Below are 72,089 nucleotides of genomic sequence, written 5' to 3'. Positions count from 1 at the left end.
TAGTCAATCAAATCAATAATCGAAAACTAAAATAACAATACGATTCTAGTTTCCCACCAGTGGTACTAGAAGACGCTTCATGATCCCAAAGAAGTCTTTAAACTAGAGGACGTAATAGATTTCACCTAATTAGGTTACCCTCCTCTCCAAGATAGTATTTTGAGAATACTATTAATCGACTACACCAAAAACAACAAAGATGAAGTTTGCCTGGTGCAGGATAAGTTTGTAAAAAGAACAAACTTCACTATTTATAGACCAATGTAGTTTTGGACACCAAGGAATTTCCATAACCAAATATATTCTTATGATATGTAATAAACGGCACGGGCTTTGGGTTGTTCTTGATATTGTTGAATGTCTTGTTTACCATATTTAAGGCACGTGCTATGCTGCTTTGGGATGATATTGTCGAATGTTAGCATAACATATTCGGCACCTGTCTATGCATTTGGTCCCATAATTGCATTTGTATTTTCAACCGGGGATCAACATATGTACATTTCACTCTCTGGCTGCATATACATCCAACATACTTTTAATCGATGTTGAAACCTAGGTGATCCAAGCGAAGATCTGATACGTTTTTTTAGGGTTGCATCAATTAAGATTGAAGTCATGGCATGGGCCTAACATACAAATATTACAGTTTTGTGTTGTCTGAAGAAGAACTAACTAAGAACCCACAGTATAGTCTCGCTTTCATTCACAGTTGCTAAGTGAGCTCAAATTGGCGAATCCAAATACTTCACATAACTCGAGTAATAGCTTAGGTTTTCTGTATGTCATTGTAGGCTTTTTAACCCACATTTTCAAAGTCGAGGAGTACTAATGCAGGTTGCAGTAGTATAATCCTTAGATTTCACTATTTTCCTACACGAATATCTGCAACTCCTAAACGTGCCTAGGATCAATAGATGGGTGAAAAGTGAAAACCTGATGGAGAAATCAAGGAGAAACACAAAACACTGTTTTCGGTGACAACAATTAAAGTACTGGAAGAAACATTTGATTGATTGATTAGAGAAGCAATTGACAAATGTAGATTCTTCTAAAATAAAGATGTTCATTCACTGCGGACCTATGAACTATGAAGAAACATAAAGACACTCAAGAATTGGTTGGAAAGCTCCTAATGACGCAAAGGGTTAACAAAGTAGCATCGTAATAATAAAAATTGTTAAGCCGACACCAATTATGTAACCTAGTAAACTTGGAATAAGTGGTCAGTGTAAAATATTACATATTGTTAAGACAGGAACAATCTCAACAGTCATACCAAAGTTTCTTCTGGAATATTACATGAAGCATTAATAGCTCTTGGTCTGCTACGCATCTATCCACCAAAGAACTCAAGACCCTCCCAGCCAGGCGATTGGTTACTTTTTACAATTTTTTTCTGCTTATTCACGACACCAGGGAGGAGCGAAATTGACACCATACTTACCTCCTACCTTTGACCCCAATGTCAGCTGCAAGCAAGCACAGCAAATCGTCCACTGAGTCACCCATATAAACAGTCACGTTCAGCTTGCCATTTGCACTTTCGTACTGCTGAAATATTTGCTTGTAATATTTAACTTTTTATTTAGTACATTGAACTACCCTCAGAATTTTTCTTGTAGGAACCCGTCTTGATAATAAACTCATTTGCTTGTATAGTAGACGGACTGTTCAAAAGCATTAAACATAAGATGGGATAATTCGTCACTAATGCGGAAAATCAATTATACATCATGCACGATGATCAAATTGGAATAAGGAACCCTAAGCATATGTTTATGCTCATAAATAGCTACCCTAGCCACATATGATACACTTATATAGCAGCAAAAATTTGTTTGAAAACATTGTAATGTACTCTTGATTTACCTTTACAAAATTCCGACGAAGGATTTCTTGCCGGAACATGTTTGAACCCATACACATGTGGTAGCTATGTTGTGCAAGACGCAGCCTAGGTGTCAAAGTGGCCTTATTTTTCACTGGGCGTCGTACAGTGAAAAAGAGCGGCCACTTTCAAAAGGGGTTCCAAGGCGGCGCCTTTATGGGCGCCCAGGCCAAAGCGCCAGTTGTCTAAGCGCCCAATCTTGTATCTTTCTATAAAAAATAAAATAAAATCTTTTCCACATAATAATATAACCTATATCAGTTAACTTTCTAACCCTATCTTAATTAGTACTGTATGTATATGCATATATATTACCACTAATAGATTCAATTCATTTACTTCTCTATTATACATAAAATTTTGCATATCCCTGACATCTATTAGTGGTGCATAATGCCATTAATAGAATATATCAGTTATTTTTCTTAATTAATTTGACATGATATTCCCATACTTTACATGGTAAAGATTTATGTGATTATTATAGTTATACGCTGCGGCTCGGGATTTTATCCCGACGCCTCGCCGCGCCTTACGCCTTGAACAACATAGTGTGGTAGAAAACATCCCGAAGAATGCCGCAAAACAATTAACTAACCATTTCATTTTGTTAATCAGAGTGGAATATTTTAAACAAAAAATCGAGAGAACATAGACACATATTTACCTTTCATCTAAATTGTATGGCTCTATTTTAAATCTTTATGCTTCTTTCTATTTATGGTATTATAAACATTACCAGATCTAAATTTCAAAATTTTGTCAGAAGGAAAATGTGTCCTGTATGTACTCCAGAACCCCATTTTTGTTCATCATTCTTCCCATTTAGCAATAATATAAGTCTCCAATTTATGGAGCATATGTAGTAACGCTGAGCCATATGCCGCACGGTTTGGAATTTGGATAGCCCCGTGTTTCATTATACCCTGTAAATTTTTACTATCCTAACTTAAGCAACTGTTGCTCCCTTGTCTAGGGCTGCACAAACCCGACTCAACTCACCGATCCAACCTACACCCGTCTAAAATTACCCACACCCGACCCAACCCACCTAGGAGCGGGTCGACTATGGGTCACAACATCAAAACCCATAGTATTGTGGGTCGACTATGGGTCAAAGCTTCTCAACCCACCCACCCACCTAAATATTTCTTAGTTAATATTAACCCTTAGATTACCTATCCTAGATGAATCACAACCGTTGAAGTAGTGATATATAATGCCTAAACCTAAATCGCTAACTTCACTTCAGTCTTCACTTCCTTGAATAGTCTTTTATCTTTTGAGCTCCGAATAATTGAACTCATTTCTTGTAATTTGTATGCACTTTGCACCAACTTCTTACTTCTCTGGATTATAATTATCATTTGTTTACACTTGACTCGGGGTCAGTTCTTTAATTGTCATCTGTAAGAGTCTTAGGTAAGTCTGTAACTTTTTTTTTTTGATGCAATGTAACTGTAATGTGTATTTTATGGTGGGTAACCCACCACCCACCCGATCCAACCCATTGTAATGTGGGTCGGGTGAAAACCGACCCATTGTTATGTTGGGTTGGTTGTGGGTGACAACTTCTGCTACCCACCATCAGTGGGTTGGGTGGTGAGTGAGGCCAAACCCGACCCATGTGCAGCCCTACCCTTGCCTCCAGTAAGATTCAGTCTGTAAACATCTTAAGTAATAAAATATGTTTCTAAGAATCTGAATCGGCACCTGCCAAACTACATTACGGAACACAAAAATCTAGGATTGCTCAAAGCCTCAAAGGATCAGTAATGAGGAAATGTGGTAACCTAAACCTCGAAGGATCAACAATGACGAAATGTGGTAATTATTAGATGCCCAAAACGTCATACTGATATCAAATTAAATATTATGGTAGACTTTATGGTCTATGTTGTAAATGGGAAGTTGTAACGGCAAGCAAACAAACATGACTCTCGTATTAAAGAAGGCATAACGGTGAAACTCCAACTCTGAGTCGACTATGCAAATGATTCAATTAAGCGTACTTTGCGTTTTAACGGGCAATTTACTTCTCTCTACTTCTTATATCTAAATAAAATGCCGAACTAAATACAGAGGTACAAAAACTTTATCCTCGCCATGCATAAATATGTCGAGCAACAATATAATTATTTCAACCGGTAATCAAAGAAAACATAAGGACTCCATAACGTATCCTTGATGAATATGTACATCGATGCATAGGCATCTCGTGCTTGGGAGGATTTCTTGAATCCACCAACTATAACCTCAAGTGTAAATTTGCTATGGTGGCTTATATTAACAATTTTCTTGTTGGTCCAGGTTTTAAGAAGTAATCTTCATGGTAGTCCCACATTCAGGTTTAGCAATTGACTGCATCCTAGCTGGTCTACTACATGTCAGTGTGGTCAACTCCGCATGAACATACTAAACGCATCTTTTAAGATTGGAAAATTTGTTGATTGGTCCAAAGCCCATATAATTATTTATAGTAAGGTCCAATCAGATTTTTTTTTTATCCGGAGGTCCAAAATTAATAAAAAAATTGAAATGACCATAATACCCCTACTATCAAACGTGTGTGTCTACACTGCTTACAAATTTGAGTACATATCTGGCACACTGCTCACAAATTCGAGTACATATATGCTAACAAATTTGAGTACATATATGCCGCGCTGCTTACAAATCTGAGTACATATCTGTCGCACTGCTTACAAATTCGAGTATATATCCGCTGCTTACAATTCGAGTACATATCTGCTGCACCGCTTCCAGGTAAAGTACATATCTGTTAGAATCAATTATAAATAAATTAGCACATATTTCAGTATTGCGCATACGTACTCATGGATCAAACAAAAAAAAGTGACAAAACTCTGAAGAAAACATAATCAAAAGAAGTTTCTATCAGTACGCCTTATACGTACTGCGTATTCATGAAATAAAAATCAACTGCCTGTAAAAAAGAATTGATGAATCCTCCAAATGTCAGTGTTCAGTGCCGTACCTCAAGCCAAACTGATGTAGTTTCACTTCCTGTGAACAGGTATTGACCTAGAAAGATGGTGTCTCCTTTCTTTACTGCCTGCACAGAATCATATAGCTTAGGATAAAATAGTCACACAGGTATCGCAAAGACAACAATTGGAAGGTTCAAGGGAACATCTACACTGTCATCCTTCTTCCTAATCATTGTTTTCCAATTTTACGATATACATCAAAAGAACGCAAACATATTCGAATTATGTGACAACAATTCCCAAGCCCAAACTGAAATTACACTATGATTTAACCAAAATTTCAGCACACCTTTGCTAATCCATCATAATTGATTGGCAATATATCTGAAGTTGCTTCTTTATCTTGATCCGGAGTCAAAACAACCGATGATTCAGCCTTCAGTGCAATCGATTTTTCACTTTTATTAAGAACTTGCAATTCAGGGCCTATTGTATCTAGCATAACCTGAAACAAGTGAACAACAAGATATGCACATTTATTATCAATTTTCACTCTATAATCCATAATAGCAATTCCAAAAAAACGATTCAAAAACTGCAACAACAACGAAGATCATGACAATTCCTTAAACAATCCAATTCAAATCAACAAAACTTACAACACAGAGCTTCTTAGTACTCTTAACAAGTATGATTAGTATGATTTTGAGAAAATAAAGAAAGAAAATAACTAGAAAATCAAATTGAGAGTTCAAATAAGCTAAAACCATCAAAATCTAACCAAAAAATCGAATAATTACGATCAAGATTCATAAAAACAGTATGTCATATACGTACTGATGTTTAATACACAAGCAAAAACTGAAACCAAACATATAGAAGCATAGTAAACACAGAAAAATCAGTACGTCATATACGTACTGATGGTTAATACATAAAACTAAACTGAAACCAAACCAAAAGCCAACAAAATGAAACTAAAATTCTAGATCTACAAACGAAACAAACGTAAAACATGATTTTATAACTAGATCTGGACTATTTTCATCAAAAACCTTCAGTACATCATATATGTACTGATGATTAATACACAAAAGCAAACTAAAAACAAACCAAAGACCAACAAAACCGAGTTAAAACATCAGATCTAATAATGAAATGAACATAAAACATCACTATCTATCTAGATCTAAAGTATTTTTACCAAAATTGAAGTAAAAAATTAACGAATCAAGCATGAAGATCATAAACACAAAAAAACTGAATTTAATTCCTCTTTTCGGAACCTTAAAATCTGAATTTTGAATTCTTTTTCCCATGAAATCAAGAGATTTGGATCTCAGATTAAGATAGAATCAATAAAAAAACTTAAAATAAAGATCAGTATAGGTAAATCAACTTACGAAATACCTCAGAATCAAAACAAATATTTCAGTATTACATATACGTACTCATGGATCGAACCCAAAAATCAATTAAAAAACGCTGATAGAATCCAAAAACAATGACAAAACTTTGAATATAACCGAATCAACATCAGATCCAATACCTAAACATTAGATTTTGCTATAAACATAAAAATTTCTCTAATCCGAGAAGAAAAAAACCTAAATTAAAATTAGCTTTTGAAGAAGAAAGGAAAAATGAAAACCTAAACTACACCAACAGTAAGGAAGTGAACCTACCGATTAATCTTATTTTGAATTCACGAATTGATCAACACCTCAGAAGATCTTCATAGCCGGAGCTTTTCACCGAACCACAAATGAGAAAATGAAGAAGAAGAAGAAGAAGAAGAATAGATCGAGAAATGAAGAAGAAATGGATTTGGTTACTGCTTTATATACTTAAGGGTGTTTTCGGTATTTAAAAATACGCCCTCATATGTTCCACACGTGTGCAGGACCTGGGCTTAAAAAATTTGGTCCATTTTCATGTTTTCTTTTAATTATGGACCTCTGATTAGTGGGCTTTAATGGGTGGACCTGCCACTAACTAAGAACACTATAATGGTACCTATTGGTAATTCCTACTTTAAGATTTTAAAAGCAAAAAAAAAAAAAGACAACATTCTTTTAAGATCATATATGAAAAATAAATCGAGATAAGAAAGAAAAAATACAGCGAAAGACATACATTACATCGGGTTAAATAAAACCATCCTTTTCGAGCATTTTAATTAACGACGACCTTTGTCACACTCCATTTAGCCACTTGGTGATGTCCTGCAAGGAAATTTATGTCTATAGCTACTTGTTGAATTTCATATTTTTTTTCTCTTTGGAAAATACATAGAAAAACAAATTATGTCAACACAGACGCCCTTACGCTTCTGAATCTGCATCTCTAATGGGTTTGGTGGGAGACCCATAATTACTAACGATATTTCCATCGTAAAATACTTATTAAGTTCTGTTTGACGAAATTTAATAAATGATTACAAATCGGACCATCTAAAGAACTCGACATTCATATTCAAAAGTAAAATCATCACTAAAAAAGTTATACTTATAATGTCTTTCATTACCGGAATATTTCCTCTCCTGCTATTCATATTTAAACGAAACTCTATACAGACGTTAGAGTATGAAGATTTTCATTTATAGCTGCAAAATGAGAGAGAGATTACTAAGTTAACTACTATAAGAAGGCAATAAAAAAAATCATGACTTTCATCTTCTAAAATGATTGGAAAAGGCTTACTTGTTCAATCAATGGCTCTCTAAGCTCGAATCCACTTTGATTTGTAGTCATAAATACTATACTCCATGTTATTTTGAGATTTCGTTTCAGCTTCTGCATAACAAAAAAATGATCGACAAAGTTTTTCAAGTAATCCGACACTAAGTTTTTCAAGTAAATTTTTTTTGTTGGAATAGACATATTTTTGAAGTAAAATTTATGTCCAAGATCAAAGCTGAAAACATGCATAAACTTAGAAAAAGAAAAGTTTTGTTGCTGGTAACCTGTAAGTTCTTTCCGCTGTTGTTGAAATCAAGAAACCTTATCGTTAAAGGCGTGTCCCCAAGTAGCAAAACTTTATTTCACCAAACATCTAGATGCATCCATAAGGTTTCCTTCCAATGTGCATGGATTAGGCAAGGATACTTGAAACAACACACCTAAGAAAAGAATTGAAAAAAGATCAACAAACCTACATAGCGCAAATGTAATGTTATGCTGCTAATGGCAATGAATACCGAACCTACAGAATCTATAACATTTGATTAAATTTGGATTTATTAGGTTGTTTATTTACCTTTGTAAACTCACTGTGTCCTTCCATCTGCTAAATGAAGAAATCATTTTAAATCATTTTAAAAAGCATTGATCGACGATTCCATGTTATCGATCAATAGAAAAAATAAAAAGAAAAAATCATTCAAAACTTCCGATAGGTTCCAATAGCAATTGAACGAAATAGAATTGGTGAGAATAACTAGGGTTTCACAAAGGAGTTTCATTGAGAAGAAGAGAAACGACTGACGTTGAATGATAGAATAAATCCGCAGAATGAGTTTAAGGCTCATAATACTAACAACACGACCGGAAGAAGGAATAAACGGATGGTGGGAATCAAATAGATGGTGGAATAGTGACCGTTCTTTATGACCCCAAAGTGTAAATCTTAAGATGGTTGAATCGCCACCGTCCTTTACATCTCCAAAATGTGAATCTCAATATGGTTGAATCTCGGCCGTCTTTTATGTATCCAAAATGTAGATAACCGTCCATTGGTAAAAAACCATTGTCCCTTATAATATAGATACCTAAATTCGGTTTTATAAATTCCAACCAACATCCAACCATATAACTGAAATCTTCATGGACAAGTCAATATTAGATAGCACTTAATTAATATATATTTCCAGAGATATGTTTTGATTGCTGGTAAAACAAAACATATTAATTTCGAAAATCTCAAAAAAATTCTATACTATTTCGGTTGAGGATCTCACATTGATTATCAAGGAATATCTTTGAACAATTAAGAAATAAGATTTCACCACATGTTCAAATTGTTAGCTTTATTTTGGTTTAGCAACAAATTAAGTTTTGGTTTAGCTAAATTAGATTAGTGTAATCCTAATCAGAAAGTTTAAGGTATAGATTATGCATGAAAGTTTTTTGTCATGGTTAAGGAATTGATATTTCTCTGACTGTCATTGGTGGCATAAAAGATTGTATGTGTTGTTGTGGGATTGTTCTTCAACTGATGATGGCAGGTTGAAGGACATCTGTTCCTATGAAGCATGAGGTGGACTCCATTCTAGCCTCTTATATAACTAAAGTTTATACCATCATTAAAAGATAAGAGGAGATAGAATTGGAAGTTTACCAAGCAAGAAAAGTTCCCTGGTTCTACAGATTTCATTGCTTTCTAGTTAATATCATATCTGCCCTATAATCTAAGGTATGTACCTAACTATATCGTGTTATGAATGTGAGCTATCTAGTTACAGAATAGAAGATCCTAAACATTCAGCAAGGTCAGCATAAAGTAGATGTTACTAAACATGTTACGTGTAGTATCAAATCATGCTTCAACAAAGATAATCATGCTTAGACAAAAGGATCATGTTTAGTTGCTGAAATTTCTTACATTGGTATCCGAGCTATAGGTTTAAAAAATATTATACAACTAGCATACGTTCCTTTAGTAATTAACATGCTAGGTTCTGCACCTTAGAATCAAAAAGTATTATCTGTTGTTTTTGCTTCAGCAGTTCTTGTATGTCTTTGTTCTAAAGTTGAGTATTTCCAAAGTGATACTCGAAGAGAAAACGAAGTGCATGTTCTGTGTTAAGAGACTGTATGAAGTAGCGTTATGGACGTCCCTGGAGTGATTATACCCAAAAGTGAATCATGCTTATGACATCTTGAATGGAGCAAAATAATCTACTTATGTGTGGTGGATGATAATTCTTCGAACCCAATGGTGAAAAGGGATTATTATACACTAAATATGAGTTGATTATATTTTCTATTGGTTAAAGGCTTCGACATATCATAGTTTTCGCCCAAAGGTGAAGTGGTGGGATATCGAATCTAAAATAAGTATGTTTTGTTATGTTATACCCGTATGCTGTCACATATGTTAATGATGTATGCATAATCATTTCATAAAGTTTAAATGATTTGTATTGCAACGTTTAATATATCATTCATGTGAAATAGAATAAAGTTTTAAATGCTATGACAATTACAACCATGAATCATGTTCAAGTTCAAGGGTTTATAGCTGGTATTGAGCCATTGAATGGCACCGATTACTCAAGGTGGAAGTCGCGGGTTGAAATAGCCTTGGGTTATTTAGATTATGATATCGCTTTGAGAGAACCTAAACCAGAAATACTTTATGCTACTGCTAAGAAAAGTGAGAAGCGGGATTATCTCAGATGGGAAAATGCAAATAGGATGAGTCTACTTATTATGCGTGGTGTTATTCCTGCTGCTATACAAGGTGGTATTCCTGCTACAGATACAACTAAAGAGCTTATGGAGGTTATTAAATCGCAGTTCACAAGTTCAGCAAAGTCTATGGTTGGCAGATATATGGGTCAGTTGTCTTCAATGAGGTACAGTGGGGACGGTAATGTTCGAGATCATGTTCTTCAAATGGAAGATCTGATCTACAAGTTAAGGGATCTGGACATGAATCTTATTGATGAATATCTAGTTCAATATGTTGTTAACTCACTTCCGAAACATTTTGAGGGTTTCAAGATTGCTTACAACATGGCTGAAGAAAGTGGGATGTAAATGAACTGATTGCTTATTCTGTGCAAGAAGACGAAAGGAACCGTCACGAAACTACAGAGTATGCACGTCTTTCTATTACTGGTCCTAGCAAGAAGAACCTCAAAAAGTCAGCTGACAACAACAAACTTTCTGAGCAGACAAAAGAAGCCCTGAAAAATGAGTTAACTAATAAAGATAACAGTCTAACAACTGATATGGTAAGGATAATAATCCAGTAACCAAGAAAGAAAACAACTCAACTTATAGGGCGTGTTTCTTTTGTAAAAATCCTGACCATATTAAGAAGTTTTGCCTCAAATATCAGAATTGGTTGAAAAAACAAGAGGAAAAGAAAAAAGGTACAGATTTCCATATGATATGTTTTGAGATTAATCTTTTGGATACTCCTTTGAATACTTTGTGGCTAGACACCGCTGCAACAATTTATATCACTAATTCCTTGCAGGCACTCAAAAGAAATATGAATCTAAGTGAGGGAGAGCGGTATCTATACATGCCAAATGCTCAAGGAGTGAAAGTTGAAGCAGTTGGAAACGTGCAATTAACTCTGGAATCTGGATATATTTTGGAGCTTTTTGATGTCTTTTATGTACCTAGTGTAAGAAGAAATTTGATCGGAGCGGCTACGATGTGGTCGGGCCACATCGTTTGAGCATGTGGCCCATCTTATTTGTTTGACATGTCTTGAAAAGTGTTAGTTTTCTTATTATTTCGGGGGATTTAGAGGGGGCTACTTTTTAGAGAACTAACTTTTCTTGTCTTTTTAGAGAAAAATTAAGAGTTCTTTTTTGTTTAAAACTAATTTAACATACGTGTAAATAAACAAAGAGGGGCCACATACTTAAACGATGTGACCCGACCACATCGTATCCCGGGCGAAATTTGATATCAGTTGGTATACTTGATGCCAAAGGTTTTTGTTTTTCTGTTGGTGGTGGATATATAAGTATTATCGTAACTCTCAACTTGTTGGTTTTGCGCCGCTTGTTGATAATCTATTCAAGTTGAATGTTGATCTTGGTGCTACAAATTCAGAGTTGTGTATGTATGTTGATGCTTCTAGTTCATCTGTTAAGGGTACTAAAAGAAGTTTAAACTCTGAAAACTCTTCTATGTTATGGAATCAGCGATTGGGGCATATATCCAGAGAACGTATAGAGAGACTGATAGGGGAAGGGATTCTGCAATAACTGAATTTTTCAAATTTCAGTACTTATGTTGCATGTATTAAAGGAAAGCTTGTTAAAACCAGAAAAAAGACAGCAATGCATAGTAAAGATTTGCTTGAAATCGTTCATACATATATATGTGGTCCTTTTACTATTGCTTCTAGAGGCGGACAGCGATACTTCATTACTTTCATAGATGACTTTTCGCGTTATGGGTATGTGCATCTTATTCATCAAAGATCTGATGCTCTTGAGGTGTTTCAAACTTATGAGGCAAAAGTTGAAAATCAACTTGACAAGAATATTAAAGTGCCGAGATGTGATAGGGGAGGTGAATACTATGGCAAGTCAGATTCTTTTGGCGAAAATCATGGAAAATTGATGGATTTTCTGCAAGAGCATGGAATTGTACCTCAATTCACTACCCCTAGATCACCGAGCAAAATGGAGTGGCAGAAAGGCAAAACATAACTTACAAAGACATGGTTCGTACCATGTTATGCAATTCTACCCTTGCTGAATCCTTTTGGGGAGAAGCCTTGAAGACAACAACATACATATTGAACCGAGTTCCTAGTAAAGCAGTACCTATGACTCTTTTCGAGATGTGGACAGGTAGAAAGCCTAGTCTAAATCATTTTCATGTATGGGGTTGTCCAGCTGAAGCAAGAGTTCATAATCCATTTGAAAAGGCACTTGATTCTCGCGCTACAAGTTGTTTCTTTGTTGGTTACCCAAATAGATCGAAGGGATACATATTCTATTGTCCATCTAAGCCTTTCGAAATTGCTGAAACTAACAACGCCAGATTTCTAGAACATGATGAAATTAGTGGGACTTCAGAATCAAGAATAGTTGTATTTGAAGAAGAAGAAGAAGAAGAAGGTACTCCTACTGAATAGAATGAAACTTCAGTTTACAAGCAATCTGAAGTTGGCATTCCAGAATCTTCTAAAGATATTGAAGTGGGTGAACCAGTTCTGCGAAGATCATCAAGACTGTACAGCTGATGAGGAAGATGAAATTTTAACATATTCGTAGGAAGTAAATGGCAAGAATGCTCATTGTTGGCTTCCTGCCATAGATGAGGAGCTGCAATCAATGGACAAGAATGGAGTATGGGATATGGCAGATCTTTCTGAAGGTGCGACGACAGTTGGTTGTAAATGGATTTTTAAAATCAAAAGGAATATTGCTGGGAGGATTGAGAGATACAAAGCCAGACTTGTAGAAAAGGGTTATACACAAGAAGAAGGTGTCGGTTACGAAGAAACCTTCTCTCCAGTTTCTAAGAAGGATTCTTTAAGAATAATAATGGCCCTGGTAGCTCATTTTGATCTTGAATTGTTTCAAATGGATGTCAAAACAACATTTTTGAATGGTGAACTTGATAAGAAGATTTATATGCTGCCACCGGAAGGTTTGATGTCTCAGAAACAAGAAGGAAAAGTATGTTGTTTAAAGAAATCTCTGTACAAGATGAAACAAACTTCTAGGCAGTGGTATCTGATATTTGATAAAGTGATAACCTCGTATGTTTTTGTTAAAAACGCGTTTGACAGGTGCATATATCTGAAAACTAGTGGGAGAAAGTTCATCTTTTTGATTCTATACGTCGATGATATCTTGCTGGCTACTAATAATATTCATATGCTACATGATACTAGGAATTTTCTCTCGACTAATTTTGAGATGAAAGACTTAGGAGAAGCTTCCTATGTCATGGGTATTAAGATAAGTCGCGATAGAAAGAGAGGTTTGTTGGGCTTATCTCAAGAAGCTTATATAAAGAAGATTCTTAAAAGATTTGAAATGCATAATTGCGCAGCAGGGGAAGCACCTATTATTAAAGATGACATCATCAATAAACTACAGTGTCTTAAATCAAATCTGGAAAGGAGTCGAATTGACTCAAAACGGTATGCGTCGGCAGTCAGAAGCTTAATGTATGCCATGATTTGCACCCGTCCATATTTGAGTTTTGTTGTTGGTATGTTGGGACGTTATCAACATAATACAGGTGAATCTCATTGGAAGGCAGTGAAGAAAGTGTTTCGATACTTGCAGCGAACAAAGCATTTTCATCTTGTTTACAGAAGATCGAAAGAGTTAGAAGTTGTGTGTTATTCTGATTCTGATTTTATGGGCTCAGATAGTCTGAAATCTACTTCAGGTTATGTTTTCATGTTCGCTAATAGTGATGTTTCATGGAGAAGTGTTAAACAACTAATACAAGCTCAGTTTACAATGGAGGCAGAGTATATTGCTTGTTATGAGGCGACTACTCATGTTGTATGGTTAAAAATCTTTATGAGGGGTATACAAGTTATAAATTCAGTTTCTAGACCAATGAAGTTTTACTGTAATAACCAACCTACAATAAGCTTTGCGAAAGACAATCAAGGAACAGGAAGAGTAAAATATATAGATGTTAAGTATTTCCTGGTAAAGCGCAAAATCAAGGAACGATAAATAGATATTTCTCATATTTCGACCGATCGTATGATTACAGATCCAATGACGAAAGGTTTTAGTCCTAAAGTGTTTAAAGAGAATGTATTTTCTATGGGTGTTGTTGATATCTTTTGAGTTTTACTGAAGCTTGTATGCAGTGGTTATATGTTATATAATCAACTACTTCAGTTTGGCATATCAACGTGTTCTTGCTATATATGCTCTTACTATATGCTTCTGTTTGGTCTCTTAATTGTGACATGATAAGGTTCTGTTTTGCAGATGACAACACTAAAGGTGTATACCAGCTAAAAAAAAAATTAACTTAATGATAATGGACCGTCTGGATTTCTGATTATAGAAATGGACTACGCATCGTTTAAGTCGTGCTTAAGTCTCTATATTCATTTTCTAGCGTGCCATTTAAATTAAGGATAAAGTTCTTCATGGTCTTTTACCTCACTGATTGAGATTGAAGGTTGTAGGAGACTGGGTAAGTATGTGTATCCGTACGCATACTGGCGGAAGTTCACGTCCGTGAATTTCTACTGAGTTTGAAAACCAAAACCAAACTCATCCGGTTACCTAAAGTACGCGTACCCGTGCGCATACTGGCGGAAAGTTCACGTCCATGAATTTCTGATGAGTTTGAAAACTAAAACAAACTCAAATCTGGTTACTTAAGTACGCATACCCGTACGCATACTTAAGTAGGTTACTTTCTAAAATCGGTTGTACATGAACCTAAAAACATTTATCAATAAGGAATGCAATCTTTGCAAACCGTGGCTATAATCTTCATGTATCGATTCGAGTGAATCAAACCGATTTTGCTTCAATTGTGTTCTTGTATAAATCCATGAGAATATAGCAATTGAACAACTCTTTAACTAGTTTCATTTGAGTCATTTGAACTAGTTATGGTTAAGATGAATAAGGTTTATATGAGAGTAATCATATGGCTAACCTCGGTTAACTATTTGTGAACCAACATGGTGTACACGTTTGGGTACGGTTACATAAACCTAAATGAGGGTACATTTCATTTGTGTGTAACAAGCTAAGTTCGATCTAACGGTTGAAAGATATTAGCTTGGTTGAATCAGGTTTTTCATCTAACGATGATTATTGAATGCTTTGTTACCAAGGTAACTTGGATTGCAAACCCTAATTTGAAAACTATATAAAGGAGAACTCTAGCAACTGGGAAACCTAATCCCCACACCTCCTGTGTGCTACTAGTTGCATAACTAGAGTCGATTCTCCTTTAACCTTAGGTTTCTTCTCGAGACCCTGTAGGTTAACGACTTGAAGACTTCATTGGGATTCTGAAGCCAGACCCAACTATTCTCTTTGTAGTTGCATGATCTGATCTTGCTGTTTCTATCGTGATCGAGTGCAATTGTAAAATTGGCTTGAGATTTACATCTTCGATAGGCAAGATAGAAAATTAATCACAAACACCTTCGTCTCATCGTTTGTGATTCCACAATAACTTGTTTCACTAGTCGATTAAGTTTATTGTGAGGTGATTGATAATACTAGCTAGGATGTTCTTCGGGAATATAAGTCCGGTTTATCAATTGGTTCATGTTCACCTTGATTTATCAAAAGACGGAAAAAAACGACTTTGGGTCGTAGCAACTCTTAGTTGTGGTGAGATCTGCTAAGGGAATCAAGTGCATAGTATCCTGCTGTGATCAGACATATAAGGAGCACAACTGTACCTTGAATCAGTGTGAGATTGATTAGGGTTCAACTACAGTCCAGTCTAAAGTTAATTGATAGTAGGCTAGTGTTTGTAGCGGCTTAATACAGTGTGGTGTTCAATCCGTACTAGGTCCCGCGTTTTTTTTGCATTTGCAGTTTCCTCGTTAACAAAATTCTGGTGTTTGTGTTATTTCTTTTCCGCATTATATTTTGTTATATAATTGAAATATCACAGGTTGTGCGTTAAGATCAATCAATTAGAATATCCAACCTTGGTTTGTTGATTTACATTGATTGACACTTGAACATTGGTCTTTGGTACTGTTCAATTAATTCCTCTTATATTCAATCGGGCTCGTAGATTTCTATTTGTTGATTGCGGATTGAATTAAGAGTTAGAGAAATTAAACTCTTTGATATACTTTATTCTAGATTGAGTTTGACTGTCTAGTTGATTCTCTAGAAAGTGTATTGGAGTAAGTCCTCTCAGATTTCCAAACGAATTGTTCGGTGTGGTTGTTAGACCCCCGCATTTTCACTCATATTTCAACTGATCGCATGATTGCAGATCCAATGACGAAAGGTTTGAGCCCTAAAGTGTTTAAAGAGCATGTGTTTTCTATGGGTGTTGTTGATATCTTTTGAGTTTTACTGAAGCTTGTATGCAGTGGTTATATGTTATATAATCAACTACTTCAGTTTGGCACATCAACGTGTTCTTGTTATATATGCTCTTACTATATGCTTCTGTTTAGTCTCTTAATTGTGACATGATAAGGTTCTGTTCTGCAGATGATAACACTAAAGGTGTATGCCAGCTAAAAATATTAACTTAATGATAATGGACCGTCTGGATTTCTGATTATAAAAATGGATTACGCATCGTTTAAGTGGTGCTTAAGTCTCTATACTCGTTTTCTAGCGTGCCATTTAAATTAAGGATAAAGTTCTTCATGGTCTTTTACCTCACTAATTGGGATTGAAGTTTTCTAAAATTCAAAGGTGGCCACCTACATTCTCGTACTGCTATCTAATCCAAATATTTTCTTAAATGTTTTCAAAATTCAGAATAAATTTTTTGCTGACCAAAAGTGGGAGAATGTTAGCTTATTTTGATTTAGCAAAAAATTAAGTTTTGGTTTAGCTAAATTGGATTAGTGTAATCCTAATCAGAAAGTTTAAGGTATAGATTATGCATGAAAGTTTTTTTTCATGGTCAAGGAATTGATATTTCTTTGACTATCACTTGTGGCATAAAAGATTGTATGCGTTGTTGTGGGATTGTTTTTCAACTGATGATGGCAGGTTGAAGGACATATGTTCCTATGAAGCATGAGGTCATTCTAGCCTCTTATATAACTAAAGTTTATATCATCATTAAAAGATAAGAAGAGATAGAATTGGAAGTTTACCAAGCAAGAAACGTTTCTGGTTCTACAAATTTCATTGCTTTCTAGTTAATATCATATCTGCCCTATAATCTAAGGTATGTACCTACTATACCATGTTATGAATGTGAGCTATCTAGTTACAAAATAGAAGATCCTAAACATTCAGCAAAGTCAGCATAAAGTAGATGTTACTAAACATGTTAAGTGTAGTGTCAAATCATGCTTAATCTAAGGTAATCATACTTAGACAAAATGATCATGTTTAGTTGCTGAAATTTCTAACAAAAATTACTTATTATATCGACATCTTGAACTTTCCTGTTTTGCAAACCCAATTTCCAAAATTGCACAAACCCTAAGGTGTACATGAATTATGTAAATCGGTTTTTCCTATGGAAACCGATTTTACCTTGACTCCGAAACAAAGTTAGGATCGCTTCTACCTTAACTCCCAATATATGTAGGGATCGGTTCTATCTTGATTCCCAACATAATCTAGGGTTGGTTTTACCTTGATTTCCTATATAGCTTAGGATAGGTCCAACCTTAATATCTTCAATAAAAACTGGACCATCAATCCTTTTGATTTTATTTCGACTATGAAACAAGTTCGTACATCTACTTACTTAAGTTTGTTACACACAAATAAAATGCACGTTTATTTAGGTTTGTGTAACCGTAACCAAACATGTACACTTAGTTGGTTCAACAGTAGTTAACAAATGGTTAGCCATATGAGCACTTTCATATCAACCATATTCATCTTAACCATAACTAGTTCAAATGACTCAAGAGAACTAGTTAGATAGTTGTTCAATTGCTTAGATCTCATAGAAGTATATAATACAAAATCGAAGCAAAAACGATTTGATTCACTCGAATCGATTCATGAACTTTATAGCCACGGTTTGAAAGTATGCATTCCTTAGTTTATATAAGTTTAAGTTCACGAATAATCGTTTTTAGAAACTAATCCACTTAAATACGCATACTGGTACGCGGACTTAAGTACCCGGAATAAGTTTGTTTTTAGTTCACAAACTTCAGCAGAAATTCATGGGATGTGAACTTCCGACAAGATGCATACTGGTACGCGGACTTCAGTTCCGGATTTCATGCGCAGCAAAGTACGCATACTTTGGTTCAAGGAACAAGAACTTACACATGTATGAGTTATCACACCATGTTTATATCCTTTCAAGGTTATATTCTAAACTCTCATTTCAATCATTGAAATATTCTTAAAGGACGTTATATAGTTGTTGTTCACAAGCTATTTTTCGTCAAAGCGATTTTCAAGTAATTGAAACTAATATGACTTTCGTCTCTAGTAAAGATGAACTTGGTCAAAGCGAAAGCTTACCAACACATATTTCGAGAAATAGATAAGCAGGATAAACTCGGCTCGAAATAGCAAATGTGTATAATCATAGTCTATATAGCAATACGACTTTTGTCTCAAGATAGGAGATAGAGTAGATAGACTTTTGAGTGATAGATAAGTCCAAGTATCCACATACCTTTTAGTCGATGAAGTTCCACCAGTTCCTTGAGTAGTTATTCGTCTTTGTATGATGATCTCCATGGAGTCTAGAGCTCAACTACACTTTCTATCCTAGTCTGAGACTTAGCTATGAGTACACTAGAAATCAAGACTTATAGTTTTGGCAACTAAACTTTACAACAAGCTTGAGATATCAACGCTTGCGAGTTCGACCGAGCAGTGCTCTAACAATCTCCCCCTTTGTCAATTTTAATGACAAAACTATCAATACATATGGAATACAAAATAAATAAATAAAATTTTGTAGCTTCTCTTCCACATGCATGATCTCATTGGTTCTTCAGCATTACTCGAAATCTTCGTCATTTCCAAGTACTCCAATGATTCCAAAGGTTGTAAGTTTAACATATTGTTGTTGAAAATCTGTAGCTATAACAATGAGAAAACAAGAGTTCTCAATCATTGTTACACATTGTCATAATATTATTACACAGTATCAAAGTTCAATTGTATCACAACTTCGACAAAAATACTATGGTGATATGTATCACTCCCCCTTAGTCAATACTCCATCTCACATGGAAACCACTCCCCCTTACATAATGATCCGAAAACCATATGTATTTGTAGTGTGAACTACACATTAATTCTCCCCCTTTTTGTCAATAAAATTGGCAAAGGTACGAAAACTAGTGGGGTCTTAATGAAATTTCCATACAGACATTTCATGACCAAAAGAAAGCACATATCAACTTTTTTAGATGCCATCGTATAGCCGAAGCTAAATGCATTCATCAAGGAGTTTATAAAGATACAAGATAACCCCTATATTATTCCACAGCCGCACTCCCCATAAAGATTTAGTAAGTAAGCACAAGTTCAATTAAGAACTCTCCCCCATAAAATGTCATTCCTGAAAGAACAACAAGAGCGACCTTACTTTCACAAGAAAAAAAAGATTTCCTTGGATTATTACATTAAGAAACCTGACAGAAAATCAACCTACTGAAACAAATGCAGAATTGAAGTAAACACTTACTGGAGTTCCAAACTCAATTGCCCAAAAGATCGAGATATGCACAGGGGAAAGAGTTTTAGGAATATCTAATGAACCAAAACAACACCAATATACTGCCTTAAGTGTTGAAATGTAGCAGTGTCTAATGGTTCGGTAAGAATATCATCCAATTGTTGTTCGGAAGGCACAAATTCCATATTTATGATACCATTAGAGATCTCGAATAAAATGGTACCTCATATCAATGTGCTCTGTTATTGAGTGCTTAACGAGATTCTCAGTGATTCGAATCGTGCTAGAGTTATCACAAAAGATCTTCATTATTCCAGTATCAATTCCATAATCAGTTAACATTTGTTTCATCCAGAGAAGTTGAGTACAACATGAGCCGGCAACAATATATTCTGCTTCACATGTGGACAGGGATTGTGAATTTTGTTTCTTGCTATGGCAAGCCACAAGATTCAGTCATGCGTAGTAGAAACCCCCTGATGTACTTTTTTTGTCTTATACACATCCTGCACAATCAACCTCAAAATAAGCAGAAAGGTCAGTGTTAGTATCAAAAGTGTAAGATAGACCAGACCCGACCGTGTGATTCACATATCATATGTTCCTTTTTGCAGTTGCAAGATGAGATTCCTTTGGGTTAGCCTGAAATATAGCACAACAACCAACACTAAAATCAATATCAATTCTAGTAGCCGTAAGATATAAAAGGCTACCAATAATAGATCGATACATTTTTTGATACATATTTACTCCTTTCTCATCTTTGTGTAGTTTACCAGTGGTGGGCATAGGTGTCAGTTTTGGAGTTGACTTATCCAGACCGAACCTTGAGAAAAGATCTTTTAAATATTATTCTTGAGATAAGTAAATTCCATCCTTATGTTGATGAATTTGTAATCCTAAGAAGAACTTTAATTCACCAACATTGCTCATTTCAGATTCTTTGCCAAGAGAGACTTGGAAATCTTTTGCAAGTTTCTCAGAAGTTGAACCATAGATGATATCATCTACATAGACATGAGCAATGACAACATCTTTCCCACTCCATTTGGTAAACAAGGTTTTATCCGCTCCGCCTCTCAAAAAACCTTTCCTAAGAAGAGAAGTAGTAAGATTTTCGAACCAGGCTCTAAGTGCTTGTTTTAACCCATATAATGCCTTTTTAAGCTTAAGAACATGATCTGGGAAATCAGGATTTTCAAATTCTTTAGGTTGAGCGACATAAACTTCTTCCTTTAAATTTCCGTTTAGGAACGCGGATTTTATGTCCATTTGAAACAGCTTAACCTTAAGAAAACAAGCATGAGCTAATAAAAACCGAATGGACTCAAGGCGTGCAACAGGAGCAAAGGTTTCGTCAAAGTCAATACTTTCAATCTGTAAATATCCTTGAGCGAAAAGTCTGGCTTTATTTCTGACAATTGTGCCAAATTCATCAGACTTATTCTTGAATATCCATTTAGTACCAACAATATTGATATTGGAGGGACAAGGTACAAGTTCCCGTATGTCTTGTCTTTGAAATTGATTTAACTCTTCATGCATTGCATTCACCCAAAAGGGATCGCTAAGAGCTTCATCAATATTTCTCGGTTCTACTTGTGAAAGATAACAACAAAAATTGCAAATATTTTGAAGTTGTCCTCTTGTCTTAGCAGTAGAATCTCTACCTCCAATAATACTGTTGGGATCATGATTCCTTTGAACCCAGAGGTGTCGAGGAGGGACACACTTTTGTTTAACAGGAATAGCCTGATCAATGCTCTTCTCCTCGTCACTAGAAATATCAGGATTAGTAACAGTTGGAATGACTTCAACTGATTCTGGGATTTCTTTGACTTTCTCAATTGTCTCAGTTGGAGGATTATCATGATGAAAATTACTAATATCATCGATAATAACATTAGCAGACTCCATCATAACTTGGGTTCTGAGATTAAACACTCGAAAACCACGACTATCAAAGACATAGCCAAGGAAGATACCTTCATCACTTTTAGTATCGAATTTTCCTCTCTGTTCTCGGTCTTTTAGAATGTAGCACTTACTTCCGAACACTCTGAGATAGTGCAAGTTTGGTTTTCTACCATACCACAACTCATAAGGAGTTTTTAGGGTTTTAGACCATAGGTGGACACATATGATCAAATAACATGCTGTAAAGATAGCTTCTCCCCAAAAACTTAACGTAAGTTTTTGTTATGGAGCATTACCCTGGACATTTCTTGAATGTTCCTGTTTTTTGTTTCTGCAACTCAATTGGCTTGAGGAGTAATGGGTGGTGAATATTGTTGAATAATCCCCAGTTCGTCACAAAATTCAAACACCTTAGTGTCCTTGAATTCAGTTAATTTTCTTTAGTTGGCGACCTTGTTCGTTCTGGATTCTTTTAACAATAATCTTGAATTCATCAAGGGTTTCATTCTTATGAGATAGAAATGCAATCCAAGTGAATCTGGTGTAATCATCTACCATAACTAAAACATACTTCTCACCAGCAACCGTGGGTTGTTGAATAGGTCCGAAGAGGTCCATATGAATTAAATCAAGTGGAGTTTTAGTGAGAATATCTCGAGATGATTTATGGTGAACTTTCGTTTGTTTACCCTTTTGACAGGCACCACATACACCATCAATCTTTGCATTGATTTTGGGAACACCTCTAACAAGTTCTTTGTTAATGATCTTAGCCAGAAGATGATAGTTGATGTGACCAATATACTCATGCCAAAGATGTGTAGATTACACCTTAGTCAAATTGCAATTGTTACTGAACTGAGTATCCATAAGATAACAATTGTTTTTACCACGAGTTCCCTGAAAAATTACTTTCCCAAGTTTTGTCTACAATGTCACATACATTTGCATTGAAGATAACTCTATAGCCTTTGTCACAGATTTAACTAATAGAAAGAAGATTTGCAGTCATACCTTTTACGTATACTACATCATGGATTTCAGGAACGCCAGGAAGTTTGATCGTCCCCTTCTTGCTTATGTAGCAGCAAATCCCATCTCCAAATGTCACCGGACCTCCTTCATAGTCATTTGAAGAAATAAACCACGTGAGATCACCTGTCATATGTCGGCTACATCCACTATCAAGAAACCATTGAAAGGGCGATGTCGATTTTAAAGTAAAAGCTCCCATACTAACACTACTATCTTGTTTAGGATTTCTTATTAGTTTTATACATCCTTTTAGAGAAGCAAACCGTTGTTCATCTTTCTTATGAAGATTACTTGCAACTTTTAGGCTTTTTCGGAAGGACATACAAGTATGTTGAAAGTGATTGTAAGAGTCACATAACATACATGGACCAACACCTTTAATCTCGTAAGAGTAGTTTTGAGTACTATCAGGTTTTACAAAGCCTAGACCTTGTTTATCATCTGACTTATGACCATTCTTCAGAGAAGAATAAACAGAGTTATTCAAATCCATTGAAGGAATTTTGACAGACTTCAAATCCTTATACAATGCAATTTCTGCAACAAGATCAGTGTTGATCCGGATTTGTTCATCCAACTTCTTCTGGAGAATAACTAGTTTTTCAGAACTTTTTCTACAATCAGAATTTATCCCTGGTGAAGCGTTTATAGAGATTTTACTGTCCATAGAGTCAGATCGCTACAAACACAAACTTATAAGGTCTTTAAACGTGTTTGCGTGCTCTGATAACAATTGAAAAATCGGGGGTCTAACAACCACACCCAATATTTCTCTTAGCAATCTGCATGGACAAACTCCAATATATTTTTAAGAGAATCAACTAGACAGTCAGACTCAATCTTAATAAAAGTATATCAAAGAGTTATATCTCACTTTCTCGATTCAATACTTACTTAAGCAAATAGAAATTTGCGAGTCTAATTGAATACAAGAGAAATCACTTGAACGGTACCAAAGGCCAATGTTCAAGGATCAATCAATTTCAATCAACAACCAAAGGTTGTATTTCCCAATTGATCAATTCAACGCACAACCTGTGATATTTCAATTATATAACAAAATATAATGCGGAAAAGAAATAACACAGACACCAAAAGTTTTGTTAAAGAGGAAACCGCAAATACAGAAAAATCCAGGGACCTAGTCCAGATTGAACACACATTGTATTAAGCCGTTACATACACTAGCCTACTACAAACTAACTTCGGTCTGGACTGTAGTTGAACCCCAATCAATCTCACACTGATCCAAGGTACAGTTGTGCTCCTTACGTCTCTGATCCCAGCAGGATACTACGCACTTGATTCCCTTAGCTGATCTCACCCACAACTAAGACTTGCTACGACTCAAAGTCGTAGACTTTAATAAACAAATCTGTATCACACAGAAAAGTCTTCGGTAATAGATAAATTTGTCTCCCACAGAAATACCTACAAGTTTTTGTTCCGTCTTTTGATAAATCAAGGTGAACAGGAACCAATTGATAACCCGGACTTATATTCCCGAAGAACAACCTAGAATTATCAATCACCTCACAATAATCTTAATCGACTAGCGAAAGATGATATTGCGGAATCACAAACGATGAGACGAAGATGTTTGTGACTTCTTTTATATCTTGCCTATCGGAGAAATCAATCACAAGCCAATCTTACGATTGTACTTAATATGATAGAAACAACAAGATCAGATCACGCAACCACAGAGAAAATAGTTGGGTCTGGCTTCACAATCCCAATGAAGTCTTCAAGTCGTTAACCTACAAGGTCTCGATAGAAACCTAAGGTTAAAGGAGAATCGACTCTAGCTAATACAACTAGTATCACACAGAAGGTGTGGGGATTAGGTTTCCCAGTTGCTAGAGTTCCCCTTCGTATAGTTTTTCAAATCAAAGTTTGCAATCTAAGTTACCTTGGTAACAAAGCATTCAATATTCACCGTTAGATGAAAACCTAATTAGATTCAAGCTAGTATCTTTCAACCGTTAGATCGAACTTAGCTTGTTACAGACAAATTAAATGCACGTTTATTTAGGTTTGTGTAACCGTACCCAAATATTTACACTTAGTTGGTTCAACAGTAATTAACCAAATGGTTAGCCATATGAGCACTTTCATATCAACCATATTCATCTTAACCATAACTAGTTCAAATGACTCAAGAGAACTAGTTAGAGAGTTGTTCAATTTATTAGATCTCATAGAAGTATATAAGAAACAATCGAAGCAAAAACGATTTGATTCACTCGAATCAATTCATGAAGTTTATAGCCACGGTTTGCAAGTATGCATTCCTTAGTTTATATAAGTTTAAGTTCACGAATAATTGTGTTTAGAAACTAACCCACTTAAGTACGCATACTGGTACGCGGACTTAAGTACCCGGAATAAGTTTGTTTTCAGTTCACAAACTCCAGCAGAAATTCATGGGATGTGAACTTCCGACAATACGCGTATTGGTACGCGGACTTCAGTTCCGGTTTTCCTGAGCAGCAAAGTACGCATACTTTGGTTCAAGGAATAAGGACTTACACACGTATGAGTTATCACACAATGTTTATATCCTTTCAAGGTTATATTATAAACTCTCATTTCAATCGTTGAAACATTCTTAGAGGACGTTATATAGTTGTTGTTCACAAGCTATTTTTCGTCAAAGCGATTTTCAAGTAATTGAAACTAATATGACTTTCGTCATTAGTAAAGATGAACTTGGTCAAAGCGAAAGCTTACCAACACATATTTCGAGAAAAAAATAGATAAGCGAGATAAACTCGGCTCGAAATAACAAATGTGTATAATCATAGTGTATATAGCAATGCGACTTTTGTCTCAAGATAGGAGATATAGTAGACAGACTTTTGAGTGATAGACAAGTTCAAGTCTCCACATACCTTTTAGTCGATGAAGTTCCACCAGTTCCTTGAGTAGTTCTTCGTCTTTGTATGACTATCGTCATGGAGTCTAGAGCTCAACTACACTTTCTATCCTAGTCCGAGACTTAGCTATGAGTAGACCAGAAATCAAGACTTATAGTTTTGGCAACTAAACTTGATAACAATCTTGAGATAGCAACGCTTGCGAGTTCGACCGAGCGGTGCTCTAACAGATTTTGTATGGTCATATAGTACATATCAATATATCCCGTGGGATGAACGAAGACGTATTGTTGGACCTTACACTTTTGCCTTCGATATATATTTTCATTAAGTACATACTAATACGTACTGTTGGATCACTATGCATTGTGGGATCATAAAAAATTTCCTTCGGTACATATCAATATGTGTTGTTGAATAAATATGTATCCTGGAATTATACACTTTTTCCTTCAGTATATATCAATATGTATTGCTGGATCAATATGGACCATGGGATGATACACTTTTTCCTTCAATACATATTTTCCTTCAGTACATAACAATATTTATTGCTGGATCAATATGTATTGTGGGATTATACACTTTTACTTACAGTACGTATTTTCCTCCAGTACATACCAATATGTATTGTTTGATCAATATGTTTTGTGGGATGATACACTTTTTCCTTTAATACATATCAATATGTACGATCATATATAACAGTATGTAATGCTCTAAGTGATTAGCAGAAAATTTTCTTCTTCTACTAATTTCTTCTCTTATTGCTCTGTTAATTTTAATATTTTTTGAGTTTTTATCGATGATTGTCGTCACATTCGTTAATGGTTTAATGGATCTATGTTTTTCTTACTTTTGGTCGATGATTTCGATCATTTTTTGTTGATCGTTTCATTGGATCTATTTTTCTGGCGTTCATTTTGATTTTTGTCTGAAAAAAATAAAGAAGAAGAATGAAGTAGATGATTCACACGTAATTGGTGAGAGCAATCAAATAATTTTAATATTTCAAATTTTTTTTGGACTAGCGGTTAAAAACTATATCGCGCTGGACTATAGGTTAATCCGGTCGGATTTGGTGGACCAAACATCAAATTTCTAATTTTTAAGAGTACATCCGCATCCACTTCAAAATCCGTCGTATCCTAAAAATTGTATCGGCATCCAATCCACTAATTAACGGGCCCGACATCTATCCGCAAAATTACAATTATACCGGATAAAAACCACGGATTTTTGGGCCAAATGCTCACCGGTGAGCTGAGAGAGGGCCACCTTTCAAGTCCACAAACGAGGTCATGGCCTAGCACGTTCAATTCACTCCTACTCCTTGTCTCTCGGGAAGTCGCGGTTTTTAGCCTTTGGTCAACGATAGCCGATATATCTAAAATAACGCCCGCCGTTACTTACTATTTTTCTTATTAAAACCAGGAAACGCGGGTTTGATTCTGCATTGACCCAATCTGAATCTCCAAAGCCTCAGTTTCTCTCCTTGTCTCTGCAATTTCTTCGTTACGTCCGTTCTTGCATTAAGATGGTAATCAGTTCCTCCTCTCTCTCTGTTATAATTTGATTGATTATTGATTTGCTATCTTGTTGTTTGATTTTGGCTTAATTTCGTTGAATTTTGTTCATTGATTGATTTTAAATCGTACTTTGTAAGTACACCTTTTTCTGAATCTCAGGATTAGATTAGTAATGTTCTTGATCTATTTCTGAAATCAAGGGGTTTTAATTTGTTCAATTTTGACTTCTTTTTCGTTTTCACTCTATCTTTTTAGGGTTTATCTAGCGGTATTTATTCTTTGCTAGTAATTCATATTTACCAGCTGAACAGAAAAAAGAAAAAGCAGACTTTTTTTTAATCAGAGAACGGGGGAAAAAAAATTCTTACTTCGATCCTGAATAAATTTGGGTCTACATTGTAGGATCTTATGGTTAATTGTACCTTTAGAGGTTGAGCTCTTTGTTTCATGCGATTGATAAGGAGATGTACTAGTGCTAATGCTATAATGTCCTTTATTCGCCTTGTTGTAAACACCTAGTTTTAGGGACAGGATTTTGAATTGTCTCATTTTGTTTTGTTTAAGAGTTATCTTTGGCTATATCTGTGGTTCAACCTGTATTATGCTTTATAGTTTTGTTCAATGGTAATTATCTTGAATCATACCCAAGAATTCCATATTAATGAATATATGTTTTGGGTGAAATGGTTTAAAGGTCCCTTAATCTTGCATGTAGTTATTGTTATTACAGTTTTTTTTATCATGAAGTTGTTTCATTCTTCATGTACTTACAATTTTTCATGCTGACAGACGACTTCAAAGCGCATTGCCGATAAGAAAATTGCCAAATTCCAGAAAAACATTACAAGAAGGGGATCAGTTCCTGAAACCACTATTAAGAAAGGGTCTGACTATCCAGTTGGACCCATTGTGTTGGGCTTGTTCGTCTTTGTGGTCATTGGATCATGTATGTCACTTCAACCCATTTAACATCTTTTTTTGTTGTGATCCTAATTTTTTTTTGTGATTTTGCTTCATTTTATCTTAGGTTGCTTAAGAGAAAGAGCAAGTGTTATAACCTAGGATGAAATTTCACCTTTCTCATTTGTACTAGTTGCTAATATTGATTTGCTACTTGTGTTCATATCAATTTTCTTTGTGCTAAGAATCTATTCCATTGTGCGTTCTCCTATGTAGCATTGTTGTCGGTTAATTATGTGATCACAGTTTGAATTATATTTTCATTCCAAATTTTGGAATACACCATATAGATTGTGTTTGCATTATTTTGTTTCCAGTACTTGTGGATCTGGGCAAGAATGGCAGCTCAATTATCAAATCATTGCAGACAACATGCATTTATGATTTTGATCTGTTTCTATATTTGGTTAATATTCTTTTTTATTTCTCAATTTGCAGCCCTGTTTCAGATAATTAGGACGGCAACAAGTGGTGGGATGGCATGAAGCAATTTTGACTAATTTGGCCCACATGGTAGTAACAATCCAGGGTTTGTTAGAAAGAGAGGTCAGAGTAACAGCTTAAATGGTGCTTGCATTTTTTAGTATGAAAGTGACTTGCATTTCCGTGATGGTATGTTTGTTGTGGTTTAGTTAGAATGTTCAAAAATCAGTATTGTTTTTCTTTTTACTTAAATGTGTGTTGGCACTCCCTTGTTATACATTAGTTCAAAACAATAAAAAGTAACTCTTATCCTATGGACGTGTGTAATGAATTTTATCTCTCTCTCTCTCTCTCTCCCTGTGAACCCTGCACTACATGAGTGCTGTCCTCTTGAGTGGTGGTACGGAAATCTTAGATCTAAACATATATGCTCAGTACGTTCCTTCTGTTAGTCTGTGATAGGGTGCTAAGTGAAGAACACTTGACTCTAATACAAGGCTGATGAGATAGCTTACCAACGCGGAAAGGTTTCATGGATAGTCTCAGTCAGGGTATCCTCGTGCAACCTAGCCCAATAATATGACTCCTTCCTATTTAGATGCTTGTTCAGTTAGGTTGTTGCTCAATTAATCTTGGCCTTTTTTCTGTTACCTTAAAGAATTTGGGTAGTTGAGCAGGAACCATAATCCAAGCCCATGTGTATCTTTTTCTTTTCGGCTGTTGTACTGTTGTTGTTGTTTGTTGATTGATCTGTTCAGCTATAACAAATTTGTGGTATCCATTATCCCATGCATAATGCAGTCTGACTTTTATAGATGTGACTGGTTTATTGAGCTTTGAGTAGTGTGGGCACTGTGGGGTGTTTACTGCATGGACTTCTCCTGTTGTTTTTTTTCTACTTTCTTTCTGTTCTTTCCTTTTACACATTTTATTTAGTATATATGCAGTATTTTTCAACTCAACTCTGAATGATCAGAATCCAAGCCCCTTTTCTGTTATGACCCCTTTATACCCTTTTTACCTTGTTAACATGTTATCTACGTTCATTACGAAACTTCTAAACTTAAACAGAAGAACCATAGTCCACTCCTGTACTAATCTTCTTGTAAACTTCTAAACATAAACAGAAGAACCATAGTCCACTCCTTTACTAATCTTCTTGTTAGTTGTTACCTAGTATTTACTATTACAGGGGGACCCCTCAACATAGAAATGGGTGGGGAGAGAAGATTGATACTTTGATGGGGTAGATAGCCTTAAACCCTAAAATAGTAAAACAGAATTCTAACCCCAAACAAGAGTTAAGATCAGAAGACAAACAATAGCAACAGAAGTAAAATTTAAACCATTGAACCTTCACTGTCATGGACAGCCTAGCTCTAGCTCTCGTGTTGCCCCCCGTGTTCTGCATCAAATTTGAAGTTTGAACCCTAAATGAAAAGAATAGAGTGGTGTCTTTTATAATTCATTCCACTCTATAATGTCTCTTTATTTTACCTTTTTTTTCTTTCCCTTTTCAATTCCACCATTTTACAACAATAAGAGCACTTCTTTTAAAACTTTGAAAACAGCCACTAGCCTAAAGAAAGAAAAAGAAAAAGAAGCGTGAGACTAAAATAATCTTGTAGGTTCCTTCTTTATAAACCCTATAAGCTAATTAAAACATAAAAATCTCAGAAAAGGTTAAACAGAGAAAGAATTTAAATAATAGTAATCGCTAATATATGCCTTAAGAATCAGAAGACTTATATAACGGTAATGTACTACTTTATGCTGTTGTTTGTGTGCCGATCAAACATTGACTGGATTGCAAAGGAACATTAGTGACGATGCATCTCCCATTCTATCTCCCAACCTCTCATAGAAATCAATTGAAAACAATGAAAGGGAGAGTTGCACTTCTTCTCGGGTCCTGACGGACCTTATCACCCGCATGGAGTTACCACCATTGTAGAATTCTTTGGTGGGTCTGGAGAGGCGATGAAGAATGGGGCGTAAACACACCATATACAGTTTTCGATATCCACCCAAGGCTAACACAACCGGTCTGATATCAGATGGAGGAGGATAAACATGTCGAAAACAAAGGTTCTCCCAGAGCGAGTCGTATCGAGATATGTTGCACCATAGTCTGCACACACAAGCTGATACACCCAATGAACGATCATCTAAACGTTTTAGTATTTCAACTAAGATGTCTGGGTTATCATTGATATTGAATTTGAACTTGGACTTGAACTTGTTGTTGTTGCTTGATTTCTTCTCTGTTACCTTCATTTCTATGCTGCTGCTGCTGCTGTATGCTTTGCTGATCCTAGTCTGTTAAGCCGTTGATGAAATGAATGAGAGAGAAGTTGAGTTGTGCAGTTGTGTTGAGCTCCAGGGAGAGAGACAGAGGAAGAGAGATGCATGAGTATTTGTAATGAAGTAAGGTGAAGTGAAGTGAAGTGATGAATGGGATTTGACTTGAGAGCAGTATAGAGGAGAAAGAATTGTGGGTATCGAGAGGGAATGGGAAGAAGCCAAAGAAAAAGTTCCAAGGTGAAAAAAAAAAACAACTCTTGAACCGATGCTCATCTCTCCTCTCTCTTTCTCGTTCTTTCTTTAATGCCTTTAGTGTTCTCAACTTCATATTTATTTGTTTCGCTTTTGTGATTTGTCTCGTATAGTAGGTTTAAACAGATTTTACAGGTTCTATAGTTTTTATTGTTGTTATTCATTCATTTTGTAGCAGCACAAGAGAAGCTAAGCCTACTTGACTGAACTTTGCTACTTGTCTATTGCATTTATCATTTACAGGCTCTTAAAGTGATGGTGATTGAGATTTTAAATACACTGTAAGATTCAGTACTGTAAATTAATCCAGCAAACCTAACACATTTAAAATCCCAGCCATGTTGTAACCATCATTGAATTTGCACTGTGTGAAATCAGTGAATCTAGTACTTCGCGGTTGAACCATTACCGGAGTGGGTATAGGACTCCGGTCATCTTCATACACATGCAGTAGATTACATCGACTGTTAAACCAGCAGCGAGAAGCAAAATCTTGAACTCAGTGACTGGTTAATTTTTTAAGGCTTGGATGTTCGACTCTTAGAACTAGATAGCCAACTACTTTCGTTTGAGTGTTTGTGATCACAAGTAATTTAGCCGTTGCCTAGCTAAGCTAGTCTGGTTAAAAACTAAGACAAAATAGGACCCCACTTTTGGGATTCGGAGAAGAAGAATCTATCGTCTCATGAGTCATGCGGAAAGCTAAGTAAAAATGTAATCACATTCGTGATGATGGAAATTGACGATGATGTAATAAGCTTGGGTTTATCGGAGTCTTTTGGAATCTTACTGCAAAGACAATTCGGATAACATTTTAACTTACTGTGTGGGTCGTGGTAAAAAGGGAGTAGTCAAAGGCCAAAGGGGTTGTTGCGAGTCTGGCCTTTGAGAGATTCCAATCAATGTTTATAACGGTGCAACATGACAGCGCTACAGCGCCCCGCACGACGAGTCTGGTCTTTGAGAGATTCCTAATGACATGCATCGTGCTACCAATCACTTTGAATTTGTTCCCCAATACTTCTGCACTTAACCCCCTAATTATATGTATGATTATGTTTAGTCAACAAAGGCACGGAGAAAGCATTTAGGATTCACGTAAATAGTTAACGGCACTATTAATTTGTGAGGGTAGGACCAGAAAAGCATTAGCATTTTGGTGTTTGTTTTGATTTGACTCGGTGGAGTTGAATTTTGGCTTAATTGGTACGCAAAAGAGAAGCCTAAAACACAGTGAAAATCAGTCTTCGAGGAGGTATAGATAGACGTAAGGGAAACAAACCACTAAAATCTAAGAAATGCAAAGTAATGGGGATTCGAAGTTGACGTTAGATCTCTAAAGGTTCTTGGGTCTAGTAACCCCTCCCCTCGCAATGCCCACCGCCCACCACTCTTGCCTAGAGAGACTTTTAGATGGAGAAAAGATATGAGGTCGAGTTGGGGTTGTATTTGTGTGTGTTGGATTTGTTTAGTTGGACATATTTGAATTCCCTCCTCGATTCTGTGTGAAAGCATATTACAACAAGAACCACTGTGGTGCGAATCAATTACATCAGATTAAGTTAATCAAGTACGCTAAATTGCACATCATTCTTCATTCATCCCTCCACTTTTGTTAGCTTCTTCTTGTTTCCATGCTTTTGAATCTCCACGTACTTTAGTTGCGGTTGTGCTAATAATAATGAGATCATTACTTTTGCTAGTTAATTACTCTGATTGAAATTAAAATTATTTGCCAAAAAACAACTAGAGTATTATTTTCTGTCAAACCTTAAAATAACCTTAAAACATAAGACCATTTATCCAAAGGATTTGGTAGATATGTACCAGTACACTAGAAATATAATTTGATTAACATGGTTTGGTTTGAGATTAAGCAATCTCACTAAAGAAAGTAAAGGAATCTCCTGATGATTATAATACACAAAATTGGTTAAAAAGATCAAAATTAACAATTCCTGGGTGAAAAAGACTTGTACATTTTGATACTGTTTAAATGGCCAAAAATTAAAAAGATACTGTTCAAATGGACAAAAATATAAAAATAGCCAGGATGTAACCAATTTCATCCTACCAATTTTCAAATATTTTTAAGATTAAACCGCGATGAATCTAGTTTCATCCTTACTAAAAAAAATTCGCCATTTCACCCATACTAATTTTTACTCGTCCATTTGAACCATGTTTTAAATTTTTTTGGACAAATGACCTATTTTCCGATTATAATAAGGTTTAAGGATCATCGAGCAATGTGTGTTTTTTTAACCTTAATCATTAATTTCTTCTTACCACAGGATTATTGCACGGATTAATGTAAATGTTGTAAAGGTGGTGACAGGAAATTTTTGTCACATAGATCTCCGTAAAATAAATACATTGTCAAGTCAAACTGTCCATATACTTCAGTCTTGACTGCCTGGAAGCAAAAATTGACTACCGAGAAGTAGACAGTCAAACCTACTCCAGTACTTTCGATGGGAGGAGAATATATCATCTGATTTTGGGTTAGCGTAGGGTATACCAAAGGTTTGAGAAGAGGCTTAAGACCATATATTTTAACGGAGGAAACAATGATTTTCATGTGTTTAGCGTAATAATAACTTGGTGCTGAATTTTGACGGAAGACACGATAATTTTCAACGTAAAAATAATTTGGTGTTGACGAGTTTCGAAGTCAGGTCATTGATATCAATATCATCACCCAGTGACTTTACCATTGTATTACAATGACATCGGCATTCCATAATAATGGTAAAATAGCTTTGAGAGCAACTTCGAGTAAGCCTGAATCCAGGCTTGAGCTTAACTTCGAGTCTTGTCCTATAATTGGATGAATCCTCGTATCCATTTTGGTTTACATGAAGTCGCGTCTCAGTAAGGCTAAATAACATCCTCGTCCCTAGATAAGCTGAGCTGAAGCTTCGTCTCGTCTTTGGTCGAAGCCTCATCTCTGTCATGGCTTAGATGAAGCTTCGTCTCGGTAAGGCTTAACTGAAGCTTCGTCTAGTTTTGGTTGAAGTCTCGTCTCGATAGGGATTAACTGAAGCTTCGTCTCATCTTGGTCGAAGCCTCACTTGGCTTAGTGGAAGCTTCGTCTCATCTTAAGGCCTAGGGCCTAGGCTCGTGCCTTGTGAGTTTTGAAGGTCAAGGCATATTTACGAGATCTAAGTGCGCCCTTGACTAAGTAAACGAATCTGGAATAGACTGCGCGTTTTCAAATGACCATTTAACGCTGGGTAAAAAAAATTACCATCTACAGTAGGCTACGACGTAAATCTAAAAATAACTAAGTAAAATTGAGTCATGAGGTAGATTTGGATCAACGTAGCAAATATCGAGTCATAATCAAAATTTGGATGAAAAAGCAAGTTTGGGCTCAGGGTTCAGCCACAAGGCAGATTTTGGACCACAGGTCGAATTTAGGATTGCAATAGCAAAGTTTAGGTTTTAGTGCAGATTTAGAGTTGCTAAGCAAAATTTAAGGTTCCATGCCAAATATATCGTATATACCACAGGTTTCAGGCATAAAACATTTTAGACCACTTGATGTAAATTTTGGGTCATGGTAGTATAGTTAACTGACCATGCAGAATGTTTTGGTTCACATGAAAAAAAACTAATGAAGTAACTTTTCAATTACCAAGTAAATTTCGGTTGTAGAATAGATTAGTAGTCATAGTGATAAATTAAGTTTGCTCAGCAAATTTGAATCACATGACCGATTTTAGGTCGTAGTGTCAGTTTCTAGTCATTGATGCAAGATTAGGCACGTAGAAAATTATGGGCCAAAGTGGGAGATTTTGAATCACGAGCTAATTTTAGGTAACAGGGTTGATTTTGATTTGCGTGAGTAGTTTTAGGTTACATTCAATGTTTGACAGTTCTTATCGTGTTATAACACACAATTTTTGGTGGCCGGTGGTCAATTAGCGGAGTTTGTGTTACACTGAAAACTTACGGTCACATGAAAAATTTTGTATCACGTGAAAAATAAATAATGAGGTATTTTTTAGTCCACATGTTATATTTGGGGTATAAGCACTTGGCAGATTTTAGGCCACGAGACAAGCTCTTGTAGTGCAATTTTTTAGCATTTAATTATCGTGTCTGTATATGAGAAAAAAAGGGAGAGCGTTATAAAAGTAAATATGATTGAAGTTGTTGTGAGTGCATGATGCTGATTACGAACATTCTTTGCATAAACCAAGAAAATGGTTGTTCAAGGGATGTTTTAATTGCAAACGAAGAGATAAGGTTAGTTTAGGGAGGAAAACTGGAAGAGGTGATATTAAAAATTTTAGTTACTGAGAATTGCAAACGAAGAGGCTTTGATAGAAATTCTATAAAAAGATATTGTTCGTTGTGAACTTGTTATTTTTCTCTTGTGTTTAGAATGATCGAGAGTTGGTCTATTTATAGTTCTGCAAAATCTTAATATCTAGTTGGCGAGATAAGGCTGGCGAGTAAGGATAAACACCTCCTCCTTAATCTAAGTAATAACTAATGAAAAAGCGGGGGTATAACAACCACACCCAATAATTCGTTCGGAAATCTGTATGGACTAAACTCCAATGTAATTCCGAGAGCACCAACTTAAAAGCGAGACTCAATCAAGAATTATATTAAAGAGTTTTAATATCTTTCTCAATACAGTCAGCAAATCGAACAGATAGAAATATGCGAGCCTGATTGATATGAGAAATAACTTGGACGGTATCAAAGACCAATATCCAAGTGTCAATCAAGTTTTATCCAACAGACAAGGTTGGACTTATCAACTGATTGAACTACGCACAACCTGTGATATTTCAATTATATAAACAAATATAATGCGGAAAAGAAATAACACTGACACTAGAAATTTTGTTAAAGAGGAAACCACAAATGCAGAAAAACCCCCGAGACCTAGTCCAGATTTGAAAACCATATTGTATTAAGCCGCTACAGACTCTAGCCTACTACAAGTTAACTTCAGACTGGAATTTAGTGAGCCCTAACTAAGTCTCACACTGATTAAGGTACAGTCCTACGCCTCTAAAACCAAGCTGGATTCTGCGCACTTGATTCCCTTAGCTGATCTCACCCATAACTAAGAGTTGCTACGACCCAAAGTCGAAGACTTATATACAAATCTGTCTCCCACATATATGTTTATTCTTTATTCAGTTTTTGTTTCGTCTTTTGATAAATCAAGGTGAATAGGAACCAACTAATAATCCGTTTTTACACTCCCGAAGAGCAGCCTAGAAATATTAGTCACCTCACAATAACCAAACTGATTAACAGGAAAAGTTATTGCGGAATCACAAGAGTCTGAGACGAAAAACTGTCGTGATTACTTTTTATATCTTAACTATCGGAGATAAATCTCGAGTAAATCTTAATGAATATAAAACTCAATACGGTAGAACAAGTGAGATCAGAATACACAACTACAGAGAAAATATTTAGAACTGGATTCACGAATCCCAAATGAAGTCTTCAAGTCGTTAACCTATAACGGTTTTGGAAAAACCTAGGTTAAAGGAGAATCAACTTGATAGGTGTTGTAAAACACCTAATTTTATATCAATGTTTATGCTTTCTTTGCTATTATTCTTGTGAATTATGTATATTATGTTTAGTTTTGAGTTACTAGGTGCAATGGAGTCATTATGGGCAAAAGAAGGACGTATTATTTTCTACTTGGAGCTTTGGAGATAGCTACAAATAGGGTTTGCTTTCGTTTTATTTTTCATCTTCTTCAATTATTTTATGATTATGATTATGATTATGATGAACTCCATTATTATGAGTAACTAAACTCAATTATTGGTTATGGGATAAAAGTTGATTTCCAACATGTTATCTGATTCAATGAATTAGTTTTGTCTCAATACTTTATTGTTTATGTTTCATTATTAATATTGTCATATGATTTGAATGCTAGTTTGTTTGAGTCCGGAATCAATTAGATTAGTCTTCATATCTATTGCTAGATTAGGGTTTTCAATGCGAAAAGTTGTTTATCCCTGATTCTAAGTAGCATAGTGCCATTATTACTTGTAGTGATACATCTTTATAATAGCATATGAATCATAACCTTTGTTAAAACGAATTAGTGCTTTTACACGTTTTTTTTGCATTGATTAGTCTTATTTCATAGAACTTATTGCTCTTAGGGAGTTAAATTTAATTGTGCTTTTACACTTTAGGTTGCTTTCTAGGTAGATTTCACAATAGCATCTTTTAATGTTGTTTGTGATAAAATCGGGAAATAAACGGGATACTCTTGCGATCAAGATATCCTAGGAATTTTAGTAAATGAGAGATTAAAATTCCAATTCTAGTCATTGATAAAAATACATGTTTGTGAATGATACTATCCCGTGACCAATATCTTCTCCTTATTGATTATTACAATTACTTTTTTGCTTTCAATTAATTTTATTGCTTTGTTTATTTAGATAAAACAAAAAAAAAACCTTGGTTACTAAGAAACTGAAAATTGATAACAACAAAAGCCTCTCTGTGGGAACAAACTCTTTCTTATCACGTACTATATTTACATCTAGTTGAGTGAGAAAGTGAATTATATTTGCACGGCTGACAACCGGTCAAATTTTGGCGCCGCTGCCGGGGAGGCATACGGCTTGTTATTAAGTTTTTAGTTTCTTATCATCATTTCTGCTTTCATATTTGCTTTTTGTTTTCTTGTCTTGTTTTTCACTTGTTTGAGAGAATTGTTTTTAGGTACCTAATCCCTGGCTTCTAAAGATTGGAACTATCCAAGGTGCGGGATAGTTACTCGAAGAGGCACAATACTCCAACCAAGTCAAGACACGACGGAAGAACAAGAGTTAGAAGTGGAAGACGCATTACAACTAAAAGAAGAACAAGAGGTTCCATTTGTAGAAGAACCACTAGTTGAAGAAGAAGAAGAAATGGGTGATGCAAATCGTACACTCAAGGACTTGGCTTCTCATAGGCTTGATGCACAACGGTGGTGTATTGAGACAAACTCAACCTTCGAGATCCAGCCGGGGTTGATTAGAGAGTTACCGAAGTTTCATGGCATGGCGAATGAGGATCCAAACAAGCATCTCATGGATTTCCACAACGTTATCATGGTTATGCTTCCACCGGAGACTAATGCGGATGGAGAAATGTTGAAAGCTTTTCCATTCTCTTTGGCGGACAATGCTAAGGAATGGTTGTATTATTTACCATCCGGAAGTGTCACTACATGGAACGGGTTGAAGAAACTCTTTCTAGAGAGGTATTTTCCTGCGTCAAAGGCTACTCAAATTCGCAAAGACATTTGTGGGATAAAGCAACACGTAGGAGAATCTTTGTATGAATGTTGGGAGAGATACAAGAGATTGGTGGCAAGCTGTCCACACCACCAATTTAGTGACGTGATGATAATACAATACTTCTACGAAGGTATCCAACCAAGTGATAGATATCTTCTTGATGCAGCGGGTGGTGGAGCTCTAGTGAACAAGATGGTGTCCCAAGCTACCGAGTTGATTGAAAGCATGGATGGAAACTCGCAACAATTCTACACAAGAGGTGAACCAATGGTTAGGAGAGTGCATGAAGTTACGGATTCATCATCACACCGTGATCAAAGGATGGATAACATGGAACAAATGATGTAAAAGATGGCTGCGGTTATTTTACCTTCATATGGTGAAGAATTGGAGCAAGCTAGTGCGGTCTTTCCAAATCAACAAAGACGGTATGATCCCTACTCTAACACTTACAATCCGGGATGGAGAGATCACCCCAACTTTAGCTATGCAAACAAGCAAGGCGCGGTTCAACAACCTACATTCAACCGTTCGGGTGGATTTCAACCACAACAACAACAATTCCAGCCGCAACAACAACAAGTTCAGCAACCACAACAATCAATACAAAATCAAGGTTCCAATATCGATGCAAAGCTTCAAACTTTTATGCAAGGCATTTCTACCATGTTTAAGGAAAGTCAACAAGAAACTAAGAGTGCTATCAAGGAGTTGCGGACACAAATGGGCTCCATGGCAATTGATATTAACAATTTGAAGGCACAAAATAGTGGGAAACTCCCTTCTCAACCTATCAACCCAAAAGAGGGTGTCAATGCTATTACGTTGAGAAGTGGTACACAACTTGTGCAACCCGAAATTACTGATTCGGGCAAGGTGGAAACACCAAAGGAGCCGATTTTGGAGGAAAAGAGGGATGAAATTCCCCAAACACCCGAGGTACCTATTCCTAACTCTAAAACTCCGGTTTCTATTTATGTTCCTCCTTTACCTTTTCCTCGCAGATTTGCAAGCTCCAAGAAGGCGGAACTAGAAAATGAGATTTTAGACGTTCTAAAGAAGATCCATGTGAACATACCACTCATTGATGCTATCAAGCAAGTTCCCAAATATGCGAAGGTGTTGAAGGACTTGTGTACCAATAAGCGAAGGCTCAAAGATAATGAAGTGCTAAGTGTGGGGGAGAATGCTTCGGCAATCTTACAACACAAATTCCCACTGAAATGTAAGGATCCCGGTAGCTTTGACATTCCAGTCATGATGAGTGCTAAAAAGTGCATATTTCTATATATTTTTCTTGGCATTTAACTCATCTTTTGTGCATTAATTCTACATTTTATCCCATATTCTGTATTTTCTTTGTTTTCAAGAATAAATATTTTTATTAATTAATTTTGCATTTTTAGGTAATAAATAAAGTTTGGATGAATAGCGGAGCGGAAAAGAGCAGAAATGCGGTGAAAAGCCGGGAGGAATTACACAAGGAAGCCGCGAAGAATGTTGTGCACAAGACCAAAAGGCTAGAAGTGGGCTTGAAGAGGAAGAATTGTTCTTAAAGAAGATATGGGCTTGGCATACCCAAGGCCCAAAACCCTCACCCAAATCCAATTCCTATATCCATACCCGTTTCTCTTTCTAGCCGTCAGATTGGATCATCTCAGCATCCTACGGTCGCTTCATCGTCGTGCATCAAAGTCTGAAGCTCCTGTCAAACACTACAGCACCTAACTCCATCTTGAGACGTCAGTTTCGTTATATCGGGCATCCAACGGTCGCTTCCCGCTTCCTTCCATCTCGCCGTTAGATCGATCCATCATCTTCGCATCCAACGTCTCATCCTCGCTGTTCATCAACAATTGCTAAACCCACTCAACACCCTAGCATCTAGGTTTATAACCCAAAACCAAACAAACCCAATCCATTTTCCATCGAGCCATCTCCTTCTTTCCCTTTCTCTTCAGACGCCATACCACCACCATTTCCACCACCTGCTCCGCCACCAACTCTCTGTCACCACCTCAACCATCATCATAACCACCACGTCCATCAAAGGAACCTAATCCCATCATTTTCCCTTCTCCTTAGCCACCTATTTTCTCAATTTCTGCACGTTTTCTATCAGAAACCCTAGCGTGTAAAATTGGAAAATTAGGTCGAAATTGAGAAGCAATTGAAGCGTGGGGAGTATCAGGAGAAGAATTGGAAGCATGGGTGAGAGTTATCATTCGTTTTCAGAGAGTTGGTAAGGAGTAATTTTAAAACCCTAATTTACTGTTTATTTGGGGATTTTTGGGAATTGGGTGTATGAACCCTAATTATGTAAATTGGGTATAAATAGGACTTGTGGGTGTTGTTGTAGAGCCATGCCTGGATTAGCCAGAGCACCACCTTAGAGGCCTGGACTAGCCAGTGCTCTCTACTGTTACTTCTTGTTTAATTTCAAGTTCAGTAATTTCAATTGTATTTGTTCACCATGTCTAGTATGTTCTAATTACTCTTGCTAGGGTGTAGATGAAACCCTTAGTCATATGTTGAGAAAATTTCTGTTCAATTTAATGTTCTTATGATGTTCACTGTTGTAGGATGATTACTAGCTAAAGCATTCAAATGCACTTGTAATGAGTTGTACTATGAGAAGACAGTTCATGCTAGGAGTGAATTAGATAACATAGCTAGAATTATTATCCATTTTATCCTGTTAGGGATGATAGTTAGCTAAATTGATCAAATGAACCTGTGATAGGCTGTACTGTAAGAAGACAGTTTATGCTAGGGGTGAGTTAGTGAGAATGGTTGGCATATTATCCATTTTATCCTTCCCTGGAAAGGAACAAGAACATAAGTTGAATAGGTATTGCCTTAGCTTAGGATTATTAGGTGGATTCAAATGCCCTAGTGCTTTTATTCACTGTCACTAGAAATAGTCAGGAAACTTAGAAATCAGTAGAAAGATTTAGAAAACAACACCAGCTCCCTCCTTGTCCCTGTGGACTTCCCCTTATTTGCTCACTCACTACTTTAGATCCTGTACACTTGCAGGTTTAGGTTAAAACATAGTTTTAGGTCTCATTCCTTGAGCTACCAAGTCACAATTGGTAACACCACATTTAACAAAGCTATGTTGGATTTAGGTGCATCCGTTAATGTTATGCCTGCATCTATGTACAATTCACTTGAGTTAGGTCCTCTTAAAAAGGCTGGAATTGTATTGCAATTAGCCGATCGCTCTAATGTTTACCCAATGGGTATTGTTGAGGATGTTCTTGTGCAGGTTAATCAACTTGTATTTCCAGCTGACTTTTGCGTGTTAGAGATGAATGAAGGGTCAACGGACTCGTCTCTTCCATTGCTACTTGGGCGCCCCTTCATGAAAACGGCGAAAACCATTGTTGATGTGGACAAGGGAACGCTAACTATGGAGTTTGATGGAGAAACAATACGTTTCAACATTTTCGAGACGATGAGATATGCTAGCGATGTCCACTCTTGTTTATCCATTGATGTTATGGATACATTGGCACAACAAGTGTTTGAATTGAATGGTGATGATGCTTTGGAAACTGTTTTGACTACATCCATGGATAATGTTGTAGAGTGTGGTAATGAAGTCAAGGAAGCCCTTGGTGATATTAATTCACTACAAGGATGCCCGGAAACTCATAATATCTCTTTTATTTCTTTACCATGCAGTGATGAAAAGCTTGTACCTTCCATTGTTAAATCTCCAAAGTTAGAATTGAAACATCTTCCCGATCACCTAAAGTACTTGTACTTGGGTGATAAGGAAGATTTACCTGTGATTGTTTCTAACAAGCTTAGTGAATTACAGGAGCAAAAACTTCTAAGGGTGCTAAGGAAGTACAAGACGGCCATAGGATGGACAATTGCTGATATCAAGGGTATAAGCCCTGCCGTTTGTATGCAAAAAATCCGTTTGGAGGACGATGCAAAGCCTACAAGGTAAGCGCAATGTCGTTTGAACCCTCCCATGATGGAAGTTGTGAAAAAGGAGATACTAAAGATTTTGGACGTGGGTGTTATCTACCCCATATCCGATAACAAGTGGGTCAGCCCGGTACAAGTAGTACCAAAGAAATCAGGTGTGACGGTGGTGGAGAATGATAAGAACGAACTTGTCCCAAATCGTGTGCAAACCAGTTGGAGGGTTTGTATTGATTATAGGAAATTGAATGCTACCACTAGGAAAGATCATTTTCCATTGCCTTTTATTGATCAAATGAACGTTTAGCTGGACATTCTTATTATTGCTTCCTTGATGGTTATTCAGGTTACAATCAGATTATGATAGCGCCGGAGGATCAAGAGAAAACTACTTTCACTTGTCCTTTCGGTACTTTTGCTTATAGAAGGACGCCTTTTGGCTTGTGCAATGCTCCAGCTACCTTTCAAAGGTGTATGGTAAGTATCTTCTCAGAACATGTTGAAAACATAATCGAAGTGTTTTTGGATGACTTTAGTGTCTTTGGTGATTCATTTGACCTTTGCTTGCACAACTTGTCATTAATCCTTGAACAATGTGTTGAAACAAATCTTGTGCTAAATTGGGAGAAGTGCCATTTCATGGTAACTCATGGCATAGTTTTAGGCCATATAATATCTTCTAAAGGCTCGGAAGTCGATAAATCTAAAATAGACCTTATTCGTGCTTTAACCCCTCCCACTACGGTGAGGGAGATACGCTATTTTCTTGGTCATGCAGGTTTTTATCGTAGATTTATCAAGGATTTTTCTAAGATAGCATCACCACTTTGCAACTTATTGCAAAAAGATGTGGTTTTTAACTTTGATGAAAAGTGTATGGCGACATTCAATCGCTTTAAAGAACTTTTGATTCATCCCCTATCATTAAACCACCGGATTGGAGCAAGCCTTTTGAGCTCATGTGTGATGCAAGTGAGGTGCTTGGGAAACGTGTGGGGAAGATACCTCATGCTATTTATTATGCTTCTAGAACGTTAAATGAGGCCCAACAAAACTACACAACCACTGAAAAAGAGTTGTTAGCAATTGTTTTTGCTTTGGAAAAGTTTCGCTCTTATCTAATTGGTACAAAAGTTGTTGTCTTTTCTGATCATGCAGCGCTTAGGTACTTGCTAATAAAGAAAGAGGCGAAACCGAGGCTCATACGATGGATCTTGCTCTTGCAAGAGTTTGATATTGAAATCAAAGACAAGAAAGGAATTGAGAGAACCGTTGCGGATCATTTGAGCCGTCTTGCTGTGGACAAGGAAGCTATCCCATTGCATGAAAGTTTCCCGGATGAGCAACTATTCTCAATTGCCTTTGGAGAGCCATGGTATGCTGACATTCTGAACTACTTGGTGTCTAAACAAATCCCAAATAACTTGTCTCGTGCTGAGAGGGACAAACTTAAGAGGTTAGGGAACCAATACATATGGGATGATCCATACTTATGGAAACAAGGTAGTGACCAAGTATTACGAAGGTGCGTTCCCGAATCCGAGTTTAATTCTATCTTGTCTTTTTGTCACTCCTATGCTTGTGGAGGACATTTTGGGAGTAAGAGAACCACTCACAAGGTACTTGAAAGCGGTTTTTATTGGCCAACCTTGTTTAAATATGCATATATATTTTGTACAACTTGTGATAGGTGCCAAAGAACAGGCAATCTAAGTGCTCGAATCAAATGTCACAGACTTTTATTCAATTTATTGAAGTTTTTGATGTATGGGGTATTGATTTTATCGGTCCTTTTATCAACTCTCATGGGAATTTTTATATCTTACTTGCTGTTGATTATGTCTCCAAATGGGTGGAAGCTAAGGCCACCCCGACTAATGATTCTAAAGTGGTTTCGGATTTTGTGCAAGCTAATATCTTTGCAAGGTTTTGAATTCCAAGAGCCATAATTAGCGATGGGGGTTCTCACTTCAAAAACAGGATTTTACAAAGCTTGTTGAAGAAGTGCAATGTGTCGCACAAGATTGCAACACCTTATCATCCCCAAACAAATGGACAAGCCGAGGTGTCCAACCGGGAGGTGAAATCCATTCTAGAGAAGACGGTGAACCCAACAAGGAAAGATTGGAGCATGCGACTTAATGATGCTTTGTGGGCTTATAGAACCGCATACAATACACCTATCGGGATGTCTCCCTTTAGGCTTGTTTATGGTAAACCTTGTCATTTACCCGTTGAAATTGAGCATAAGGCGTTTTGGGCTATTAAGCAATGCAATATGGAGATGGGTGGGGCTGGAAAGCAAAGGAAGTTACAACTCCAAGAGCTAGAGGAGCTTCGCAATGATGCATTTGAAAGCTCATGCATTTATAAGGAGAAAACTAAAGCATTTCATGATAACATGATTTCTAGGAAACAATTTTGCATTGGGCATAAAGTGCTTTTGTTTAATTCTCGCTTGCATTTATTTCCGGGTAAATTAAGGTCACGTTGGATTGGACATTTTATTGTTACTAATGTGTTTTCTCATGGTGCAGTAGAAATTCGTAGCATAGCTACAGGCAAGGAACTTAAAGTTAATGGGCACGGTTGAAACCTTATTATGAGAATTTCATTTCCGAAGTGGTGGAAGGAGCTAACTTTGTGGATGCACTCCTTCTGGAGGAGGCATAGAAAGCAAGGAGATAGTCGGGCTGACGACTTTAAACCAAGCGCTAAATGGGAGGCAACCCATAGGATGAGTATTTCTTGTCTTGTATTTATTTCTTGTTTTGTTTTTAGTTTTTCTTGTCTTGTTTTGCATTTATTTTTTCTGATTTCTTGTCATTATCATGTTAGAATTTCCCACCTTGACTTTCTTTGGATGACTCAATTTACATTGAGGATAATGTAAAGTTTAAGTGTGGGGGAGTGGTTAAGCATTTGCATTGTAAAAATTTCAAATTTTCAACTTTTTTGTGTAAAATAGTGAATAAGAAAACTCCAACTTGTAGTTAGTTTAGAGTCACATAGTATACACGTCCCTAAAATTACATCGAGATTCTCATAAGAGTGACTGAACTTAGAGATGACAGAGAACATGATCGGGTTTCTTACTTGTATGAGAGTTAAAGTTGGATTTAACCATCCCAGTGGCAAATGAGGTGCAAACTGAATTCGGTATTAGATTTGTGATACCCTATAGTGGAGACTACCCATGTTACATCATGAGAGGCACCGAACTTCAATTCTTTGTACCTGTCTAAATTTGTGCTTTTAGAGTGTGTGTCACTGTACATAAACTCCGGGTAGAATGGTGAGCTACCCAACCTCTCACCAATAGAAGCACTATTTTGATCTCTTGAGTGCTATTTTATCAATCATGAATGGTGACATCGAATTGCTAACTTACATATCACTTGTAATCTTGTTCGCAGTTAGCACCATCCACTTTATATCTCTATACTAATAGGTCCATAGAAACACCATCATCATCAACAAGAGGAGCATCACAAATTCGAAGGAAAGTTGAAGACGTTTAAGGTTTACAAGCAACAGTACAGAAATGAGCAGATTTCAGATTTAAGTATAGCAACAAGACAAGGAGCAGAATTTTTTTTTTTACAAGTTGAAGACTATTGTACGAGAGAGAATATTATCAAGATGAGAGTCAAGAAGTTTATGATATCGAGACATACGAGTTGTGGAGAATCGAGCGGTAAAGTACTTACACCATGGCCTTTGTACTTGCATTTTTATTTTTATCTTTATTTTGTATTCATATCATTTTCTCTTGTTAAAAAAAAAAACTTGGGACATGGTTATTATTATGCTAGGTCCCTTGCCGAAAAAAAAGACAAGAGAAATTTTTTATTAGGTTCATCATTAGTTTTCATATTTTGTTTATTTTTATTTTGTATTTATTTTATTATTATCAAAAAAAATAAAATAAAATAAAAATCATTGCATCATATTTTTGTTTGTTTAGTTCATTTTTGGTTTTGTATTTATTCAATAAAGCCAATGGAAGAAGAAATATCCGTAATAAAGTTTCAAGCAACAAGGAATTAGAGGAAAGAATCACATTGTCAAGATTTTACGAAGTTCAAGATTTCATCATCAAGAGTTGAAGACCGAAGACGAAGATGAAGACACCGATTGAAGACCGAAGACGTTTCTATGGATGCTGTGAGAGTGGTGCTAGATGCACGTCGAACGGATAAAGAGGTAAGTAAGCATATTCCCACCTTCGTTAAGTGATTGATTTCCTTTCTTAGAGATCGTCAGAAAAAGGGTTTTCAAAATGAATAAAAGATGTGGGTTTTCAAAACAATTCAGAGGGTTTTTGCCTTCCTACTATTCAACGTGTCGCAGGATTCTCTTTTCATTCCTACCTCGACACATGTGTGACCCATAAAGATCTATTTATTATTGAGAGCAACTTCATAAAACCCTTTCTTGTGAGGCAGAGTCAAGACTTTCGATCATTCCGAACCCGAATTTCTTTCGAGAAGGGATGGTTATTTCTCTCTCAACTTTTAAGGATGAGATTGTGTTCATTTATGTGTCTAACTTCTTATGACTAGTATGCAGAATCTCTATGTCTTCTTAGCGAGTTGGATGCTATCTTTACAGAGAACTAGTAAGTTGGAAAAGCAGGTTTTGTGGGTATATCTCTAGTAAACCCTCATGAGAGTTGTATGCATACTCTAGAATAAATTTTGTTTGATTTGCTCGAGGACTAGAAAAGTCTAAGTGTGGGGGAATTTGATAGGTGTTGTAAAACACCTAATTTTATATCAATGTTTATGCTTTCTTTGCTATTTTTCTTGTGAATTATGTATATTATGTTTAGTTTTGAGTTATTAGGTGCAATGGAGTCACTATGAGCAAAAGAAGGACATATTATTTTCTACTTGGAGCTTTGGAGATAGCTACAAATAGGGCTTGCTTTCGTTTTATTTTTCATCTTCTTCAATTATTTTATGATTATGATTATGATGAACTCCATTATTATGAGTAACTAAACTCAATTATTGGTTATGGAATAAAAGTTGATTTCCAACATGTTATTTGATTCAATGAATTAGTTTTGTCTTAATACTTTATTGTTTATGTTTCATTATTAATATTGTCATATGATTTGAATGCTAGTTTGTTTGAGTCCGGAATCAATTAGATTAGTCTTCATCTCTATTGCTAGATTAAGGTTTTCAATACGAAATAGTTGTTTATCCCTGATTCTAAGTAGCATAGTGCCATTATTACTTGTAGTGATACATCTTTATAATAGCATATGAATCATAACCTTTGTTAAAATGAATTAGTGCTTTTACACGTTTGTTTGCATTGATTAGTCTTATTTCATAGAACTTATTGTTCTTAGGGAGATAAACTTAATTGTGCTATTACACTTTTGGTTGCTTTCTAGGTAGATTTAACAATAGCATCTTTTAATGTTGTTTGTGATAAAATCGGGAAATAAACGGGATACTCTTGCGATCAAGATATCCTAGGACTTTTAGTAAATGAGAGATTAAAATTTCAATTCTAGTCATTGATGAAAATACATGTTTGTGAATGATACTATCCCGTGACCAATATCTTCTCCTTATTGATTATTACAATTACTTTATTGCTTTCAATTAATTTTATTGCTTTGTTTATTTAGATAAAACAAAAAAAAAAACCTTGGTTACTAAGAAACTGAAAATTGATAACAACAAAAGCCTCTCTGTGGGAACGAACTCTTTCTTATCACGTACTATATTTATATCTAGTTGAGTGAGAAAGTGAATTATATTTGCACGGCTGACAACCGGTCACGACTCTAGTACGCAACTAGGACACAAGAAAGTGTCGGGATTAGGCTTCCCAGTTGTTAGAGTTCTCCCTTATATAGTCTTTCAAATCAGGGTTGCCTTCAATCAAAGCTAAGATACCTTAGTAACAAATCATTCAATATTCACCTTTAGATGAAATCATGATTTAAGATTCAAGCTAAGTCTGCTTAAAAATAAAGCAATCAATCTCCACCATTAGATGGTCTTAGCTTGTTACACACAAATGAAATATACTAAATATGGGTTACCGTACCTAAATGTGTGTATTGAATTGGATCAATAACAGTTAACCGAAGTTAGCCATATGAACACTTTTGTTTTAACCATATTCATCTAATACTTCTAGATCAAATATGAAGATCATCAATCATGAAAGATAATCAAATGAATCTAATTGTGTTTCAAATAGAGTTGTTCAATTGTTCACTATCTCATAGAAATATATATGAACAAATTGAATCGAAATCGGTTTGATTCGTAATCGTACAAAGTACTTATACAAGAATCAATTCATGAACATTAAGCCACAATTTGCAAAGATTGCACTCCTTAAATCATAAATGTTTTAGTTCATGAGTATGAGAATCATACGTAACCGATTTTAGAACTTCACCATTGTGTTCGCCAAACAGGTACGCGAACAGCAGCTCCAGACCTTGGCCAAGTCAAGCCGTTTGCAAACCCGGTTCGCGAACAACCGTTCTGGAACCAACTCAAGTAAACCCGTTCGCATACTAGGTACGCAAACAAGAGTTCCGGACCTGAATCATCACAATACAGTTCGCATACTAAGTATGCATACCGTGTTGTGTCTATACATGGGTAATCGTTCTAAACTCTCATTTTAATCATTGAAACGTCCTTGGAAGACAACAATGGTTGTCTCACACAAACCATTAGCTTCAAGTAATTTTCAAGTAATTGAATGATCAATATGAAACTCCCCAAGCTAACATCAAATGACTGTCTCACACAAATCATATAAGACGTTCAAGGTAATTTTCACATGATATCTTTTGACATAATATTTAGTTTCCAACAAATAAACTGTTTCCAACTAAACTCATCAAGAATATGATGAACATAGCTAAAGCAAAAATCTTCCAACACATATTTCGACAAATAGATAAGCGAGATAAACTCGGCTCGAAATATCAAATGTGTATAATATAAAAGTCTATACAGTTATACGACTTATAGTCTCATTAAAACATAAAATAAAATATAATTCTGAGTGATAGATAAGTTTTAGTCTCCACATACCTTTTGTTGATGAAGTTCCTCCAAGCTCCCCAGTAGATCTTCGTCTTCAATTGGTGAGCGCCGTGAAGTATAAAGGTCAACTACACATTCCATCCTAATCCGAGACATAGCTATAAGTAGATTAGAAAGTATATAGTTTTGATCAACTAAACTTGACAAACAAGCTTGAGATAACAACGCTTGCGAGTTCGACGAGCAGTGCTCTAACAACTAAGGATATATTAAAGATTGAGTCTATCATCTGCAGCCGACTTCTTGTAACCGAATATTATGTTTCTATGTGAGTAGTCCGATGCTCACACATGTCAGAGGATTGGTACTGGAAATACTAAAACCCTGAGTTTATCCACCCATTTGTGAAGTAATCATCCTTTATGAATGAGATTTCATACGACGTTCTAGTATTCTCCAGAGCTGTTGTAACTTTAGATTCATAATTACACATGTTTGTAAGTACAATCCATCATGAGTCATGCAAAGAGCTCTGGGAGGATTGTTGCAGCCGTGTGTCTCATAAAAAAGAATAATCTTGGCTAAATTCAAGTATGATCTAGCTTGCAAAATTTTCCTTTGTGTGAAAGGTGTATAGGACCGGTTCTTTGAAGAGACCTAGGGCAAGGTCGGTCTTGAAGAAGCGCCATGGCCTAATAGTGGTCAAGTTTTGACCTAGGATGACCATCTGTCAATAGTTGAGCGAAGGCGTGTCAATTATTTATAGAGGTTAAAGCTTGATGTTGTCCAATCATTGCATCAAGACATGGGATAAGGTTAAGCATCAATCTGGCGTGATCGTTCATCGAGTGAGGAACTAAGGAAGGGACGTCAGTCTATGATGGGAAAAGTACAGATATTTGTTTATGGCACGATGAAGCATGGACGATACTGAAGACGGATTATGGCAGAGCCGGGCCTGATGAGGTACTATGGAAGAGGGTCGGCATCTTGGTGAAGTTTCAAACCACTATACTGCCCAAGGCTCCGGGTGACGTTAAAGAGTCTTTGGTTTGACGGGAGACTCGGGGTGACGTTTTACAGTCTTTAGGTTGAGTAATAGGTATGACCAAGCCCGACGATAAAATAGATATTGATCCTCTAAGTGACGAAAGCTTTTCTCTTTGGAATGACGGAGACTCTTCGCCTTGGAGCGGAGCGATGGAGGCTATTCTCCTCGGAATGACAGAAGCTTTTCAGTTTAGAACAAATGAGTTGTTCCGCTTAGGTTGACTGAGCCTCTCTGGGTTAGGCAAGCTCTTCTTGTTTAGAAGTCGGACCTCGTCTTGAACCTCATCCTGGTTGGAGTTTGAGTTTCATCTTGTCTAAAGCTCTATCTTAGGTTTAAGCTCAGATGTAGTTAATCTCATGACTTTAACAGCTAATATATTTGTGAGACTGGTACGTCTTGGCTAAGTAATTTAATTTAGATAAGGTTGGCCGGTATTTTAAAATGATTATTTTGTCCTCACCTATAAATGACCATTTTACCCTTAGTTGCAAAATGACTATTTTATCATTGATTGAAAAATCACAATCTACAGTGTCGTATTGAGATTTTTTAGGTCACGATGCAGTTTTTGGTTTATTATGACATATTCAAATTTCAGATTAAAATTAAGATTCAATTTGTATTTCTGGCCACATGGTAGATCTGCGTCACAAGGATAGTTTTATTTCCTTGATATATATTTTTGTAGGTCATGAAGCAGATTTTGGGTTACGACGTATACTTTTGTTCGTAACGAAATATTTTAAATCTCGAAGGAAAGTTTTTAGTTGGTCGACAAAGTTAGGATCACCACATGATAAATTTTGAGACATGACTCAAATTTTGACACATGGCAGATTCTAAGTAGTGAGGCATCTTACGTATCACAAGGCGGATTATAAATTATATACAATTTTGGGATATGTTAAATTTTGGGTCATAATGCCAGGATTATATTACAATGCAGATTTAAGTCGAGGAATATACCTTGTGTTATAGTGGCAGATGGGATTTGTATTTTATTGTCAGGTGATAAATTTTGGCGTAATAGGTAGATAATGAGACAATTAGAGAATTTTAGTTCAAAATGACAATAGGGTTATAATTAGTGAAGATTTCGAGTCACATGGGATATCTTTTGTCGTGAAGATTAGTAAAAATATTCATTTTATTAATTTAAGTACAAAGAATTACATATGCAATTGATCAATCAATTGTCTTACACTCATTACAGAAAACAAGAGAATGAATTCTTGTATTTAAACAAGACCATGTGACTAAAATTTAGCAGATAGAAATACGTGACAGTTGCCATAGACCAATCAACAAATGACACGACTAATTATGACAGCTAATACTGATAATGACAGTGAACATTTAGATTGTAAAGAGAGTGGCACTCTACAATTATTAGCACCCCCCCCCCAAGATGAATTTGTTTTGGTGAAAACACCTTCAGCTTGTCATGCAAAAAACAAAATCTCGGCCCTGCAGGTCCTTTAGTAAATATATCTGCCACCTAAGCAAAAGTGAAAATATAGTTAACATCCAAAACTTATGACTGCAAAATCTCCCTGATAAAATGATAGTCAATTGACATATGCTTCATGCGACTGTGAAACACCGGATTGGAAGAGAGAGGGAAATGACACTTATGTTGTCACATTGAATAACTGGAGAAATGACACTTATGTTTCGTAACTGATTTCTGGTGTTGTCCAAGTTAAATATTAGAGAGCACCCACTAAAGATATGAAATCGGTAGGTTTAGAAAGTGGTTGGAAATCATTTCCACTGAGCTTGTAATTGACTGGTACTGTTGAAGAACATGGCTTTGCACCTGGCATATCTGTTTTTTCCAACAAATCAAGAGCATACTTTGTTTGGAATAAGAAAATTCCAGATGCATTTTTCTTTACCTCAAGACCCAAAAATAATATGAAGTGGTCCTAAGTTTTTAACTGGAAAATGAGTTCCCAAAGTGGTTATGAATTTGCTGCAATAATACTTCATTACCAGTGATGAGAATGCCATCAATATATACCAAAATGATGGTATTTCTAGTACCAATCCTTTGAACAAACAATGAACTATCTGCTGCAGATAATATGAAATGATAAGATAGTAAAATATTGTGTATCTTCTTATACCAAGCTCTTGCTGCGTTTTTTAGGCCATAAATTGCCTTGTGAAGCTTGTAAACATGATTTGGTTAGATGGAGGTTGCACCATGTAAACTTCTTCTTGCAAGTCACCAAGAAAAAATGAATTATTGACATCAAGTTGAGATATATTCCATTCAGAATGAACTGCTAAGGAAAGAATAATTCTGATTGTTGTAGGTTTAACAACTGGACTAAAGGTTTTTGAGTAATCTAAACCTTCCTTTTGATACAACCAATCTAGATTTATGTAATTCAATAGTACTATCAGGATTTTGCTTAATTCGAAACACTCATTTGCAACAAACTAAATTCTGAGATGGATCTGCTGATACCAAGTTCCATATATCCGCATCTTTAAGTGCTTGAAATCCATCAACCATAGAACATATTCATTTTGGAATTTTATTTGCTTGTGTGAAGCATGTTGGAACAATAGAAGATGTCATAGAATAAATTATGCAGATAAGTGTTTAGTTAAAAAAAATCTTTTTAGAGATTCCTTTTTTACCCATTGTGACCATATTGGAGAAGATGTGGAAGGAAAAATAATAGAAGTACACGCATATAATGCTGAAGGAGAAGAAGATACCATTGCAGCGGAATTTTTGAAAAGAAGTGTCAGAAGCAGTAACAGCATTTGAAGTAGCTACTGAGTGGGTCACATAAGTAGTATCTCCAGAAGTAGTGTTTTGTTCTTAAGGGAATAACAGATTCACGAAATGAAACATGTCTTGATATATAGACTCTACCTTCAGCGGGATTATAGCATTTGTATCCCTCGTGCATAATGGTATATCAAACAAAAATGCACCTTTCACTTCTTGGTGCCAACTTCTTTGGTGCATAAAGTCTCAACCATGGATAACATAGACAAACAAAATCCCTTAAGAACGAATAGTCAGGAATTTGATAAAAAAAATGCTCAAATGGAGATTTAAATTTTATAGCTCTTGTCGGAAGTCTTTTAAAGGTATAGTTTGCAGTTTGAAATGCTTCTGTCCAAATTGAATTTGCAAGTCCTGATTGCATAAGCAATGTTCTCCCAACATCAACCAAATATATGTATTTGGACTCTACAACACCCTTTTGTTTGGAGTAATGTGGACCCTTATGAACAATACCAAAATTTGAGAGAAACCCATCTAATTCATTGTTTGAAAATTCACCACCACCCTCAGTTCCAATGACAACAATATTGCGTTGAAGCAAATTTTCTACTTGAACTTTGAACTGAAGAAACATTGTTTTTGATTTCTCATATAAAGCATATATCCAATAATACTTGGAGTAATCATCAACAACATTTACACAATATCTAAAACCAGAATTAGAAACAACGGGATTAGGACCTCGCAGATCAAGATGAAGTAATTCTAAAAGTCTATACCTAGCATGACTAGATATTTGGGAGTTTATGACTTCTTCCACGTTGACATTCATGACAAAACAGTGGTATCTTGCAAATATTATTGAGACCTAAAGTCTTGCAAACATGCCGGAAAGTATGAAAAGATGGATGTCCAAGTCTCAGATGCCAAACTTCAGCTGAAACTTGACTAACAGCTAGAAAGGCTTTATTTGATGAAACAACAGGTGTAGATGATGAAGATGCAGTAGGAGTGTCCAGTGAAGATGGTGACCGAAGAAAATACAATAGATATAATCCATTATATTGTCGGCATTGTAAAGTGATCCTCCCAGATGAGAGATCCTTAACAACAACGCAACCATCAAATGTAGCAGCACAATGATTATCCTTAGTAAATCTTTGAACATATAAAAGATTTTTTGAGATTTGTGGAACAAGAAGAAAATTGTTTAATGCCAAACAAGTATTAAGTGTTTTCTTAATAGAACTACCCGTGTGAGTTATTTTCATACTTTCACCATTTGATGCGTGAATTTATTCAAATCCATCATAAGTAGAAGTAAATTATTGTTCACTCCCGCCAGCAGTTACGTGATTGTTAGGAGCAGTATCAGCATACTGAGAATTTCCCAAAATATTAGTAGTTGCAAGCATAAGACTCATTTTGAGGTGGATTGACATTCCAATACGAAAAATTGAATCTATGTCTACGTGCTAAAGTAATATGACCAACTTTCTTACAAATTCGACATATAGGTGGAACTGAACTAGTAGATGAAGTAGAGGCAACACTAGTGACTGGTAGAGGTATAGAAGCACTAGGAAAGTGTATTAAGAAGACATTTTAGCGGGTAAATGAAAATTTCTCTTATAAGCTAGAATGTTAGTTCTATAAGAATTATTGAAATTATAAGTACCTCTGGCTCGTGGTCTGTATGAAAAGGATTAAGAATAATCAATTAGAGCTCTCTGATGAGCAAGAAGTACTTGTTGAGATTGAAAAGCAACAAATTGTTGTTTGTTTCAGAGAAAAGTGGTTTAGATCTCTCAGATACAAAAACTTCTTCACATAATAAAAGATTATGCAACTCATCAAAATAAATTGGTGGATTTTTCACACAGATAGAAGTACTGAAAGAGTTGTATTCTTGACCAATACCATTAAGAACTAATACCATAAGTTCATCATTGGAAATTTCAGATCCAGAAACAGAGAGTTGATTTGTCAATTTCTTGATTTCTCCCAAGTAAGTAGCCATAGGACCAGATCCAAGCTTGAGTGTTTGCAATTTTGTATGAATTTGTATAACATGTTTTGTTGAAGTATGATCAAATCTAGATTCAATACTACACCGTAGTTCTCTAGCAGATTCAACAATAACAACATAGAAAACAACAAAATCAAAAATTGTGGATTGTAACCAAAGAATGAGAGTGTTATCACCATCACACCAAGCAACATATGATGGATTTACGATTCCTGAATCAGATCTTCCTGAGTAAGAAATTGAGGAAGACATGGAGTAGATCCATATAAGAAACCAGAGACTTCGTAGCGCTTGAGTAATGGAAGTATTAAGCTTTTCCAAGTAAAAAAATTGTCATCCTTAAGTTTGTATTGAATAATATTGGAGATCTGATTTAAGAGAACCTGAGATATTCTTGATTCATACTGAATATTTGCCATTAAAACAAGATTATTTATTTTATTTTATTTATTTTTTTGTGTAAAGAAAAGAAAGTAAAACATAGAGTATCTGAAAGAAAGCTTAAAGAAACATCATTGATGGTGATGAACAACGGAAGAGAGGATCAAAGATTTTATTCTTATCATAGTCCAAAAATTCATTTCATTAATTAAAGTACAAAGAATTGCTTATGCAATTGATTAATCAACTGTCTTACACCCATCACAGAAGACAAGAGAATGAGTTCTTGTATTTAAACAACACCATGTGACAAATATTTAACTGATCGTAATACGTGGCAGTTGGCATGGACCAATCAACAAATGACACGACTAATTTTGACAATTAATACTGATAATGACGGTTAGCAGTTAGAATGTCAAGAGAATGCCACTCTACCGTTATTACAGATTTTTTGGTACATAAAAAAAGTTGTAATACAGATTTAGACGACCAGTATTTTGGGTTTTAATGGTAAATTTTTAGATAAACTACAACTCTGCACGAAGGATACATTTTGATTCACAACTCATAATGCAGCATTGGGTCACAAAGCAAATGGAGGATTATCTGCATATCCCTTCTTTTTCTTTTTTTTTATAAAAATATCTTTAAGGGATATATTTTAAGTGGATAATAAAAACGAACTAGTATTTTTTTCGGTAATGAAAATGAACCGGCATGTTTTTGACGCGTGAAAACGTCAACCCAACCTCAATTGACTTAATATAATTTTAGACGTGCCAAAAACTATACTCTAAAAACTTAAAATACACTCCTTAGGGGTATTTGTGAAGACCCATGAAAAGGAGCGGCATTTATTCAATTTCCACCAAAGCAATTTGGTCTCGTAGGCGGATGATGGGTTATATGGTAATTTTTATCAACCAGTTAATGTTTGAAGGCTATTATTGGGGCGTCACCATCCAATAGAGGGGCTTCACTTGGATATTTAGTGACCAAAAATCTGGTTATGAGGTACTTTTGATTCAATAGCAACTGTCCAAACTACCCTTCAATTAAAAACAGAAACAAAACCTAATTTCTATTCTTCATTCTTAACATTTCAATTGCTCTTCTTCTTCCTCTCCTCTTTATCTTCATCCTTTTCATCGTAAATCCATTTGAATTCATTTCATCGAACAAACCCATAATGTATGTAAGGTAACAATCGAACATACCCATGTTTGTTTACTTGTTTTTGTGCTTAAAATAGGTTAGATTGAATGAAATCGAAGTAAAATTAGGGTTTTAGTTACTTTTTGCTAGTGTTACGTCTGGGTACGTTACTAGATTTTTCAACCGTAATTTAGTTTTTGAAGAACTTACGTCTAGGTTTAGTTCAATTCAACCGTAAACTTAGGTTTAGTTCAATTCAGCCGTAAACTTTGATTTGCGTGTTGTATTACGTCTAGGTTTAGTTGAATTCCAACCGTAATTTTCAATTTTATGTCTAGGTTTAGTTTACTGAATTTTCCTTTCGTCAACCTAGCCGTAAATTTCAATTTTATGTCCAGGTTCCTTTTAATTCCAACCATAGAAATTGATTTTACGTCCAGGTTTGGGTTGATTCCAAGTTTCCAACCGTAGAAATTGGTTTTACGTCCAGGTTTGGATTGATTCCAACCCTAAAATTAATTATTATCTAATAAAATTAAAATTAACTAAAGAGTTGTTCGGTCATTACAAAATTATTTGAGATAAGGGGTTTTTGATATTACTTCTAGGTGACCCGTTTTTGTCCTATTAGGTGACGCCTTTCTAATGGAATGTGACGCCCCAATAATAGCCTTCTAATTTTTAGATGACTAAACAATTTTTTAGTGTCACGTGCATATTTTCCGTTGCAATTCCTATAATATTACTACGTTTCTAAAGAAAAAAAGGATTCATTCATGAAATTAAGACGGGGGAGCAAGTACATTCATACACAAGGAATCACAATTATTGGTTGTTTTCTTCTTTCTGATGGACTTGAGGTACACAACTGTACAAGAGGCAAAGTTAACTTTTGGTTCCAATCCCTCATGGCATTAGAGACAGATAGATGAAAAGAACTTATAAATGTAATGCACTTATTTCATTAGAACACAAGAACATGACTGATGAAATGAGAAAGACAATTTTATTAATAAAAATCCTAGAACATAAGTCAAGGAGATTAAACAAAGATTATGTTCCAAGTCAAATGGAAAAGAACAGAAGAAATGCATACATTGTTACAAGGATCTTTCTTAATTTCAGTCTTCCTACTTGCTCATTACATAAAAGATGAGGGAACAAAAACAAACAAAGAAAAAAACAAGTAGATAAAAAAGTAAAACAAAAGAACGTTGATAAGAGACCAGATACCACAGGTCAGAGTTTTTGGTTAAACAAGATAGCAGCAGTGTGATAGATGCACTCTCTCCCCAACAACTCTATTTAGCTTGGAGTGATAGGACATGGAATATACAAGGAGTGGTTTTTAGCATCTTATGAAATTTAATTTAGCTGCGAATAGATTGTAGGTATTTGATTGAAAGATTGTCCTTGGTCTCGATATTTCAAGCAACTGTCTTATTTGTTATCTTGTTCTTGTACAGATCTAGAGGGAGACAGAAGTTACCATCTTGTTCCAAGATTTTTTACTCTTCCTTGACTAGAAACTGGGGAGGTCTCTCTCAATGACAGCCAGACATGAGCTTGGATTAATTGTGCCTGCCACAACCTCGTTTCGATCCGTTCAAAAACGAATTGCCAATACATGGTTTATTGATTCCTTTAGAGGACTCTTAGACCTTTTCAATTTGATGCTAGAGGTGTCGGAGAATCCATTTTTCGGTAGAAGGGGCTTACCAGCTTAAATTCGGATTGCTTCTTCTAGTCCAAAGAGAAGAACAGGAAAGCTTATACTGTCTAGAAATGAAGAAAATTAACTTGTTTGGTGGTGGAAATGAAATAGACCAAGAGCGTTTAAAGCCCAGGATGAAAAACCAATGCACAACACTTGATTTCTAGATAAAAAAAGAAAATAAAAGTGAACTAACTAAATACATGGATGTTTTATTCTATGATCGGAAAACTACGTACATGGAACATTTATGTTTAGATTTTTCTATTCTTTTTCAAGGCAAAAAAGGACTGGAGTTCTGCATAAACTGAGTGGAAAATTAATAGAACTGACTGAGCTTAACTAAGATTACATAAACTGATTTTTCTTTAAAATAGCTTATGATGCAGTGGCCTTCCATAAGTGCATTTGTTCTCCTCTGACCTACGAGTTGCCCGAGCATAAGTGGCTCCTAGACTTGGTCTTCCCCAGTGGTCAGAACTCTTGGAAAAAATTCCATCTTGAGAATCAAAATCACTCTCTTTGCTCATTTTGGTGTCGCTGCCAAACAAACCTTCCTCATTTGGAGAATCGTATGCCATCATCTCATCAAATTCCTAACAATATTTAGAATTACAAACAGTTACACTTTGTAAAGTAGAGGGAAATGTAGCAATCCGGGTGGCATAATATTTGGTAAACAAATCGAGTGGTCAATCAAGAAAGGAAAACACGGGCAAGTTGGTACCTTTGACTTGGCGAAGCAAGGGGTCAAGCAGGGGTTCAAATCCTTGAGAAGCATGTCATCTGAGCAGGGATTGAAATCTTTGTGCAACATATTATCTGGACTACTAGGGCTTGCTCCATCCTCAGAACTGTACTCCTGAAAATATTGTTTGAAACAACAATCAAACACTGATCAAGAATTGAGGTGATACAGCGTAATCCTATTATTTGGTGAACTCCTGAGTTTGTGCACAAATAAGAAACTTATAGCCTATCAATACAATGCTGGGCTGGTGGGTCTTCCAAGATCAAACAGTTTGTGCAATCTAGTTACCAATTAACCCGATAGGATGGCAAAAATCATTATAGACATCACAAGTCTTTTGAATTTGAATAAGAACCATGGTACCAGGTTCAGGAATAAGTTGTCAAATGGGTTTGGTCATGAGCAACCAATGGCCAATCTCCACCCATGAGTTGCCTCAGACTTACCTATCACTTACCGATTAACTTGATAGGGTGGCAAGAACCATTAGAATTCTCACATCAAATGGGATTGAGCAGCTGGCCATTGGTATCTATCATTTAGTGTTGCCTCCAAGTTACCTATTAGGCTATTATTACCATACGTGTAGCATATTTCTGACACATTTGAGCTTAGAAGCCATTTGACAAGAAAACAATCCATGTACTACTAATTTTATTACTCTTGAAGTTTCATCAAATGTGCATCTGCTTACCAAAGAATTGGTGGCGTCTAGATCAAATGCTGGTGTTCTAGGAGAACTTAGATTGCCTTCATAACATCCCCTGACAGAGTATTTGTCTGCCTTGACCTGCAATTCAGGAAGTCGTGAGTAATCCAAACTATGAACTGATCTTAAAACTTTTGCAATCTGTACAGTTAAACTATGTTAACCAGAGATGGTCAAGTCCTGCAGTAGCATGTCTGTAAATATTTTGTTGTGAACCTCCTCTTAGTGGTTACATGGTTATCTTAAACTAGCTTGACAATTTAAAATGAACAGTATGCCATTTGAAAATTGGGCATCAAAGGAGTTTCTCTGACATAACTGATCAGCAGTCATTACTTAGGGTGGTTCTCTACAGATGTGACAAAATAGAGCTTGAAGGTGCATATCATATGTAATAAGGATTATATCTATTAGAAGATTCCTTCAGCAGTGAAATGTACTCAGTTTTTAAATAACTGAATAAGAAATTTCAGTATAAACTATGTATTCTCATCTAATAGGTAAACCCATTCTCATGCCAGTAATCAAGCAACATCAAGGAATGTCAGTAATCAAGGAACACCAATTGCAGAAGGATATAGAATATGTACCTCAGCAAGACCATTTGCAAGACATTGCAATTGGCCTGTAAGAGAAGTAACCTGTCGCTGTAAAGTGGGAATAACTTGTTTTGCCTGTTTCAACTCCGACCCTTGCTTGTCTAAAATATCTTGAAGTTGCGAATTCATGACATCAGGGAATAGAATAGCAGTTTTTAATGCCTTTATCTCTTCCCTTTGATTCAAGCACAAATCCTTCAACTTCTCCACCTATTAAAAAAAAAAAAAACATGACAGAATTTTTCAGGTCATTCCTTCACCCTAACCCAATCTACATTATACATCAAACGAGTTCCAAAGCAGCACAAAACAAAAATTCCATCTGCATACCATCTAGGAAAGCAAGTTGCACCAGGACCTATTGGGACCTTGGAATGCTCGTTCTGCTATTATAATTGATAAAGCTAGATGCTCCAGACTCTTTTTGGCTACTTATTATATGTCTGTTCACAAATGTAATCCAACCATAGACCAAATAGTAACAAACTAGGACGTAGAAGCAAGATAAAACAGCCAATGGGATCTCACAAATTAGCTATAACGGGTCATACTGTAAGCAAACAAATGAGGCAAGTTTGGTTTAATACTAAGAGCTTCTCTGGGTTGCTTCTGAGGAGCAAATCTGTTCAGGCAGAAGGATCAGCAACCGGATGAAGTGGAAGCTACTGGAGCTTCGGAAGCACTAAAATGGACCAAAATCTCTATCCACAGCCTAGGGAGACTGTCTAAAGGACAAAACTAACACCTTGACTTAGCAGACAAGACCAATCATCAAGCACATAAATATTTTGTTTAAAGACTTGTCAGACTCTGGAATTTCTGTATTTTTTTTCTTATAGATAGGAAAATTAGGCAGCAGATGCCTAGCTCACAAGGCCAATGCACCTACATCCTGCTACAGCAAGTGGTACACCTAGTTATTTGTTTAAGTATCTTACCATGGCATGGGCAGCCAAGCAAATTCAGCATTTCCTTTCTATTTAAATGCTCTATTATCTTCACTTACCAAAGATGAAACGACAACAACTTATATATAAACAGTTTCTTATTTTTGGATAAGAGATCTTAATCACATTATTCAAAAGCAGAGTGTAGTAGGCATATTATCCATTTGTGCACATTCATTTAACAGTGAATTGAATTTACTAAAATAGCAAAGCATTCGGCTTTACTTTCTCAAAAACCCATTTTTCCAAATCAAAATTTGTAACACAATAATAAGGAAATAAATGAAAGTAAAGTTCAAATTACCTCTCTATTCTTCCCCTCAATAATCAGCTTAAGCTCAGTAATCACCCCCTCAAATTCCTTACTCTGATTCAACAACTCCCTCTCACTCCTCAACACCATAGCTAACGTTCTTGTATTCGTCTTCACTTCCGTCAACGCCTTTTTCTCCGACCCACCTGAACTTCCTTTTTGAAACAATTTCCTTTGAAAAGTCGAAAACTTGGAACCTTTAGCCGCAGCTGTTTTCTTCAAATCTTCAGCAATAACATCAGCTGGAATAACCAAAGGTGTTGTCTTCTGCTGCGAATTCAGTTTCGAAGACCTTTTATCCATAAATTTCTTTACTAATGAGCTCAAATTCTGATCTTGAGGCTTAACCTTGTTAGTATACCCCACCAAATCATTAACTTTAGGTTTAACCAACGCTTTTGAAGAGAAATTTGAGGCTGGTGAAATTAGATCTGGTGATTTTCGAGTACTTGATTTTCCAGTGAAATGTTTGAGGAACGATTTGTTGTTGTTAGGGTTTTTGAATCTATCTGTAGATGAAGATGGATCAGATACTTGAGAAGATGCTGATGTTCGAGAATCGGTGGTAACTGGATATCGATTTGAGGGTTTCATCGAACCCATCTTTTGGAAAAACTGAAGAGAAATTTCAAATTTTGAAATGAAGCGATTTTTCTTTCGAGTGACTGTACTTAACTACGAGCTATTTAATGATTTAATATACGGATAAACGGCCTTTTTTTGTTTGTGTCTGAAATCTGAAATTCAAATTTTTCATCAGCGTCATAAGGGAATTTGATAACGTAAAAAAGTAATTATCATGAGAAGAAGATCTAAATTATTTTCACACTTAAGTTACACCAATACATATAGGTCCCACGTTAATGATAATGATTACAGAGGATAGCTATTATTGGGCGTCACACTCCAATAAAGGGGCTTCACTTGAATTCTTAGTGTCCAAAAAAGTGGTTATGGGATATCCTAATACAAAACAAAATGTCTAGATTACCCTTTCACTAAAATAAAAACTTAAAAACCTAATCTTTTCTATTTTAATTCAAGAAAAAGACTGCTCATCTTCTCTTCCTTTCCTCCACAGTAACTTCAAATTCAATTCAACTTCAATTCAGTTCATCATTTTCGATTAATCGGCGGTAAAAACTCAACATCGTCGGATTGAAATCTCTACTAAAGATGAGGAAGAAGCAAATTGATTCCAGTGATGGGAATCAGCATCTCAATCAACCACCTGACTAAAATCTTCATCCTCAACAACTAATTCAAGCAACTGAAGAATCAGAATTCTAAACTCCTCAACAACAACCCATGGTGTATGTTAGGTATAATCGAACAAACTCATCTTTGTTTACTCGTTTTTGTGCTTAAAATAGGTTAGATTGAATGAATTGAAGTAAAATTAGGGTTTCAGTAACGTTTCTGCTAGTGTTACGGCTAGGTTCAGTACTGCTTTTCTAACCGTAACTTTAGTTTATGAAGAACTTACGGCTAGGTTTGGATGAATTCAAACCATAAAATTTGATTTGCATGTTGTTTTACGGCTAGGTAATTGACTGATTTTGCCAACCGTAATTGGTTACGGTTTGTTTATCTATAGGAAAAGCTAACCGTAATTCTTCCTGTAACTTTTAAGAAAACTGCATGTTTGATTATGGCTAGGAAAATGCAATATTTTTCCAACTGTAACCTCTTACAGCTAGGTTCGATTTTTTTAGCCAACCGTAATATATTTTACGATTTGTTTTTCTCTAGGATAACCTAGCCGTAATTTATCCAGAACATAAATTATTTTTTTTATAGATTGGCTTGTGTTTACTAATCCATAAATACTGATTATATAAGTGGAATTTCTTGTAATTTGCAGGAAACCTGATAGAGTAAAGGCTAAAAAGAAGAGAGGAAATGATTTAACGCCAAAAGATACTCCTACACCTCGCCATGAAATTCATTGTGGGGTAGATTATAGAGGTCTCCACAAGGATGCTAAGAAGAAGAAGGATATGATTGAAGAAAGTAGATCAAGATGTCCTGAAGCACCTCAAGAGGAAGATAATGTTTTCCAAGATCTAGAAATTGAAGGGGATCAATTTGAACTACCGGTGATATCGGAAGTTACACTTGTGATTAGGGATACACCAAATGAACAAGAATTTGATGATGAAGAAGAAAAAGAATTTGTTGTTGAAGGCAAAAGGAAACAAGTTGTTGTTGCTTCACCTGAAACTACACCTCAACCTCAAGTGAAGGAAAAGAGGCCGAGGAAGAAACCTTCACCAAAAGGCAAGCATATTCCTAAAGTAAAAGACTTGTTGTTGCCTAAGAAGAAGAATGGTAGACGCCTGATCAATCCAAGGTCTTATTTGGTTATCCACATTCATGGGATGCTAAGGTTTGCGAAAGCAGGGTAATAATCTCAAAATTTCACTTATTTTGCATGATTTTGTTCAACTTGATATATTAATTATTTGGTATAATTTATAAATTTAACAAATTTGTTGTCTATACGTTCTTTATAGGATCATGAAATTGCGGTAAAGAAAATGAAACATCAAAAGGCTGCTCATTGGTCGTTAGGTGAAGAATGTAAAGCGGTTTGTGATCTTGTATTGGATACAGGGTTAGGTAGTGGAATTCGATACCATCAGCATGAATTTGATTCTATTGTTGCCAGTGCCTTTAGAAAGCGATATTGGCTAGAAACCGATACTTTTCATCTCCATTCGGTGAGATGACAATAATGTCGGGCGATGTGAAACAAATCTTGGACTTAAACATTGAAGGAAAAGTTGTTTCTGAAGGTTTTGACAACAATATGAGTTGGACAAATCTTTATGCCCTTATCAAAGACACACTTGGATGGGAGCCAGCTGAGACGGAGGAACAGTTTAAGTGGGATGGTGGAGATAAAACAAATAAAGCAAGAGAAGGTGCAGCTATACCTGTCAAAAAGATATTGTTGAAGAATCTGAAAGATATGTTTGGAGGAACACTTGATGCTGAAGTAGTACGTAAGGAGGTGATAGATGAAACAAGAGATCGTCGTAGAACCACCGCGTACCTATTGTATTCTCTTGGTACCATATTCTTTCCTGATAACTCGGGGAATCGAGTAAATGCTCACTATCTACAATGGCTAAAAGATCTCCAGGATACCAAAAAGTATGCTTGGGGAACCACCACCCTCGCTTATTTACTTGATAGTTTTCGAAAAGCTTCGAGGGCTGGAGCCACTGAACTTGCTGGGAATGTTGGTCTCTTTCAGAAAATTTATATAGTTTCGGTTTTGTTATATACGAAAATGCGGGGGTCTAACAACCACAACCAACAATTCGTTTGGCAATCTGAGAGGACTTACTTCAATATACTTTCTAGAGAATCATCTAGACAGTCAGACTCAATCTAGAGTAAAGCATATCAAAGAGTTTAATATCTCTAACTCTTAATTCAATCCGCAATCAACAAATAGAAATCTGCGATCCCGATTGAATAAGAAGAGTAACTTGAACGGTACCAAAGACCAATGTTCAAGTGTCAATCAATGTAAATCAACAACCCAAGGTTGGATTTTTTTAATTGATGGATCTTAACGCACAACCTGTGATATTTCAATTATATAAAAAAATATAATGCGGAAAAGAAATAACACAGACACCAGAATTTTGTTAACGAGGAAACCACAAATGCAGAAAAACCCAGGGACCTAGTCCAGATTGAACACCACACTGTATTAAGCCGCTACAGACACTAACCTACTACCAATTAACTTCAAACTGGACTGTAGTTGAACCCTAATCAATCTCACACTGATTCAAGGTACAGTTGCGCTCCTTACGTCTCTGATCCCAGCAGGATACTACGCACTTGATTCCCTTAGTTAATCTCACCCACAACCAAGAGTTGCTACGACCAAAAGTCGAAGACTTGATAGACAAATCTGTCTCACACATAAAAGTCTATATGATTGAGTAAATCTGTCTCCCACAAAAATACCCAAGATTTTTTGTTCTGTCTTTTGTTAAATCAAGGTGAACAGGAACCAATTGATAACCCAGACTTATATTCCCGAAGAACAGCCTAGAATTATCAATCACCTCACAATAAACTTAATCGACTAGCGAAACAAGTTATTTTGGAATCACAAACGATGAGACGAAGGTGTTTATGATTACTTTTCTATCTTGCCTATCGGAGATATAAAATCTCGAGCCAATTATTTCAATTGCACTCAACAGGATAGAAATAACAAGATCAGATTACGCAACTACAAAGATAATAGTTGGGTCTAGCTTCACAATCCCAATGAAGTCTTCAAGTCGTTAACCCACAGGGTCTCGAGAAGAAACCTAAGGTTAAAGGAGAATCGACTCCAGTTATGCAACTAGTAACACACAAGAGGTGTGGGGATTAGGTTTCCCAGTTGCTAGAGTTCTTCTTTATAAAGTTTTCAAATCAGGGTTTGCAATCCAAGTTACCTTGGTAACAAAGCATTCCATATTCACCGTTAGATGAAAAACCTGATTCAACCAAGATAATATCTTTCAACCGTTAGACCGAACTTAGCTTGTTACACACAAATGAAATGTACCCTCATTTAGGTTTATGTAACCGTACCTAAACATGCACACCATGTTGGTTCACAGATAGTTAACCGAGGTTAGCCATATGATTACTCTCATATCAACCTTATTCATCTCAACCATAACTAGTTCAAATGACTCAAATGAAACTAGTTAAAGAGTTGTTCAATTACTGATATTTCTACTCAGGGTAGGTTGGCGAACACGTTCGCAAACCATAGATACCTGAGTTACAGAAGTACTGGAAGGTTGGAGAACCAGTTCGCAAACTGCAAGTTCGGTTGGTTACAGTTCACGAACCCGGTTGGCGAACCGTAATGAACCGAATGTTAAGTTGGATAAATAAGCTAGCAGTTGGCGAACCCAATTCACAAACTATGGTCACCTGAGTTCGGTAGTGTAGTAGGGTTGGCGAACCTGGTTCACGAACCATAGCACCCTGACTCGTGAACAATCCCTGCGGTTCATGAACCGTTGTACCAACTGTCCCAACAATATTCAGTATATGCTTAAAGACTTATTATTTTAATATGTTTACCGTTGCTAGAACTCTCTTAAACACTTCTAAAACTCCATTGATCATGTTAGAGCATTGGTCGGTCGAACTCACAAGTGTTGCTATCTCAAGTTTGTTGTCAAATTTAGCTGTCAAAACTATATCTTGATTTCTAATCTACAATTAGTTAAGTCTCGGATTAGGATGTAAGTGTTGTTAAGAAACAGACATCACGGTAGTCATCATTGTGTTCTACCATTTGAAGGCAAAGGTCAACCGAAGCTTTTAGAGAACTTCTTCAACAAAAGGTAAGTGAAGACTGAACCACCTATTTTTCAAGTTATATTCATCTTTCTATCTATGAGACGATGTCGCATAACTAACTAGACTATCATAAGCATATCAAGAATTTCGAGTCAAGATTCATCTTGTAATTAGTTCTCGAAATATGACTAAGATTAATGAATTCATACTTGATGAATTTCTGTTAAGGACAATTTATTGTTTGCAATCAAAATCATGATTCAAGAATTATCATTCGAAAATAGCCTGGAACAGTGATATGTATTGTTGATGCTATTCGGGAATATTTCGAATCGATTTAGAGAAAAATATAGAACTACTATAATTTCGGATACAAGACAGTGTATATACCAGTTTTACAAACTGGGAGAACTGTTATAAGTCTGAAGCCGTAATACATATATTCAGTACACGTAACGGAGTAGTTATATGTCGACAAACATATTTTTGGTACGCATATTAGTATGCACACCTTTAAAAGTCTGTGAACTCGTGAACCAGATCGGTACGCAAACCAGTACGCGTACTAGAAAAGAACTATTAGTTACGGAACCAGTGTGGTATCCATACCGGTACACATACCAGTAAAGTCTTGTGGACTCTGGAGCGTGGTTATGTTTAAATGATATCCATACCAGTACGCATACCACAAAAGTTTCGTGGACTATGGAACTTGGTTATGTTTAAATGGTACCCATACCAGTACGCATACCGAAAAAGTTATGTGAACTCCGGAACTCGGTTATGTCTTAAGGTTTACATACCAGTACACAAACATGACATAATTGTTCACTAACGGGTTAAGTAATTGTACCCTGTATGCCTACTTACCATGTCGATTAAATTCATATGCACATAAAATTATTTCTCCGAGATAATTAACATTTGAATAAACTCTAAAAAAATACCATACACATATTTGATCACATTATTGTGTTTCGAGTTAAGTCTTAAGTGTTTATGAAAATGCTCAAGCTTATAGTTCACTTGGCTAGCTTCAGCTAACCATTCATAAGCGTGGTCCTTATACATGGTTCTGTCGTGGTTCATCCTAACCAGAGTGTATATCTTGATTATGTTAATCAGATTCAAAGATCCATCTAACGGTAGATATTTTTTGCTTGGTTCCAAAGCTATCTTAGCTTAAACCTAAAGCAACCTATGCTTTGAATGTCTACATAAGGGAATCTCAAAAGACTAGTATCTTTGAATCCCGACACTAGTTTTCTTGGTGTATCCTAGTTGTAACTAGAGTCATCCTCTTCCTAAAACCCTTTTAGGGTCTAGTGACTACAAAGACTTCATAGGGATTCGTGAAGCCAGGTCCAGCTATTGTTTTTATGATAGCTCGAGTATCCCGATCTTGTTCGATTGTTGAGATGCTCACTTAAACAAGATAGATAAAAGTCATTAAAGTTCTCTTCGTCTCAGACTTTGTTGATTCCACAAGTGGAATACTTGTGAGATGAGTAATAATCTAGGTTGCACTTCGGTTTGCATAAGTACGGATCTTGAGGTTAGCTATACTTTGTCTATTGCTATCGATTTCCATCACCTTGATCTACGATCAAAAAGGAAATCACACATATAGGCTTATCTTTGGGAGGCATATTGGTTTAAAGTCTTCAATTGAGTTGAAGTAACTCTTAGTTGGTGTTATGTCAGCTAGGGGAATCAATTGCATGGAGTCCTGCTGGGATTTAGGAGGCATAAGGAGCGCGACTATAACTGAATTGCTGTGAGGGTTTAATTCGATCTCAACTACATTCTATTCCGAAGTCAATTGGCAGTAGAATAGTGTTTGTAACGGCTTAATACAGTTTGGTGTTCAATCTGGACTAGGTCCTGGTTTTTTTTTTTTGCATTTGCGGTTTCCTCGTTAACTAAACTTTTGGTATCTTTGTTGAAAAGCGGCTAACAACTACACCGAATATTTCGTTTGGCAATATGAATAGACAAACTCCAACATACTTTCAAAAGAATCAACTAGACAATCAGAATCAATATAGAGAAAATTATATCAAAGAGTTTTATATCTCTATCTCTCAATTCAATCCGCAATCAGGAAATAGGAATTTGCGAGCGCGATTGAATATAGTAGAAGTAACTTGAACGGTACCAAAGACCAATGTTCGAGGATCGGTCAATTTCAATCAACAAACAAAGGTTAGATTTACCAATTGATCGATTCAACGCATAACCTGTGATATTTCAATTATATAACAAAATATAATGCGGAAAAGAAATAACACAGACACTAGAATTTTGTTAACGAGGAAAACCGCAAATGCAAAAAAGCCCGGAACCTAGTCCATCTTTGAACACCACAATGTATGAAGCCGCTACATACACTAGCCTACTACCAATGAACTTCGGACTGGAATGTAGTTGAACCGTAATCAATTTCACACTGATTCAAGGTACAGTCGTGCTCCTTACTGAAAAAGTGGGGGTACAACAACCACACCCAATAATTTGTTTGGCAATATGTATGGACTAACTCCAATATACTTTCAAGAGAATCAACTAGACCGTCAGACTCAATCTTAAGAAAAGCACATCAAAGAGTTATATCTCAATTTCTCAATTCAATCCGCAATCAAACAAATAGGAAATTGCGAGCCCGATTGAATATAAGAAATAACTTGGACGGTACCAAAAACCAATATCCAAGTGTCGATCAATTTAATCAACAACCAAGGGTTGGATTCCCAATTGATTGAACTTACGCACAACCTGTGATATTTCAATTATAAAGATAAACAATATAATGCAGAAAAGAAATAACACAGACACCAGAAATTTGTTAACGATGAAACCGCAAATGCAGAAAAACCCCGGAACCTAGTCCAGAATAAACACACACTGATTATAAGCTGTTACACCAAATTCCTACTACCTATTCGGACTAGATGTAATACCTTCTTCAGCACAAATATAACTCCTAGCACAAAACCGTTTGTCTTTAGGAAGTCTTCTCGTTAATATTCTAGAAGAAACCAAGGCTCTCTTTAGAATATACAACAACACGATTGATACGATTCGATATTTTTTTTGCACAAAACACCGGTTTGATTTCCCTTTAGATGTGAATCAAGATTTTTGAAATCTTGTGTTTATTTTGATAAAAACAATTACTATGTAAAAGTAACATCAAAACAAACGTGTAGATTAGGGATTATTATACTCTTCAATAAAGGAAGAGAAACCTAATTATTTTACCACAAGAACAACTAGAATAAATCTAGAGATATCTTGTTTAAAACTTCTCAAGGATTTTTACGAGATGCCTCAATAGAATTTTTTCTTTCTAGTCTCCAATTTCGACTAACAAGTGTTGGTATACGATCGGAAACTGAAATCTATCAAAACCTAGGGTTTATGATCATTAACTCTTGAATAGTTTTATATCAGAAGAGAAAACCTTAGAATAGATAAGAGGTGAAAAACCTAGATTACAAGTTGTATAATCAATCACGAAGATTAATCCAACTCGGCTTTGTGATCCCCAATACAAATACTTTTATCTCACTCTTGTTCACAAAGAACATAAGACATGGAAAACAATCTATAAAGCTTACACCAATTTTCCAAAGGGGATGAAAACGTGTAGCATTCACAAACTCTATATTTATAGTGAAACATAACTTGAAAACTAAGCAAAGCTATTTTCCTTTTTCAAGACTCTCCTAATTTTGGGAGTCTTTCCTAAGTTACAACTCTTGCCAAAATAATTAAATAATTAATTAATTAGCACAGGTTGTATTTATGTGAATAAATCACATTTTAACTTAGGAAGGAATTTAAAGTTATCACAAAGACTTTAATATGGTAATCAAATATGTTTGGATTAATAGCCATCTTGCCTAGATAAGGAAACATCACCAATTTGACCAAAATTTCCTTTTAGTCACTTAATTGGGCCCAAGTCCGTGAACCGTTACAAGCAGTCCATGGATTGTTTCCTACTAACGAACTGTAACAGTTACAGCAACACTTATAACTGTTACTTTAATAAGTCACTCATAACTTCATCGTTATAACTCGGAATTGAGTTATTCTTGGCTCGTTTAATTCGTAAGCTCATTCACTATATCATGAAATTCTTTATAAGGATAAAGGTTATTGTCTCCAAGGTAATGAATCAAATAATCTCAAGTATATATACATAAATGTACATTTACCGTCATTGGAATTGTTCCATAGAGTGAGCATTTATCTTGATAGATTAGAAAGGTAGAATTGAACAAGAATCCAAATAAAATCAATCACAAACCTTTGTTGATGAAGTACTTGTTGATGTCTTCTTGTAGTCTTCAATCTTCAATCTTCATCCTTTAAGGATAGCTTCGATTCAACTTCTTAGACCTAATCTAGTCCGAAACTATCTTTAGTATGCTAACTAAAGAATGCATTTTGGCAACTAAAATTGACAACTAACCTGACATACCAACGCTAGTGGGTTCAACCGAGCAGTTCTCTAACAATCTCCCCCTTCGTCAATTCTAGTGACAAAACCATTTTACATATGGATTGTACTTGACAAAACCAAAATCCTACATGCTTGATTTCTTTGGTTCTTCAACTATGAGTGTGCTCATCCTGTACTTGTTGAAGATTCATCATAGTATTATTACACAACATCAAAGTTCAATTGTATCGCAACTTTGACAATAATACTACGGTGATATGTATCACTCCCCCTTAGTCAATACTTCATCTCGACATGAAAACCACTTCCCCTTACATAATGATCCGTAAACCATATGTATATGTAGTGTGAACTACAATAATTCTCCCCCTTTTTGTCAATATAAATTGGCAAAGGTGCGAAAAACTAGTGGGATCATAATGAAATTTTCATAGAGGAACT

The 72,089-nt window shown here is 35.8% G+C and overlaps 3 protein-coding genes across 3 annotated transcripts; 1 reads left to right on the top strand and 2 right to left on the bottom strand.

Annotated features, from left to right (window-relative positions):
- The first annotated feature begins 27,101 nt into the window (after window positions 1-27,101).
- On the top strand, window positions 27,102-28,952 carry LOC113333083 (stress-associated endoplasmic reticulum protein 2-like). Its single transcript, XM_026579576.1, has 3 exons — window positions 27,102-27,234; window positions 28,013-28,169; window positions 28,622-28,952. The coding sequence occupies exons 1-3, from the start codon at window positions 27,232-27,234 to the stop codon at window positions 28,666-28,668; spliced, it is 207 nt and encodes a 68-aa protein (XP_026435361.1). The 5' UTR covers window positions 27,102-27,231; the 3' UTR covers window positions 28,669-28,952.
- Window positions 28,953-54,959: 26,007 nt separating this feature from the next.
- Window positions 54,960-55,520, bottom strand: LOC113351428. Its single transcript, XM_026595417.1, has one exon. It carries the CDS (start codon window positions 55,518-55,520, stop codon window positions 54,960-54,962), a length of 561 nt encoding a protein of 186 aa, XP_026451202.1.
- A 3,188-nt stretch (window positions 55,521-58,708) lies between these two features.
- LOC113302413 lies at window positions 58,709-62,571 on the bottom strand. The gene is made up of 5 exons (XM_026551319.1): window positions 61,832-62,571; window positions 60,572-60,790; window positions 59,967-60,062; window positions 59,249-59,383; window positions 58,709-59,117 (listed from the first exon to the last, which is right to left on the bottom strand). The coding sequence occupies exons 1-5, from the start codon at window positions 62,441-62,443 to the stop codon at window positions 58,890-58,892; spliced, it is 1,290 nt and encodes a 429-aa protein (XP_026407104.1). The 5' UTR covers window positions 62,444-62,571; the 3' UTR covers window positions 58,709-58,889.
- Window positions 62,572-72,089: the final 9,518 nt, after the last annotated feature.

The sequence above is a fragment of the Papaver somniferum genome, chromosome 1 (assembly GCF_003573695.1).
Source record: "Papaver somniferum cultivar HN1 chromosome 1, ASM357369v1, whole genome shotgun sequence".
Classification (NCBI taxonomy): Eukaryota; Viridiplantae; Streptophyta; class Magnoliopsida; order Ranunculales; family Papaveraceae; genus Papaver; species Papaver somniferum.
This window is presented reverse-complemented; position numbering and strand designations above follow the sequence as displayed.

Coding starts and splice junctions, on each gene's coding strand:
- LOC113333083 (XM_026579576.1), top strand. Junction 28,170..28,621: donor CTTTGTGGTCATTGGATCAT/GTATGTCACTTC, acceptor CTCAATTTGCAG/CCCTGTTTCAGATAATTAGG.
- LOC113351428 (XM_026595417.1), bottom strand. CDS start 55,520: ATGTCTTCCTCAATTTCTTACTCAGGAAGATCTGATTCAGGAATCGTA.
- LOC113302413 (XM_026551319.1), bottom strand. CDS start 62,443: ATGGGTTCGATGAAACCCTCAAATCGATATCCAGTTACCACCGATTCT. Junction 60,063..60,571: donor TTGCAAATGGTCTTGCTGAG/GTACATATTCTA, acceptor CCTGAATTGCAG/GTCAAGGCAGACAAATACTC. Junction 59,118..59,248: donor CTTGCTTCGCCAAGTCAAAG/GTACCAACTTGC, acceptor AAATATTGTTAG/GAATTTGATGAGATGATGGC.